This window comes from Zeugodacus cucurbitae, chromosome 6 (genome assembly GCF_028554725.1).
Source record: "Zeugodacus cucurbitae isolate PBARC_wt_2022May chromosome 6, idZeuCucr1.2, whole genome shotgun sequence".
NCBI classification, from domain to species: Eukaryota; Metazoa; Arthropoda; class Insecta; order Diptera; family Tephritidae; genus Zeugodacus; species Zeugodacus cucurbitae.
Genome location: NC_071671.1, coordinates 40897020 through 40969108, shown reverse-complemented (window position 1 = coordinate 40969108; position 72089 = coordinate 40897020).

Sequence of the window (72089 nt, the reverse complement as noted above, 5' to 3'; positions counted from 1 at the left end):
TAAATCGACTTTTGAAGGAGCTGAATGGTACTTGAGGAGTTTCGGTGAAATGCAACTCTGCTAATGTGGGTTCGGCGACCATCTAGTGATTTGCTTTTTGCATAACCTGTACTACTTTACGTTGACACGACGAGTTATTTTAATTTCAATCTCTTAGGGAGTTGGAAAGCCTCGTGGGAAGTACGACGCCGTACTGTAATGATGTGGAATCTGATCTGATCCAATAGTCTAAAACCTCGAGAAAGTTGACTGTACTTTTTAGAGTGTACTGACTTTTCAGAGCATTTGTTGGGTAGGTTTTTTATAGCATCAGGATAAACCCAGCAAACAGCTGCAGTACAAATGTTCCATTAGTTTATTTTTAGTTGTGGTACTTGTTCAATTCTACACAGTGAAGATTTTCTCTTATTGCATTTATTCTTCCCTATTTACTGGATGTTCATTTCATTTACGTGTTATTTACCCAAACTTGAATTAAGTTCGTTTATAATTTTTCAAAATGTTGCAGTCTAACAAGAAAAAGTGCAACCTTTTTTTAACTTTCTAGAAACGTAAGAATGAGAGTTACCTAGCATAATAGGATTTTTTGCTCTTTTGTTTAGAATTAAAATAAAGAAATTGTATATTTTGCCATAAAAATATGCATAATTTTCCACGGGAAAAGAAATCTGTGTTAATCACAGAACTCCCTCTTAGAGTTTGAGACGTAATGATTTGTGGAAACAAGCATTAAGGCTTCCATATTTTTTTACCCCAAATATGAAAAATATTATAAAGCACGGATCTCCTATATTAAAAAAAAACTGCACATAAGCCGAGAAACACTTGACAATGTCCAGCCCAAATGCAGCAGAGCGCAATACTTTATTCAGTGCGACATTAGGAATCTCCAAAGCGTACCTCTTACATTTGATTTGCAGTGACAGACTATACTACATAACAGTATTTCACTTTTTTCTACAGGAATGTGGCATTTTATTATAGTTGTACATGTGCCAATAACATTAACAAAACGGAGGAAGAAAGAAAAAATGTGTATGTAGGTGTGTAAGTTAAATAGAAATTCCACTTGAGTTGATCGCCAGTACTTGGAATTTCTTAAATCTACACACACATATCAAAACGTGGCAGTGTTATTGTTGTTATTGCTATTTGTGTTGTTGGCATTCGATTTGATTTTTCATTTCCGCTACAAACGACAACCAGCAACAGAAGAGCGATAACCACTACAAACGCATATAAATAAATGAAGCTTTCCACAGACACACACACACACTCAGACTCACAGATGTTTTACTTTCTTATAGCTTTTTATGTACCGAATATATCAAGCATATGTGCAGTTGAAGTCCACGTACGTAGACGTGTGCTTGTGAAGTTTGCGGATTTCTGCATAAGCGTGTGTGTGTGTTTGCATTTATTTATTTATTACAATATTTATTTGTTTATGTTTTTTCTTGGTGTTGCCGTTACGTAACGTAGTTGTTGCGAAAAGTCAATTCTCAATTGATTGTAAACTTGCAACGTTTATTCGCCCCATCTCTCGTGCGAACAGAAATGCGACACACACACGTATTTACAGCAGAACACTTAAGCCTTCTGGTTGCTTTGGCAGTGCGAGCAGCACAGCTGCGCTAAAAGTGAAATGTCCCAGCCGTCCATGGTGCAGAGAGCTGTGCTGCTACTCCTTCAGTTGCTTTGTAAGGATATGCATTTTTGTAAATGTCAACACGGTTTGTTTATCTTGTTTGCCATTTTTCACCAATTCTCTCCTTTTCGTTCGGCGCAAATCAACAACTTGCTTGATTATTGTGTTCTTTCGCCATTTTCGTACTTTATTTATTTTTCCAACAATCGATATTATTTCCTTGCATCACATTGCGCACAGTAATGCTGCTGGAGATGTGTGTACAACAACAACATATGTGTTTATAAATTTCCGCAAATGGCATCTTCCTGTGCGCGATGGCTTCTTTTGCTTATGCGCCCTGAAATCTGTGCCCCGCTCTCGACTTTTTTGGTGGAGCTCCAACGATTCTATCACCGTATTTGAAGGTAGTTTGAATTCAGTTACTCAGTGTTACACGGCGTATGAGCAACTTATGTATTAAATCATTCTTATTAGTGTTCTTACTGCAGTCAATCCATTATGTATAAAAATTGAATTAACAACACACATGCTAAATAAGAAGCCTCGACTCCATTGCTACGTTAGCTTAGATCGAGTATCGATCTATATTGCTTCTAACACCTTCCAGCTGATTCTTAATGACTATTTGGAATATATTTAGTTGTATACACATAACAGTTGATTGTAAGTCCTAAAACTTAATGAGTTAGCCATATAAACGTATATTTAGTGGAGAAATGTGAAATCGGAACAAAACTTTTCAACCCAAATACCCAACATTTTGGAATCGCAGTTGACCGATTTCGATCAAAATATGCGCTGAAGAATATGACAGATTTTTGCAAAAAATAATAATATAAAAAAATAACTGCCATGCTTGCCTGATTTAAAGAATAATTTTTAATAGATTTCCGCTAAAAGCAACAAAACAAGAATCAATAATGTATTGACTATTGCAACCATTCGACATTAGTGCGATTTTCCCATTTTTCAATTTCCTTGATGCCAAACCACACAAATAACTTCAAAATCATGGCGTTTGAGGAGTAAAAGATAAATTTAATGGGGTAATCACCGGTGGGAATCGGTAGCATCAAGTTTGTATGCAACGGCCTGAAGCGGTCGACTATGCACTCGCCCTGAAAGAATATATAGAATAAATCAGCAAGGTTTAAGTCCAGAGAAAATTTATGTTACCACCGACATCGTAAGGACACGTGTGATTGGCGTTCGTGTACTTCTCTATCAGTTAATAATGTCGAAGTATAAAGCGTTCTTACGCGTTTTCAGAAACTCGCAGACGTCAAAAGTTTTATTGATAAAGAGGGCTGATAGTTGTTGTACTTGCGCACAAGTTCAGCATGCAACTGAAAATATAAATACCATACATTTTGAATCGAATGTCAAATTAAGTGTTCTTATTAAGTTACATTGCAATTGTCAATTTTTCTTAGTATCTGCAGGCGCACTGTCGCCTCGGTAACGTTCCGTTTTACCGCCTTCAGTCGACACGCATTCAGGCGTAGCAACGTTTTATCGATAATATTACACTCAATTTTGGTCAGTTTGAAGAAAGCTACGGTATGCTTTATGCGTTGTTGTTGATAAGAGTATTGAAAAATGATGAAAACATTCTAATATATGATATTCATTTAATTGCACAAATATGTTTTTCACTTACAATTTCGCTGATAAGTGCTGGCACCACAAACATCACTAAAAACTTGCGACTCATACCCGCCATGTTGTTCATGCTTTTACACTCAAATCGTGATTAATAGCTCGCATTGTTCAAAAACATGTGATTGGCGTTGCAACTGTTTAGCCGGTTATAGCCGAATCGACGATAGTGCGCCGCTTCTCTCTCTCTCTCATACAACTCGTTGTTCCATAGTCTGCGGTATTCGCCGTTGCCTATATTCTGAGGACCATAAATCTTGCGCATAATTTTCCTCTCGAAAACTCCTACTGTCGTCTCATCTGATGTTGACATCGTCCAAGCTTCTGCACCATAAAGCAGGACGGGAATGATAAGTGACTTGTAGAGTTTGATTTTGGTTCGTCGAGAGAGGACTTTACTGTTCAATTGCCTACTTAGTCCCAAGTAGCACCTGTTGGAAAGAGTGATTCTGCGCTGGATTTCGAGGCTGACATTGTTCATGTTGTTGATGCTGGTTCCCAGATATACGAAACTATCTACAACTTCAAAGTTATGGCTGTCAACAGTGATGTGGGAGCTAAGACACGAGTGCGCTGACTGTTTGTTTGATGACAGGAGATATTTCGTCTTGTCCTCATTCACCTCCAGACCCATTCGCTTCGCTTCCTTATCCAGGCGGGAAAAAGTAGAACTAACGGCGCGGTTGTTGCTTCCGATGATATCAATATCACGGCGTACGCCAGGAGCTGTACACTCTTGTAGAAGATTGTACCTTCTCTATTTAGCTCTGTAGCTCTTATAATTTTTTCCAGCATCAAGTTAAAGAAGTCGCACGATAGTGAGTCACCTTGTCTGAAACCTCGTTTGGTATCGAACGGCTCGGAGAGGTCCTTCCCAATCATGACGGAGCTTTTGGTGTTGCTCAACGTCAACTTACACAGCCGTATTAGTTTTGCGGGGATACCAAATTCAGACATCGCGGCGTAAAGGCAGCTCCTTTTTGTGTTGTCGAAAGCAGCTTTAAAATCGACAAAAAGGTGATGTGTGTCGATCTTCTTTTCACGGGTCTTCTCCAAGATTTGGCGCATGGTGAATATCTGGTCAGTTGTCGGTTTTCCAGGTCTAAAGCCACACTGATAAGGTCCAATCAGTTTGTTGACGGTGGGCTTTAGTCTTTCACACAGTACGCTTGATAGAACCTTGTATGCGATATTTAGGAGGCTTATCTCACGGTAATTGGCGCAAATTGTGGGATCTCCCTTTTTGTGTATTGGGCAGAGTACACTGAGATTCCAATCGTCAGGCATGCTTTCTTTCGACCATATTCTGCAAAGAAACTGATGCATGCACCTTATCAGTTCTTCGCCGCCGTATTTGAATAGCTCTGCCGGTAATCTATCGGCCCCCACTGCTTTGTTGTTCTTCAAGTGGGTAATTGCTATTCGAATTTCTTCGTGGTCGGGTAATGGAATATTTGTTCCATCGTCATCGATTGGGGGATCGGGTTTCACTGCCATTCAGCAGGTCGGAGAAGTGTTCCCTCCATAATCCCAGTATGCCCTGGACATCGGTTACCAGATTACCACCTTGGTCTCTACATGAGGATGCTCCGGTCTTGAAACCTTCGTTAAGTCGCTTCATTTTTTCATAAAATTTTCGAGCATTACCTCTGTCTGCCAGCTTCTCAAGCTCTTCGTACTCACGCATTTCGGCCTCTTTCTTTTTTTGTCTGCAGATGCGTCTCGCTTCCCTCTTCAGCTCTCGGTATCTATCCCATCCCGCACATGTTGTGGTCGTTTGCAACGTTGCGAGGTAAGCAGTCTGTTTTCTCTCCGCTGCGAGACGGCAATCCTCATCGTACCAGCTTGTTTTTGTCGTTGCCGAAAACCAATTGTTTCGGCTGCTGCGGTACGCAGTGAGTTTGAGATGCCGTTCCACAGTTCCCTTATACGAGATGCTGATGAGTGGCTGTCTGTTGCGATTGCAGCTTTTCGATGTCGAACCTTCCTTGTGTTTGTTGACGGGCGTGTTGTGCCAAAGACACCTTCTTTACCCACCCTAGCGTTAAAATCGCCAAGCACGATTTTGACATCGTGGCGGTGGTAGCGGTCATAGGTGCGTTCTAGGCGCTCATAGAAAGCATTTTTGGCCACATCGTCCTTCTCTTCCGTTGGGGCGTGGGCGCAAATAAGCGATATGTTGAAGAACCTCGCTTTTATGCGGATTGTGGCTAGACATTCATCCACCGGGGTGAATAATGCCAGGACTCGGTGACGTAGTCTCTCTCCCACCACAAATCCAACACCAAATTTGCGCTCCTTTATATGGCCGCTATAGTAGATGTTACAAGGACCCACCTTCTTTCGTCCTTGTCCCGTCCATCGCCATGGATGGCGGTGATGTCAGCCTTAGTCGTATGAGGACATCAACCAGCTGGGGAGGCACTTTCCCAATTAAGGGTCCGGACATTTCAAGTGCATGCCCTTAAATCATTACCCTTAAAACGTTTGCAGGGGTTGTCATCACAAGGGGGGTGTCTCACCCGAGACTTTCGTCGATTTTTCGTTGGTACTTCGGTTTTATGTGGTGGGTCCCAAACCCTACGCACAACCGTAGAAGGGGGTTCGCCTTCTCACTTTAGCTCGCCTTCAAACGGATGCCTGTTGGCTACCCAGAGGATACTTGGTCTAAAACCGGAAGTCGTGAGCTGCTTGAACCATGGGGAGAAGAATCGTTTCTGGCCACTCTTAAGTGAATGACAATCAAAAACTTTCCTCACTTGCTTGAACTTCTACACATGATCCCATCCTCCAACATATGCGAGTGAAATTAATGAGCTTTTAATAGAAAACCATTTTTAGATAGTTTAAATTAAAACCAATTTGAATTATTAAACGAATGCTGATTAATTGAAATCAGAATATAATGATAATTAGTATTTGTAAAAATTGTGGTTATGGCTGACTGATTCTACGAAAAGCTCATTCGTTCGTTTAGAAATACATTCGTAGCTTCAAAACGTTTTTGAGTTTCGTATTATTTTTTCTTGGGAGAGATACAGATGATTTTGGCCCATGAGTATCTTTTGAGTCCGTCAGTGGTCGACTCTCCAAAAATTTCACTGAAAAAGTGAGGCGATTCACAAGACCGGACAAAAACCAAAGTTGAGTTCCTTTGACAGCTACCGTGTACGCTACTTAAACTAATCCGCCGACTAATACGAAAACAAGATTCCAACGGAAGTGCGTTAAAATTGAGATATCTTGGTGAAACTTGGTACACGTGTTCCTTGGTATCATAAGAACATTGCCACTGCCTCGCCCACAAAATTCCAAAAACCGAAAAAATCTAAAGTGCCGCAACTAAGCCATAAATAAAGTTATGAACATACAACTTGGTACAAAGGATCGCACTAGGAAGATGCATATTCCGATGAAATTTCTTGGAAAAGTAGGTGTGGCCCCGCCTCCTACTAAGCTTTTTGTACATATCTCGTAAATTACTAAAGCTATATTAACAAAAGTCTCTTTAGTCGTTTTTTCTAGTCACTTTCTTATACAGTCTAAAATGGAGGAAATCCGATAATAACCACCCCTACCACCCATACAAAGGTTATGTTGAAAACTACTAAGAGTGCTATAATTCAATAAGGAAAAACGTCAGAAACCTCTGCAGAAGAGAAACTAGAGGTACTTATTAAAACGCACTTCCCTGGTAGTCAGCAAAATGCAACAGAGGTAGTTCAAACAGAACTACCTGGAAACACAGCTGAGCAAGCAAGTCTAATAGTAAGCAAACAGAAAATCAGATATACAATCAACAGCTTCTAAAGCCTGAAGGTCCTAGAAAAGCTAATGGATATACACATAAGAACAGTCATGGCGGACACTCTATCTACAGCCCAACGGAAGCAGCCCTTAACGAGGTGATAAGTGTAATTGAAAAGTCATTACACCAAAAACAGTACACAATGGCTGCCTTTCTCGATATAGAGGGGGCTTTCAAGAATATAGCCTTGAGCACAATTACGGATTCCCTATCTCAGGGCGGCAGTGACGTTGTTGTTCGCAGAAGAATACAGTCGATGCTCATGAACAGAATGGTAATAGCAACAATCACGAACAAGCTACGTCAGCAGAGGAACTCCTCAAGGATGAGTTCTTTCCCCACTCCTATGAGTGGTTGCGCTGAATGAATATTATTGTATTGAAATTATTGGTTTAACATATTTAAAATTTCGAAAGTTCATTATATTTTTTTTATAAGGCTGTTAAATTAAGAAGAGTGTATAATCAAAAGACTTACTTATCGCACTTCCAAGGAAATCTTAACACCAACAACGCCATATTCATCTAGAAAAACCATAACACACCATAAAACAATAGTATAAAGACAATTGTGTATCTGGTGTGCCTGGTGTGCCTGGCCCCGTTCTCGTGTAAAAGACAAACATAAATTGCGTGTTTGGCGCATTCTGAGCAGAAAATAAAACGGAACTTTCAAAGCGATGCATTTTGGCAACAGCCAGCCAACAGTTCGACCGGTTAGTATTGCACACAGTTGACCACTCAAGCCTAGGGACGCTGAGCAAGCGATAATGTGCTGAGCGAATGGCGAGTCAGCTGCAATGAGCAAAATCTTTACATTTCAAGCAGTGTCCATGCAGATATACATACATATGTGTATGTATGTAAGTTAGTTAGCCAGCATATGGTTTACGTGGCAGCAACATTTCCGTTTCCATTTCGTTCAGCGCTTTTTCAGCCACACACACAACACTGACAGACCGATGCACTGACCAAGCGAGCGCTTTGGCTGCGGCTGCGGCGCATTGCATTCGATATTAAGAACATTGCTTTTAAGTGCTCATATTCTGCCATTCTGCCAGCCATATCTGCACGAGCTGCATGCGGGACATGCTCATAACGGCAATGCACTATGCTGGCGAAGGAAATGAACTGTTAACGATACCCTAATCTACACTTCAAACCAAAAAGAACCAAAACCAAAGTGAACACTCATAGGCCAACACACACGCGTACAGCTGCCAATGCGATTGCTCCGTATTCCCGCTGTGCTTTTGCAGTTAATATTGCACTATGGTGTTATCAATATGCTCATAAATAGCTTATATTGGTTATATGTACAAGTATATTCGGTATCCGTGTTATTGCTTTTCATAGAGTTTTGCGGTATTTCGCTTTCGCACTCATTCTCATACGTACTAAAATATAATTGTGTAGATTCTTTCGGTGCTGCCTCGTCTTCAGCACTCTCTTCCACAATATTAGTCGTTGACCGGCTGCTGTTGTGGTCGTTATTTTCGCAGTGGATATGAGGTCGGTGTCGCCGCGTTTGATATTAATGAATATCGTATAAAAAGCGTTACTTACATATATCAGTCTATAATACATAATCGTCAAATAAAAACAAACTTATATTTGTAATTGGCAGCTTCTGTTGGTAGAGCTTCTTTTTATGCTGCTGAAAAGTAGTCAAAACTAGACTATAGTATATTAACCGCTATAAAATCTGACATTACGTAGTTTATGTTAAAGCTAACTCTATAATACTTGTTTCTCTTTTTTAAAGTAAGTACTCCTTATATATCCTGACTTACTCAATAGAACTGCTCCACGAATCTGTGTCTTTTAATCTCTCATTGACTGAATGTTTTGGATATCAATGACCTCTACCATTTTTAAGCGAAACTTACCAAATTACTTCCATGTAAGTAGCTATTGGTCTCAGAGAGATAAAAGGTCCCAAGAAGGGACATTCTAAAAATCTCGATTACTTAGACTGCATCCCTGTAAACCTAAATTGTTGTCGCATACTCCTATTGGCTCCTTTTCTGCCAGTATAGGCGCAGTGACCATTTTCTCAAATGGAACTGAGATCAGAGGAAAAGTTGGAGGATTATGTGTATGCCAAAGGTGTCGAAAACTAATTTATACGTGAGAATCATTTTGTCTGATATCATTGCTTATGATCAGATATTTAAGTTGAAATTCGATAGATATTTGAATGGACTGTTAATAATCAGCAAAGAAGGATTTATCTATATGAAGTACAGTAATCCCCGCTTAAGTGCCCCTTCTTAACATTTTGAGACAGTTAAGCGGGAAAGGCACTTAAATGAATCCCGCTTAGATGCCTCGAGGTACTTACCAAGCTCTTTCTCAAATACTTCAATCTAATATTTTTTATTTTAGAATGAAAGTCACATTTACTTCTTATTAAATAACATAAATTCTTATTAAAAACAATAAATATGAACAAGTAAGGAAAGGCTAAGTTTGGGTGAAATCGAACATTTTATACTCTCCATATTTATTGCTATATTTTTATTAAGATAACACACAATATATTCGGCATAAAGTCCACTAGAATAACGAAAATCGTCATATATAGTATATAGGCTGAGGTAATTCCTTAACCGATTTCACTCATTTTCATCACCAACATACATTATATCTATGATTATATGCTCACTTAATTTGTCTATGATATTTCACATATTAACCGATTTATAAGCTACTAAGCCCATCGGATTTTTGAAAATCCTATAATTAGCTATATGAGAGCTAGGGGAAGTTATGGCCCGATTTTAACCATTTCTAGTACAGAGACACACTATTAGAAGAAAGAGATTTCCTCTGAATTAAATTGAAATATCAGAAAGATTTGCCGAAAAATTACCATAAGGCACTGAGTTCAACTTGTTCGATATCTGTGGCCTTGAAAAGTTATAATCCGCTATCTTCATTGATTCCTTATGTATATATTATAAAGTGAAGGAGTAAGATGGAATTCAAAATTGTGTTATATGGGAAGTTGTCGTGGTTGTGAACCGATTTCATACATTCCACACGTGTCTTCAGGGTATCAAGAAATATTATATACCGAATTTCATTGAAAACTGTCGAGTAGTTCCTGAGATATGGTTTTTGACCCTTCTTTCTGCTATTTCTTCTGTAAAATTTAGTGTTTCTGACGTTTTTCGTTAGTGAGTTAACGCAATTTTAGTAATTTTCAACATAACCTTTGTATGGGAGGTGGGCGTGGTTTATCCGATTTCAACTATTTTCATCGTGTATGGTGGGGTACGTAAGGGAACCGAGTGCAGAAAGATTGGTAAGCTTAATTCGTATACAAAAAACTTATTTGGGGGCGGGGCCACGCCCACTTTCCCAAAAAAAATTGCCCTTATTAGGAGGATCCTTTGTACCAAATTTTCCTTGTATAACTTTATTTATACTAATGGTCCGATTTTGCCCATTTTCGAAAGCAACCCTCTCATGGTCCCAAGGAACATGTGTAACAAGTTAAGATATCTCAGTTTTTACTTAAGTTATCCGTTGCACAGACGGACGGACGGACTGACAGACAGACATTCGGATTTTGACTCGTCACATGACCCTGATCATTTTGATATATATTACCCTATATCTAACTCGTTTAGTTTTATGACTTACAAACAACCATTATGGGAACAAAACTATAATACTCTCTTAGCAACTTTTGTTACAATACTCAGAGCATTCAATGTCAAATATATTAAAAGGCACTTAAAAGAGGAAAATTATATTACTGGCATTTAAGCTGGCATTTAAGCGGGAAAGGCACTTAAACGGAGGCTCTTAAGCGGGGATCACTGTATTTCAAATAGGTTTTGTAACAAAAGTACGACAGACAATTAATAGTAGAAGTGGTTTCTCTATTTCATCTAGATTTGGTACTTAAGTTTGACTTGATGAATCGGTTTCATGAAGATGCGTTATTCATTATTTATGATATAAATTATATATTTAATCGATCGAAATGAAATCGATATACATATATATAATTATTAAAAAAATATATGTATATAAAATATTCAATTTGTGGAGTATATTGGAAGCACATATACCTATATATCTATGTAAAATATTTATATAATACATGTCATGCTGGCTACAGCGAAATTTAGATTTTCATTTGTGGCTTAAAATTTTAAAATTTTTGACTTCTCGCATAAAGCACACGTGAGAGAATTATTTATTTTTCTAAAATTTATGAACTCAAAAGATCTAACACTGTCAACTGAAACAGCATTCAGCAGCTAAAAAGTCAATCGTGGAAATTGTGGCAGTAATAATAAACAAGTCATGTAAGCTCTTAGTTGTTGCGTGTTCGTTGCAACCCATGTGCTCGCACTCGCACTCGCTACTTGTTTATCTACATATATGCCATACAAATATGTACTTGTATGTGGAACACATTTTGTGTGTGGGAGTGTGTTAGAGCGTGTAAGCTCCATGAGCTGACAGCGAACGGTATTAAGCACCGTTATGACAACACTGTTATAAACATTTCAACATGGAAACACGTGATATGATGTGTATTAACACAGTCACGGTCCATGAGAAAGGCACAAAGTGAAAAAGGCAAAGGGTTATCAGCGGGAAAGGTGAGATAAAATTCCATGAAAGTCAGAGATGAAAGAGGAAAGTTCACACATTTGTAAAAGTATTTGAATGTGAGTGTGTGTGGAAGAGTCCCATGTATTTGTTTTGATAAAAAGTAAATTGAAAGCATCAATAGCTCTCACGTTTAACGACAGAAAATCGCAAAAGGTGTAAATGTATATACTAAAGAGTTTGTAAATATAAAACGACACGTGCACTCGTGCATTCAGTCACATGCACTTTTTTAAGCTGCTTGATGGCGCAAGCATAAACAGCCACACAGCTTGAGCTTTAAATGCTTTTACATAAAATAGAAAATCTACAATCACCTTTTACGTGGATACAGTAATACTGACATGTCGCATTAAAATCTAAATAATAATTATATAATTTGTTGTATTCGTGTTCTTTGAAAGGACTACTGACAATTAAGACTCTCGATATTTCTTCGCACAGCCCCGGTTACAAGTTCATGTCTGGCCATCTTTACTCCCTTAATTCTAGAGCTTCCTTGGTTATTGGTAGCGCTTCCGCCGATTGTAGTCCCTATTATTGTCATTTGTTAGTAGATGGATCTGGGTGTCGGTTGTAATCGCTAATTGTCCCATTGTTTTCTCGATCACGACGCAAAGCCCTTATGATGCTATATCTAACCAACAGCTTACCACAATAACATAAGGGGTTGCACGGGTTTCACAGCTCCAGTTTTTATACTCTCGCAACAAAGTTGCTAGCAACAAAAATGCTAAGAGAGTATTATAGTTTTGTTCACATAACGGTTGTTTGTAACACCCAAAACTAAACGAGTTAGATATAGGGTTATATATACCAAAGTGATCAAGGTGAAAATTGGAGTTCAAATCCGAATGTCTGTCTGTCCGTCCGTCCGTCCGTCCGTCTGTGCAAGCTGTAACTTGAGTAAAAATTAAGATATCTTAATGAAACTTGGAACACTTATTTCTTGGCACCATAGGAAGGTTGCTTTCGAAAATGAGCAAAATCGGACCACTGCCACGCCCACAAAATGGCGAAAACCGAAAACACATAAAGTGCCATAACTAAGCCATAAATAAAGCTATGGAAATAAATTTGGTATTAAGGATCACACTATGAAGGGGCATATTTGGATGTAATTTTTTTGGGGAGGTGGGCGTGGCCCTGCCCCCAAATATGTTTTTTGTATATATCTCGGAAACCAATAGAACTATATAAACCAAACTTTCTGCAGTCTTTTTTTTTAGTCACTTCTTAATACAGTCCAAAAATGAAAGAAATCGGATAATAACCACGCCCACCTCCCATACAAAGGTTCGGTTGAAAAGTACTAAAAGTGGGTTAACTCACCAACGAATAACATCAGAAACACAAAATTTTACATAAGAATTGGCAGATCGAAGCTGCACTCAGATTTTTTTACAAAATGAAAAATGGGCGTGGTGTCGCCCACTTATGTGTCAAAAACCATATCTCAGGAACTACTCGACCGATTTCAATGAAACTTGGTTTGTAATAGTTTCCTTACATCCCAATGATATGTTGTGAAAATAGGCCAAATCGCTTCACAACCACGCCTACTTCCCATATACCAGAACTTTGAAGACGATCTGAATCGGTTACTTTACAATATATAAAGTAATCACTAGTGAAGATATCGGTGCAGATACTATGTTTATAGTGTGGCAGCCCCATTCTAAAAATCGCCGAAATCGGACCATAGGTTTTTAGGCCCATATATCGAACACGAGGACCTCGGTGCTTCTAACCTAATATTATGGTTTCCAGATTAGATTAGATTATATTGTGAGGATTGCACCACGACCTAAGGTCTATTGTGCCCTCTCCAGTTATCACAGCATCCCCTCCAACCCCGTCACGTTAAGAAATCTTAACAGTGTTGCAGGGCTGATACATGCGATATTATGGTTTCCAACTTTCAATGGACTTTATACAATATATATGACGAATATGTGGGTCAAATTGTGTATTATATGTATAATATAAATAAAGTTAAATAAATAAATTGCGAGAGTATAAAATGTTCGGTTACACCCGAACTTAGCCCTTCCTTACTTGTTTTATTATCTTATTAAAATCGACAACCTCTCTAGAATATTCTCCTAGAATTTCAAGTTGATCCGAGGAATATTTTTCGACAGTTGCTCTCTTTAGATTTCTCTAGAACTACTCAACGGATTTTGATTTTTTCTGTAAAAACCTCAAAAGATTTAATTTTTTGCCTTCGCAAAAGTTCTAGTTTAAAATCTTAACTAAACACTTATTTTCACTTCAGACGATCCTGGTGGGAGTCAACGCGGAAACACATTTTTGTCGAGGAGGAAGTTTTTAGTATTTTTCCTTAAACCTATCGGTAATTCCTGACTAAATGTGTATATTTATGATAATAGAAAGTTTGACCTAAGTATTTAACTTTTTACTTAAAAAATTGAAAATAGTTCGGATGAAAACCCATGTAACCATAGGAGGGTCTAGCCACATTCCCTAAAAGGTGTGTTTTTATATATCTCATAAACCGTGGGATAAGCCTCTTAAATATAGGGATGCAAACATCGTGAAATGAAATATCGATGGTTCGATACATCGTTTCTTCAACAACATCGAAATCAAAAACATCGAAACATCGATGGATTTTTGAACTTTTTTAACGTACATATTTTATTAGTGAGCATAAAAAGCTTATTTCAGAACCATAAATAAGTGAAATACAGTAGTACGCCTTTAGTTGATATATATTTTAGCTACCTATTTAAACCTTTTCTCAATAATTTAGAACAAACAACAAATTATTTATTTAAAACAGAATTTAAAAATAACAATTTGGAAAGTCTTTTTCCTGTCAAGCGATTTCTTTGCTGTGTGATCGTTGCTCCAGCTTTAGAAAACAGTCGTTCATTAGTGACTGAAGTGGCCACAATAGATAAATATTTTGAAGCTTGTTTATACAATTCAGGAAATACATTTTTCATATCATCCCACATTTCTGTTGGATTCTGATTGATAGAAGCAACAGCCGATCCAAGATACATTTGCACTTCAACTTCCGTTGTTGTAATAGCAGATAAATTGGAAAACTAACATTTCATATTTTGGTGTGCCAACTGTTTATGTTGGCTCCAAATATCAAACGGGGTTTCTGTTGCACACTCATCCGAAGATTCCGACGTACTAACGCCATTATTTGCATCCTTTATGAAACTATTTAAATACAAAACTGTTTTGTTTTTAGCCAGTGCATCTTTAAAATACAGTAATTTGAATCTCGGATCCAATACAGTAGCCAACGCCAGAACTGAATTAAACTCAAGTTTGTCAAATCTGTTATTCATGTTCTTTTGCAGTTCACTGTTTAGCTCCCCTACAATAGCATCTTGAGCTGAAATTTTTGTCCGAGCTTCAGTTAAACTGCTTACTAAAGGTATAACCTTGCTAATGGTAAAGTAGGTATCAGCCGAAATCTCCCTGGTCACAATTTCAAAACACTTTAATAATTCAATCACCTCCTTAATTTTGTTCAGCTCGGAGGCATTAACCATAGAGGGTGCTTCTGGGCGAGTGAGCAGTACTTCACTTAAAATAGGGGCTAACTGGACAAATCTCTCTAACATATAAAAACATGAATTCCATAGCGTTCTAACGTCAAGAATCATTTTCTAGGTATTACTTGTATAAGCCCCGGTGTCCATTTGTTTCTTCCGCAATTTATCACTGGCATTAACCCTTCTTTTAATAAACTTAACAATGTCGCGCACCTTAGCTATCAAAGCTGATACTTCCGTGGACTTATCTATTGATTGCGTTACAACCAAATTAAGCGTGTGTGCAAGCAGGATATTACTTTTTTTCGCCAAAAAAGCATCTATTTAATTTCATCATGGTTGAATCATTATCAGTTACACAAGCAGAAACTTTATTTATGGAAACGTTCCACTCGTTGAAAAGTTTAAACATAGTTTCTTCTAAATAAACTGCTGTATGACTTTCGTGCAGTTCGATTACTCCTAAAGTCCCACTCAACAAACGTAAATTGTCCAATTGTCCAAATTGTGAATTGTTACCCCAAGAAACGATTGTCATTGTCTCCGTCCATATGTCATACGTTAGGCAATAACTGTCGCACTTACGAATATTCTCTTTGAAAATTGAAGACAGCGTTTCATATTTTTCATCCACTCGTAATTTTATTGTTTCTCTACTTGGAACTTTAAAAAGCGGAACCAGTTCTTTCATCATCTGCAGAAAACCTTTTCCTTCTACAGTGGAAATTGGCTTGTTGTCCATTATAATATATTTCACAATTGCTTCAGTAATTTTCCTTGATTTAGGGTCATCTTGGTAAGAAATACTTTTGACCTGCTCAAAACAGTCTTCCACATTAGGTTGGATCGGCGCTGGCAATTGATCCGATTTATTTTGCAGTACGGACGGAGTACATGTACTAGGAGACGATTCAATACATGCAGTCTTCTTATTACTATTGTCGGATAACTTGCTTGACGCTGTCGTCCTAGCGGTTGGTGATATGTTAATTATTTCAGAAATTTTTCGCTGTTTTGGTTCCGAGTGCGGCGTAGTTTTGGTGGATCATTCTGCATTATCAACTTGATCGAGTAATACCTTTTTATGTACATGCTCAACGTGACAGCGAAGATTCCTGATGTCTTTAATTTCTTGCTGCAGATTTTGCATGTGGCGTAAGCATCTGAATTTCTTATAAAGAAGCTCCAGACCTTGTTTTTTAATTTTGAAGGCAGCATTTTGAAAATCTGAAATATTATGTACATATTTAAACGTCTAATGCAATTATTTACATATATTTTATATTCACTACACCTGTAATAAAGTTGAATGAATTCGAAACAACACTTACATTAAACACTCAAAAACAACTTCTAACACACATAGCACGAAATAGACAGTCACAGTATTATTCAAGTGCACATTCAACCAACGAATTCTCCGTAGCAGATGTTTTCGAATTAATACATAAATAACGGGTGATTTTTTTGAGGTTAGGATTTTCATGCATTAGTATTTGACAGATCACGTGGGATTTCAGACATGGTGTCAAAGAGAAAGATGCTCAGTATGCTTTGACATTTCATCATGAATAGACTTACTAACGAGCAACGCTTGCAAATCATTGAATTTTATTACCAAAATCAGTGTTCGGTTCGAAATGTGAAATCCGCTTTTTTATCGACAAATTTTGTTCAGCGATGAGACTCATTTCTGGTTGAATGGCTACGTAAATAAGCAAAATTGCCGCATTTGGGGTGAAGAGCAACCAGAAGCCGTTCAAGAACTGCCCATGCATCCCGAAAAATGCACTGTTTGGTGTGGTTTGTACGCTGGTGGAATCATTGGACCGTATTTTTTCAAAGATGCTGTTGGACGCAACGTTACGGTGAATGGCGATCGCTATCGTTCGATGCTAACAAACTTTTTGTTGCCAAAAATGGAAGAACTGAACTTGGTTGACATGTGGTTTCAACAAGATGGCGCTACATGCCACACAGCTCGCGATTCTATGGCCATTTTGAGGGAAAACTTCGGAGAACAATTCATCTCAAGAAATGGACCCGTAAGTTGGCCACCAAGATCATGCGATTTAACGCCTTTAGACTATTTTTTGTGGGACTACGTCAAGTCTAAAGTCTACAGAAATAAGCCAGCAACTATTCCAGCTTTGAAAGACAACATTTCCGAAGAAATTCGGGCTATTCCGGCCGAAATGCTCGAAAAAGTTGCCCAAAATTGGACTTTCCGAATGGACCACCTAAGACGCAGCCGCGGTCAACATTTAAATGAAATTATCTTCAAAAAGTAAATGTCATGAACCAATCTAACGTTTCAAATAAAGAACCGATGAGATTTTGCAAATTTTATGCGTTTTTTTTTTTTAAAAAGTTATCAAGCTCTTAAAAAATCACCCTTTATAAATAAATATCCCCTATAAGGTTCTATCGAGCGTATTGTGTGAAAGACTACAGCCCACCGTCAACAAACTGATTGGACCTTATCAGTGTGGCTTTAGACCTGGAAAATCCACAACTGACCAGATATTCACCATGTGCCAAATCTTGGAGAAGACCCCACCTTTTTGTCGATTTTAAGGCTGCTTTCGACAGCACAAAAAGGAGCTGCCTTTATGCCGCGATACCTGAATTTGGTATCCCCGCAAAACTAATACGGCTGTGTAAGTTGACGTTGAGCAACACCAAAAGCTCCGTCATGATTGGGAAGGACCTCTCCGAGCCGTTCGATACCAAACGAGGTTTCAGACAAGGTGACTCACAATCGTGCGACTTCTTTAACTTGATGCTGGAAAAAATTATAAGAGCTGCAGAGTTAAATAGAGAAGGTACAATCTTCTAAAAGATTGTACAGCTCCTGGCATACGCCGATGATATTGATATCAACGGAAGCAACAACCGCGCCGTTAGTTCTGCTTTTTCCCGCCTGGATAGGGAAGCGAAGCGAATGGGTCTGGGGGTGAATGAGGACAAGGCGAAATATTTCCTGTCATCAAACAAACAGTCAGCGCATTCGCGTCTTGGCTCCCACGTCACTGTTGACAGTCATAACTTCGAAGTCGTAGACAATTTCATATACCTGGGAACCAGCATCAACAACAAGAACAATGTCAGCCTCGAAATCCAACGCAGAATCACTCTTGCCAACAGGTGCTACTTTGGACTGAGTAGGCAATTGAAAAGGACAGTCCTCTCTCGATGAACCAAAATCAAACTCTACAAGTCATTTATCATTCCCGTCCTGCTTCCTGTCCTGCTGTCTTTTTATTCGCCGAACTAGTCAATGTCGTCGTATAACTCATACAGCACATCGTTCCATCGTCTGCGGTATTCGCCGTTGCCTATGTTCTGACGACAATAAATCTTGCGCAAAATTTTCCTCTCGAAAACTCCTAGTGTCGTCTCATCTGATGAGGGACCAAGTGGAGGGCGACCTAGTTACACTTGGGATCTCCAACTGGCGCCGAACTGCGAAGAAGAGAGAGAAGTTGCGCACTATCGCCGATTCGGCTTTAACCGGCTAAACGGTTGCAAAGCCAATCACTGCTAAATCTATATAAACTAAACTTGCTGGACACATTTCACTTTGTAAGAAACACTACATTCTAGAGAACATATGATATATAAGGGCTACAATTAAATTGGAGTAAAGGAAGAAAATGGTCGTGGCGTAGCCCACTTTTGGGTCAAAATTCATACCTTGACGTTTCACATTTACAACTTTTAAAGGCCCGTGATACCGAATATGAGAACCTCAGTGGCTGACCTTGTGGATAATTTTTACAGAAAATATGGGTAAATCGGCGAGATATTCTATATTCGCTCAAAGCGATTCTTTCCATTCTAATAATGTGCTTTAGCGCCAATAATTTATAAAACCTGGGCATTACTTTCCCTAGCTCCCATATACCTAAACTTCCAGAAAGTTTATACCGTTTATATCGGTTAATATGTGAGAAAACTAAGCATAACCAAGTGGTCGAGGTCTCTCTTTCTTTTAAAAATAATTGCATGACTTCTATAGAAGGCCTAAAAATATATCAAGTAATTTACTTGCTTAAAGTGCAAATTACTTGCAGAATGAAAATTTCAAGTAGTTTTTGAAACATTATTAGCTTGCAAAATGTTTCGTATATGTACTAACGAATCAAATGCTCGCCAGCCTCATTCATTTAGCAAAAATTAAACAGGTAACTTCTGGAGTAATATGGTTGATGGACAACGCTTGTACTCTTTATTTGGCATTGAGGAAGCATTAAACCACCGCACACCACAGATATACACAAGGCCTTTGATAAATTCGTGCTATTGTCATGTAAGTGCGAAGCACGTAGGCGTGGTGGCGATGTGTCGCGCATTCATCGACAACTTCACTTAACTGCTCAAAAATGCTGGTGCTGCGTAACTGGCGCATGTGTGATGCATAATTGTTCAAACACATGCACAATGCCGCCAATGTAGTTAGTCTGTGCTCATAAGTGTGCTATTAACTGTTGTCATGTAAGTGAAATAGATTGTACTCGTGTTGCTATTTAAGTCCAATTTATGCTGGGCTTCTAGTTTCAAGTGAGGGTTTTACTGAGCATACGTATATAATATATAGCCGATCAATAACTTCTCAAATTTGTTTACACAAATTTTTTTACACAAAAATAATAAGCAAGGGTTTTCCGTAAATTTCTCCTCAGGATGGATGTACTAAGATATATATTCTGGCTTATTAAGAGATTTTTAATTTTTATTGTATTTCTCAACTTATTTTTAGGTTCTTCGTGGGTTTTAGCAATAGAATTTGATATAAATTTGTAAGATAGCTTAGGATATGGTTTTGTTATTTTAAAACGTAAACAAAGAAATATTGAATCATTAACGATTTAGTGAAAACTAAAAATTCGAAACTCCTAGTTGTATTTGTGGCAAAATAACCAACGTAGTAGTAGTCACCTCCAACCTCCGGTGAAAGAGTACAAAACTGAGTATATGTATATGAACACACATGTACGCATACGATTCGACTGTAGTTCGCCTTACAAATGTTTCGTCCCAGCCAACATCCATCGATTCCAAACGATAACAGTCGAAACGGAAATCAGCTCGTTAAATACTTCACCCACATATTTCCCTTACACTCGTCGTCGTCAGATGCTCCCAAATGCGGGCTGTCTGATTAAACGCGCACTCGTACATGCAGCCTGACATCTGTATGAATTTGCAAGTCAGAGGCAGCAAATATGAACTATTTCTTGATCCAGCATTCCCCACCACAACCATCTAATTCATCAGCGCTGTGTACTTAGCAAGATGTGCAATTTTAGACTACGTACATCCCCTCCGTCGCTCCATCGAATGGCGCTCATCAAGGCCAAGCACTTCATCAGTTTCATTACAAAAGTTTTGCTATTGCTTTCGAAATTTCTTGCTTGTGTCTGTACTTGCTTCTTCCGGTGTAGTTGAATTTAAATTGTTACTTTATTGTTACACGTCTTACATGTCTTGTGTCGGCAGCAATTGGAGCACTGACTACCATTCACTGGGTTCATTGAAATGACTGTCACAATTTGCACTTCATACGAAATTTGTGAAAATTATTATTCCTCTCGGCTAATGATTGGCTCTTACTAATGAGTGCATCATGTTAATTAAGGTGATTCTGATTTTGAGGTAATTAAGAGACAAGCAAAATAGAGATTTATTTATATCGATGGATAAGGGTTTGGCATATGCCAAATCTCCGCAACGTAACTGCAGGAATTAAATTAATTTATATTAAAATACAAATGTATTTCTCCATCTATTTCTGTTTCAAACCTTTCTGAAATACCTTATTCCGTTTAGCTTAAGCGGTTAATAATGAATTTAATAAGAGTTCATATTTAACTTAATCAGAGGAGCTTAAACTATTTCCAATCAAATTTCTTCTTCACTTAACTCAGTTTGAGTTGAAGTTTCTGCTGGCACTCATTTATGCATGACAACTACTTTCTTCAACCGGCGATTCCTTGGAGTAATAAATAAATCAGGCGCTGACCCAGCGACTGCTTGGCTCATATTTCGCAGTTATTTTATTATGCCTGCCACTTTGCGCAGCTCGCTTAGTGCTCGACAACATTGAATGTCCTAAAAGTTAACATCACACTGTCATTTTAAATAATTTTTACTGTTAGTTGGATAAATTATTAACCATATTAGTTGGCTGGGAGCTGTACCAGTAGCCTTGAGTAAGGCTTCTATGCTCTGTTGCTCTTCTTGTGGATTTGTGTGTGTGGGTTGGTATGCGTCTGCTCTAAGCGCCCTCTGCTTGATATATACTATAGAATAACCTATTTATGGTATATGAATGTACATAACTATTTTCCATTTGTGTGTATAATTAAATAGATACATATTTTGAGCTCTTATCCACAACACTATACTGCAAAATCGGCTTCGCAAGACTTAGTATATTGACCACCATTATCAATAGTAGTATTTAGTAGTGTGTAGTGACTGACCACGCAATCCATCTTACGGCATATAACAGTTTTATAAATTATAAAAAATGTATTTCACTATAAAATTCGAGCTAAATTTGTGTCTTATGATTGGTACATTTAAAGCCACACTATATTCAAGTTAATTCACCATCTTTAAATGAAAAATAACTGATGTGCTTTGCACAAAGTTTGTGTAATTTACCAGCTGACAACGTGGCTTATTTAATTCAAACCCTGGTTAAGCCTGTTTGTCAATAAGCTTTGTAATTACATACGAACACACACACACCCTCAAGCCTTAACAAAGGATATATGGTATTCCTTACGAGGTTGTCCCACGTGTTTCATTTATGTGTAAATCAGCCGTAATTTGTATAAATGTGTATACACTCGCTACTGCACATACGTCTCCTCTTATCACTACTACACACGCTGCTCAATTACACGTCAATAGTAAACACACCGCACAACACCGGGATTAGCAATGCCTTTATGCTGTTATCCTTCCGATATGATGAGAATGATTTTTGCTGTTGATACAGCTGATAATTATCGGCAAGCAGCCGCAGAGCAATCAGCGAGCGAACGAACAAACAAATCTACAATAACAACAGACTTACTTCAAAATGTGGCACAAATGAACGCTGTGGAGGACATCATTGCCGTCGGTGTTATTGCTAAGGATAATTATGTAATGTGTACAACAATATGTAGTTAGAATGTAGTCTACGAGCACAAGTGTAGTGTGTTGGATGTTTAGTTTGCTAGACTTACATACCTGTTGTTATTCGTGTTAATACATGTATGTATGTATGTAAGAAGTTACCTTGTTGTAGTTGTTGTGAGTATAATGTCTAGTGAGTATACATCTTTACATTCATTCAAATATGTATGTATATCCGATTTACGTCGTTCTTAACACACGTTTGACTTATTAACAATGGATGTGTAGAGAAGCCACCGGCGTATTGACAAAAGACAGCGTAAAAGCTTCGGTTAACACCCCTTCAGACAGCAGCATATGTCAGAGATATTTATCTAATTTTCTTATATCAAGCTATAATAGTGTTTTTAGCACATCTAGAACCCAGTCCAAACATAGTCCGCTAAGTAAAGATACAAGAGTTCCTTCGAAGAATCAACATTTTGACCATAGCTCAATTAATTCGATTCATTAAAATATATACTTGAAAATTGTATATACACTTGAAAATCAACTCTATGATATGTATGTATACAAATAATAAGTTTTACATTTCTATTCTACTGTATTGAGTTATCTCCGCTTATTAATTGAGAACGAACATAACTATGGTTAACAGAAGAAAACTGAAACAAATAAAACTTATTCCATTAAAGTTCCCTAGAATAACATCGCTATATATTATATATACTCGTATATGAAGACTGAGTTAATTCCTGAATCGATTTCAATAACCACCAAGCTACACTATATCCTAGATTATTATAGTATTTGCACTGAGGTCTTCGTGTTCGATATCTGATATCCTTTAAATGTTTGGTATAGCTCAGTTCCGAAAATGTTTACATGAGTGATGCCACACCTCAAATGCAGTATTTGTGTAAAGTTGTATTCCGATATCTTCCTTGGTTTTTGATTTTTGTATTGTAAAAACCACTCAGATAGAATAGAAGTAGAAGTGGTTTTTACCCGATCTTGCCCAGTTTCCACCCGTAATGTCAAATTAGGCGAGCAGTTCTTGAGATGTCATTTTCGATTCTTAAGCGGGCGACACCACGCGAATTTTACATTTTTCAACATAACCTTTGTATGAGGGGTGGACTTGATTATTGTGTAAGTGTACTAGTCGTTGCCATGCGTGAAATTATTTGTTTTGAAAATAAAAGAAAGTTGAATTTATATTGTATTGAAAAGCATTTATTTGCGATTTTTCAAAATTTTTTTCAAAGAAACGCAGCTTGATAAACAACATTTTTTGTTTTAATTTTGAGGTCGTATTGTTGGCAAAATCATTGATATCAGAAAAGTTTTCCGCCGGGCGCATCTAGAAAATGTAGTCCACTGTTTCCATCATTGGCAGCCTTCAATAATTCATCAGAGTGCGTATTAGCTGCTCATTCAATAATGGAACATTTCTTGATACTTTTTGTTCCAAAGTTATTCTGTCGTATGGATGCTAGCATTCTAATATACGATTCAGCACATTACTTATTTGACGATTTGGCGCAAGCATATGAATTTCACTAAATAGTTTGCCACTCATAATCCAACACAAATCTTCAATCAAAACCAACGATTCATTGTATTATAGATGTCATCGTTCATTTGCAATTTTGAATTCTCTTTTGCCACTTACCACTTTCCGACTTCTCTGATTTATTTTTTTAGTATATAGATTAGAAAAAAATTTAAAACAAGTAAGGAAGGGCTAAGTTCGGGTGTAACCGAACATTTTATACTCTCGCAATTTATTCAACTTTATTTATATTATATAATACATAATTTGACCCACATATGCGTCATATATATTGTTTAAAGTTCATTGAAAGTTGAAACCCCTAATATTAGGTTACAAGCACCGAGGTCCTCATGTTCAATATATGGGGCCTTGAAAACCTATGGTCCGATTTCGGCGATTTTTAGAATGGGGCTGCCACACTATAAACGTAGTATTTGTGCAAAGTTCTGCACCGATATCTTCACTAGTGCTTACTTTATATATTGTAAATTAAACGATTCAGATCGTATTCAAAGTTCTGGTATATAGGAAGTAGGCGTGGTGGTGAACCAATTTGGCCACAACATATAATTAAGATGTAAGGAAACTATTACAAACCAAGTTTCATTGAAATCGGTCGAGTAGTTCCTGAGATATGGTTTTTGACCCATAAGTGGGCGATGCCATGCCCATTTTCCATTTTGTAAAAAAATCTGAGTGCAGCTTCTATCTATCATTGCTTATGTGGAATTTAGCGTTTCTGACGTTTTTCCTTAGCGAGTTAACCCACTTTTAGTAATTTTCAACCTAACCTTTGTATGGGAGGTGGGCGTGGTTATTATCCGATTTCTTTCATTTTTGGACTGCATTAAGAAGTGGGTAAAAGAAACGACTGCAGAGAGTTTGGTTCATATAGCTTTATTGATTTGCGAGATAAATACAAATAACCTATTTGAGGGCGGGGCCACGCCCACTTCTCCAAAAAAATGTTCCACATTTTATTTTAATAACTTTATTTATGGCTTAGTTATGACACTGTATAGGTTTTCGGTTTCCGCCATTTTGTGGGCCTGGCAGTGCACCGATTTTGCCCATTTTCGAAATCAACCACAGGGTGCCAAGGAATATGTGTTCCAAGTTTCATTAAGATATCTTAATTTTTACTCAAGTTATCGCTTGCACGGACAGACGGACAGACATCCGGATTTCAAATCCACTCGTCATCCTGATCATTTATATATATATAACCTCATATCTAACTCTTTTATTCCTTGGTGACACAAACAACCGTTATGTGAACAAAACTATGACACTCTGTGCAACATGTTGCGAGAGTATAAAAATGTGTAAGGGAAAAAGTCTCCTTTTTGAATTTTACAATTTTCATAATTCAAATCAAATACAATTACAAAATAGTTCAACAAAACTTCAAAAAATTGCTTAACAAAGCAACAAGGACAACCTTCAAAATATTTTTATAATGTTTTTTTTTTTTTATATTTACCAAAGTGTATTCAACAAAGTGAACTAAGTATTTGACATACCCGCTTTTGACAATAAAAAAGTAAACAATTCATTTATTTGTTTACATTAACCCGTCTTTTTTATCTTGAACAATATAATATATATTGATAAAATTGTTTGCAATTTGTCAGTTGGAGCACAAAACATTAGTAAATTGCTTACATGAGTTGTTTTGCATAATCAGAAAGTATTCGGCATTTTCTTTCATTCATTTAAAAAATATTTTTTTTGGTTTGAAATTTGTTTACTTTTGAATTTCAAAATTTGAAATTTTAAATAAATGTAAGGGTTAAATCAATGGTAACAAACACGTCAAATTTGGGTAAAAAAAAGTTAAGTGTCATATACTTAGTTCACTTTGTTGAATACACTTTGATATTTACATATGTTGTCAGCTCAAATAAAATTATCTTATGTAGTTTTCCGAAATAACGAACACATTAATTGTCAGGCCTGTTCGTTACATCGAATTTTTCGTTAATTCGAGTATTCACTTAGAAGTATGTTTTTCAATAAAAATACCCGTAAATTGCAGTTTAATAAATTGTCTTATTAATAATTTGTTAAAAAATTAAAAACATAACAAAACAATTCAAATCCAATAAATTCTTACAAAATGGACCAATTCTGACACTTATACTTCTATTTGGTGCTGATCAATAATTTTAAGCTTTTTTATAAAATTCTACACTTTTTCAATTTTAACATTTTTTTTTGGAATTTTTTCAAGTTTTATTTCGATGTTTTTTGATTTTTTCTCTTTCTTCATATGTCTTCTTCATGTTGTTTGTTAAACCGAGTACTTACAAATTCCCGATGTTCATTATTTAAGGCACTCAATGTAACAAATTTGCTTGTTCGTTATAAGCGGTTTTTGTTAAAACGAATATTCGTTATTTCGGAAAACTACTGTATTATCTTTCTAACAATGTTTCCATATTTACTCACTTTTTAAACCTCTCCTGTACTTCCGCGGACATTTCAAGACTAAAATTAGCCAAATTGGTTCTGCTATTCTCCACTTTTAGCGAGACTAACGAACAACAAATTATTTATAGAAAACGTTTGTATAGGAAAAATAAAAAAAAAAATAAATAAATAAAAAAAATATTCGAACTTTTCTCACATTTAACCTTCCCTAGATCTACATGAACATTTCAAGACTAAAATTAGCCAAATGGTTCAGTTGTTCTCGGCTAACGAACAGTAATTGATTTTTATATATATACCTAGGTAAATGAAGAACCGTTCCACTTGTGCAAACTTCACATAAACCATCTACTAAATAGTCCGATCAAGCCTAAACATTTGGTTCGGATCGGTGAGCCCTTTCTTAAGTTATAAAGTTACAACGAAAATTGCCATTGATTTTTACATATTAGAAGATAATGGGATACTAAAGGAAAATATGAGCAGTAAGTTTTGTTTTTATAACTTTAGTATATCAAGTTTAATTGAGATATCTCAATTTTACTCGAATTATAGCTTGCACGGAGGGACGGGCAGAACTCCATGGTATCAAATTTACTACGAAATGTCAAAATTCGTAGAAAGAAATGTATTCTTTTTCGTTTAAGAAATTTATTCTAGTAAACTTATTAACCTTTCTACCTTTGATTGTCTTAGATCTCAGGGAAATACTTAATAATAAACTAATATAAATGTCTACTTTCTGAAGTTAAATTTAATGGCACTAATAGTACGTAATTACAGTTCTAAAATTTGTTGTAGGATTATTTTCAATTCGGTGGAAAAATTTAGATTTTTTATACAAATATGAGATACCGTTTTTATTAAGCAGAACTTGGCTACAAACCGCATTTTAAACTTCCATCAATATGAATTTGTATTACAACTGTTTTTCCAAATAAAAAAACCACACTTTTATAACAAATTGAACAAAAAACGTAACTTAGACCAGAGAATACCAGAGGACATTTTAGTACAAGATTGCATCGCAAATGCTATCAGTCTGCTTGTTCAACTGGTATCCATTGTTCGATTCGCTACTCTCTAATGATTGACGAATCAAAAACAGCCATTATTCCTAAGAAATTTGGTTACTTTAAAGCGAAGAACGTTTAGAGCGAAGTATGTTTAAGCGTAATCTATTTAATTTTTTAAATTAAAATACATATATTCACTCTTTACCCTTGCAACACCAACATAACGAGGCAATAAGTTACAGAGTTGCCAAATCGAATTATGCATTACAATAGTGCGAATAAACTTTAATGTAATTAAATGCACGAAATATGTTGCATGGAAATGTAATTAAGCGATGGAAATTGAAGAGAAATCATTCACAGTACGACGCCATTTTCACTGACAACAAAGCGGAAAAAGTTGATAAATTTTTTAACGCACAAGTAAAACTTCAAGCATAATTATATTTATTACTTACGTGCTCAATGGCACAGGTACTGCACAGGCAATTTAAGCATGTACGGAAATTTTGTGGAAAATTTAAAATTTAAATTCACTTTGAGGCATTCAAGCGTATGCCAAGCAGAGAAAGGCAATACATTTCAATGCTTCAGCCTGATCGTCGTTGGCAGCCAACCCAGTTGGGGTCGGTTGACCGACGCTTCCAACAGCCTGAGGAGATGAGGCGGTGCAGGCGGCAGGGCAAAAAATGCATCAGCAGAAAAGCATTGCCAGCAACTCGACTACAACACATTAGGTTAAACCTCCTTTTGGCCTTGCCGGCTCAGCAGGCGTTCAGAGTGCAAAACAACTAAAAAGTTGCAAGTCTGGAGAACTGGAGAGTTAGCGCGGTATGGCTTGGCAAATGTACATAACCTAGCAAATAAAATATCAATTTTGCAAGGAAACGCATCATTGGCACTCAACTCGCTAGCTGCCTGTTTGCTTCAAATGCTTGTATCCACCCTTCGCTTTGACCCAATTGAAATGTCTGTGTGACTGCGGAGCTAATGAAATGAAACGTTGAGCGCTGAGAGCATGCAGTCGCATTTCGCAAGGAATCACTTAGTTGCACATCTAGAGAAAGTTCAAGTAGTTATTTCGTAAATACAAATAAGTTATTTGCTAAATTGTATCAGCAGTAATTCGTACATGAGGATATATGTTCGCATGTGCTTACAAATATACCGACTCAAATACTCGTATGTGCATTTAGCGTCTGAGATTATTGTGGAAAATTGAACGTACCGTAATAGGGTAGAGTAGTAGAGAGTAGTAGAAAGAGTAAAGAGTCTGCTAGTGCTATTGAGTCTATTTAGACTAGTTCCAAAATGAGCACATTCATCTTAGTTGCACTTAAGTTGCACTTTTATTTTTATTGTACTGCTTGTTCCTGGGCATAAAAACATCATGTAGCAAAATAAGCGTCGATAACCTGATTTAACCAGAGCTTTTATTCGCAGTGGGTCCACACATCATTAAAGAAGTGATTTGGAAAGAAGAAAAGAAAAGTAGGGAACTTTTTAACTTTCATGGGTCAGATGGAAAGATTAACCTTTAGCGTAAGCAAAATACTGACTTTCGTCTAGTAGCACTCTGGCTACCATCAAGCACGAGGGAGGTCCGGTAATCGTGTGGGGATGTTTTTCTAGTGCAGAAGTAGGGAACATTCATATAATAGAATGTAAAATGAAACTAACTATGAAGCAAAGTGCGGATAAATTAAATATATGGACAAATTCGATATCTAACTATTTGGATTTGAAGCATATTTCACAAGTTACAAACATATGGCTTATTCACAGTAGTCTAACATTGGTTCAAACTCCGACCTCTATAAATCCATATTAATTTTATTAATATAACACACAATTTGACCCATATATTCGACTTACATAATATATGGTATAAAGTCCATTAAAAGTTGTAAACCCTAATATTAGGTATATGGTAGCTAGGTGAAGTTATGACCCGATTTCACTCATTTTTGGCACGGAGACATGTTATTAAAAGGAATATTCCCTCAAAATTTCATCAAAATATCTGAGAGACTTAACTATATTTTCGGTGAAAAATTTGTTAGAAGCACTGAGGTCCTCATATTCGATATTTGGGGCCTTGAAAACTTATGGTCCGATTTTTAGAAATGGTGTGCAGTATTTATGCAAAGTTCTGTTGCGATATCTTCACTAGTGCTTACTGTATATATTGTAAAGTAAACGATTAGATCCATTTCATAGTTCTGGCATATAGGAAGAAAGTGTGGTTGTGAAGCGGTTTGGCCTATTTTCAATAGCAATCAGAAACTTTCCTCACTTGCGTGAACTTCTATGAAACCATCCTACATTTTTCTCACAACCGTGTTTTTCAAACATTATTCCATCGCATCTCAAGAACGGTTTGACCGAATGACTTCAAATTTGTAGGGTACACTCAGCACATGTAAACGCATGGAATTATCAATTTCCCAAAATTTTCGATTTGTTATAGCAAAAAAAAACTCAAAATTCGCAATTTTTTCAAATTCTTGGTTTTATTTACAGGCAGTAAATGGAAACAATGTATGTCGTTGCTTATCAAAATTTGATTTCGGAAATCAGATTGAGTGTTAGACAATAGTTAGACAAGTAAATATCCAAGGTGACTGAACTGAAATCATATAAAACACTGAAATTATCTGGCAAAGTTCTTTATTAACACCATCAAGTTTCCAGATGCAAAAATTCGTTGATAAATTTAGTTTACAAGGACCTTAATGAACGGTACTTCCTTCTAAGTAAACGAGTTTTTCTTTTCAGAATTGCATTTCGAAGTTAAAGAAAGAAGTATATGGGATGCTATAGTTTATTCAAATTAAAATAATTGCAGCACAGCAAAGTGAAAAGGTAGTTTTCCTCTTTATTCTATTGGCATTTGTTTGCCTTTAATTTGTTGTATTTCTTCCACATTTATCTGCTGGCTATTTTAGTTAATTTAATAGTATTCCTTTGAATTTTTATTTGAAATTCTAAATTTATTTATCATATTTGTATTTCCTTAGTTATGCTTCGTTAGCGGTTGAGCAAATAAGAACGCAAAACCTTCCACACATATTTGTAGCTCTGTGTGAGCACACATTAAACTACTCGCCAGCAAGTTTGCAGCGCATGGCAGACGATGAGGTACACATATTCACAAGTGTATTTATGTACTTGCGAAAGGCAAACATGCATGCCGAGCAGCTTCTGTTTTAGTTTTCGAGTTAAATTTTTGGTTCAAAGGTTCACATTTTCTTTATTTGTTGTTGGTTGTGTGTGTGCGTTTGTTTAGCTTTCTTCTGCGCTTTGTTGCTGCTTCATTTGCCATTTTGTCGTGCACGCTTTGTTGGTTCGCAACTAATGTTGTTTTCATTTTCGTTTTCATTTTTCATTTGATTTTATATTTCTGCACATTTTTCTCTTCTTTATTCCTGCCGAATTGGCCATTTGTGCATTTGTTTTGCTTCACAGCGCCACAGCTCGCAGGACCGTTCCTAAATGCTGGCCTTTACATTGGCCGCCACTCGCTTTCGCTCCGTCCGAGAGTTGCCCGTTTACGCACTCGTTCGCCGTGTGTTTGTCTTTGCTGCGTGCCTGCCACGTTCGCTGGCCAATTTGCAACTACTGTGCATGCATTCCAACTTCTGCCGCCGCCGAGGTGAAGCGGTCATTTGAATGCTAAAGCAGCCTGCCAATTCAGCACACTTCAGTGCAGCTGGTGCTTCCTTCCTTCCTTCTGCAGTTCGGTCAACGCGACGTATGCGTAACTAGTGGAGAATGTACTGTAATAATATATATCTACATATGTATATATGTATTGTAATATGTATTCTACATACGTACATATATGGAAAGCATACGAGCAATTTAGTTTGCTTATATGCATGCTTCGCATAAAATGTATAGGATTTAAACGGAGGCATATCACAGCAATGGCGAGTTCTTCGAACCATGCATGAAAACAGTAGTCCATTAGGGTCATAGAGTAGTCCAAAAAAAATAGGTCCATTTAACTTTGCGATGTTCTAAAGCAATATACTTCAATTCTGCTTCAAGTCGGAATACTCCAAGAAGTACGTGCAGGAAACTACTCTTGTACCTAGGTTCAAATCATTACTTTACGGAATATAGCGGATATCTACTTTTGAAACTATGTTTTCTTTATGAATTTGAGTTAACAAAGAATTAAAAAATAAAATTTACTCATTTTCATAGTCGAGTAATGATATGGAATATAGCAATGAGCAATAAGATATGTTAAATGTGAAATGGTCCACCATTACATTACATTGGAACATATTTTGAAGTACTCCACTATATTACGAAGTAACCACTGGGTTCATTACATATGTATGTATGTATTTATTTATGTGCGCATATTTAGTGTAAATTTTTGTTTCCTTTATCAAATTGCATTACACTTGAGTGAAAGTTGCAGAGTTTTCTTGCTTTAGCAAAAGGTTAAAAGTTGTTTTGCAGTGGCAAAAGGAGCGGTAGCAGCAGCAAGTAAATTGCATTTATCATACACAACTTTAAAAATACTAAATCGTATTTATTCACCTCACGAATTATGTATGAAATAGTTGTGAAGGGTTTTGATTATTGGAAAACCAAAATGAAATGTGATCGTAAAAGACAAAATAATATTATAATATTGAATAAAGAAAAATTATAATGCAAAAAAATATTTTGAAAATAAATCATTTTATCTTCAAAGGCGGACATAATTATTCACACATCGTTCAGTATTCCACAAAAACAGTTGTATCTTGGAAATCATAAAAACTAGGTTATAGGTTTGTTCTAAGGAAATTTTTATTCATATCTTAGGTATTTGAAAATAACAATAATTTATTAAATTAACTTTCCATTTTAAATAAAGCGACCAAAATTGCATATTACTTCATTTATGCGAGGGACAAAATTATTCACACACTCTTGTTTAACAAGAAAAATTATAATTTAATAAAAAAATTAATATTTGGTAGGCAATCTTTTTCTTTCAATACATTTTTAAGCATATTTTGCATGTAGTAGACTAACTTTCGTCTGCATTACTTCTCTATTACTTTTTGGAGAGTAATGCAGAGGAGTATTTGTTTGGACTGAAAACGGGTTTTTAACCAAAAACTCACTTTTTTTGTCAAATTTTTGCCATACATTGGTTCCAAAAAAATTATAAAAATAAAAAATCCTTCGTTCATTAACTGGATAATTTTAATTTAAATATGTGTGCAAATTTTTAACAAAATCAATTCATAACTTTTTGAGATATCGTGTCAACCAACTAAAAAATTGTTTTAATTTTTAAGTTTATGTTTTAAATTGAAGCTGTAATGGCCTGCGGAACTTCCAAAGGGTATATCTTTCACAAATTTACTCGGATGGATTTTTGTAGAATATTTTAAATATATTATACTATTTAATAAAGAAAACACATTCGAAATTTTGAAATCCACCTAACCACCTTAAGTGCCAAAAATCTCACCATTCGAATTATTTTGATTATTAGGTCAGATTTTTTTAAGTTATAAAATTAATAAGTAAATATAAGTAATAATTAATATTTTTTCACATTTTAAGCAAAATATTCGTTTTCATCGTGCTTAGAAACATATATATCGCTTATTTAAATTAATAGTGTCGCAATTAAAAAAAAGTCGATTTTTCAGGAGAGCGGTTCAAAGTTTTCAATTGTCTCTTATTTAGCAAATATAGAAAAATGTATTGAATAAACTAGTAGCATGTAATATATTTAACAAAACGCTGAGCATAAATGGACCAAAAAGAGAGTACTTAAGCTTTTCGTAGGCATAAACGTGACCCCTTCTGAATTATCTATGTCGTTATTTGTGAAAAATAATACATTTCGCTGTCGTAAGTTAAATATGTCGTTATTGCTAAAAAGGCAACATGAAAAATGTAACTCTCTTCTAACAAATCTCGTTCTAACACAAAATATGTCGTTCTTTCTGAAAAAAACATGACTAAAGTGGCACAACTGAGATGAGTTGTGGTTAAAAAATAAGCAACATAACAATTTGAATAATGTCACATGCTTATTTCATGGTTTATTTTTCTACGTATCAGAAAGAAATTTGTATAACGTAACGGAAAAATTATCAAGCTTTTCAGACTGGTACTTCGTTATTTGGTAGAAAGATAATTTGTTAATTTTACAAAAACAAAATGCTCGTAAAATTCTACAGAATAACGACTAACGAATTAACAAAGCTATTGTGAATACCCGTATTAAAAATTTTATGATTTTCATAAGCAATACACATTTGTACATCTTAAAGATATTAAAACTGAAATTTTATTTTTAGAAACTTCGAAAATTTTAAAGTTAATTTATTTTGTTAATTTTTTACTAATTGTACATAAAATAATAATTATTTCACATAAAAAGGAAATTGATGAAAATGAAAATTGTTATTCATACGCCGTGGCGCACCAAAGCATAAAATTAACATCAAAAGCCATTTTTAAGTTTCTTTTCCGAAATGCCGATAATTACATGTTAAATTTTCATCAAATATAGATCACTTCTTACACAGTTATACGCACGTCAGCTCGTTCTGCGCTAATTAACCAATAACGCAAGGAATTTAAATCAATTAAAATGTCGCAGTTTCCTGCTTAATTTTTCTGACAAAGTGACAGCAGCTCAAATTTAGGTCAACGCTGCATAAAGCTAAAAGGGCGACATGGCGATGAGGCAATAATAACTCTGGCGGATAAAAAAATAAGTCTGACGTGCAAGAAGTGAAGCGCGTGAGTGAGCAAGAAGCAGACACTTTTCTTAACATTTTCACTATCCGCATAATACAAGCGGGCACAAGAACTGGTGAAAGGCAATAAAGGCTGGGCTTTGAGAGGAAAAAGGACGAACAATTAAGGCATTAAGCGCAAATGGAATGAACCGAGTGACATTTGTAAGTGACAACTTGAGCAGCAACGAACAATAACACAGAAAAAAACCCACTGAAAGCCAGCAAATGTTAATTATTTCAATGTTACAAACTGACGGAAAGACGCGAATAAGTGGCAATGCTTTGCTGAAAAGACTCCACGGCATGGCTGCAGCAGCCACCCAATTGTAAAAGGCAAATGGCAATGGCATATTGCGATTGCAACAAAGTTGCAAAGATTTAATAAAACACAAAATGCAATAATAAAAGCCCAAAGGAGCTGGCCCAGCAGCAGCGAAACTTGGGAGACCAAGTCAAATTAGTGGCGCTGCACTCGAACGAGATCGGACTGAGTTGGTTAAGACAAGCGGAAGTACGAGCGCGTAGCGGCGGCATGAATGGGCGGTAAGTGTGTGCGACGGACATCCATTAGGAGGTGCAAAGCAAGCAGCAGCAACACACTACATAATTTAGTGGAACATGAACTGACAATAAAATTTAGCGCTGAGTGCGCATAATAAAGTGCAGCAACTGTAGTAGCTGAACAAGTACAGTTAACACAGATAACAACAACTGCAACAAATAACTGAGTACGACATTAAGAACAGTAAGGGTTGGTATTGAAGTAGCTGGAGTGATAGCCCTAGCCGGTGCTTTAAGGTTGGATTTTTTATAACGGAACTTTGAAAACATAAAGCATGGACATTACTCGTAAAAGCTTATGAAGTTTGCCCGATTGGATACTCTCTAACTTGGTGTATCAAAAACAGCTACAGAAATAATTTTGTGAATGGAAATAGCTCAGAAAATGTATCAAAAACCAAGTGAAATATTCTAATTAAAATTATCGCGAATCAATGCTCACATATTCATTTGACGTATATGAGCTGCAACGCATTGAAAATATTATCCAGCTAAATTACATTCACATTAACTAGAATATGAAAAAAGTAAAAACCAAAAAAAAATTAGTTGCACTGCCGCAGATTAAGACCAGCATAAGAATGAGATTGAAAGCATAGAACTTCAGCAGCGAAAGCAACCACTACGACAGTAACTACCCAACAACTCAATTACTCAGTTCATTGCAACGTTGCAGGATGGTGAGAAAACGAATGCATGGGGCAGGAGGGAGGCAACTGAAAAATATATTAAAAAAGTCGACGCAAAATTGCAACCACTACGAGCAAAGAAAACGTTACACACGCACTGCCACTTACTCCAGCGCATAGCTCACGTTTACAACGCTGGCGCACTTTGTGTCTTCAGCTGCTGGTCATCCCCCGACTTGCTCCATTGCACATACACTGGCCATAAATATTTCAGTTTTACTGTCCCTTTGGGTATAATTTCAAATGTTACGCAATGAAAATGACGCAAACAAAAACAATGAAGAACTCGTAGCAAACTATGGCAAAGTAGAGTATTTGCCGCAAAAGGAGCTGCGCATATATTTTTATAACGCACCAAAAGAAAATTTAAGAAAATCCATATGTTATAAAGGAAAACAGTTTCATTTATATACATAAGTATACAAATAACCACACACTTATTGCTAATATAAAGGCACATAAAGTTGTTGGAGTGCGGAGAATTTGTGTGGAATATTGCCACAAAGAGAGAGAGAGAAACGTCATTTACAAGGTTTCACTTGCACTAAATTAATTGTTTGGCAAGGCGGACTTTTACATGAACTATTGTAATACATCCGAACTACATATAAAATCCAGTAAGTCTAGACAAATAAAAAATCTCGGGTTATATTTTCCATTTATCGGTTCTTAATTCTCTTTTAAAAACTACTATAGGTCATTTATCCCTGTATCAAACAGATTAGGCTAAGTTGCCTTAGTTTATATTGAGTGACTTTCATATTTCTTAAAAAAAGTACATCCAAATATGCCCCTTCCTAGTGCGATCCTTTTTTCCAATGACACTTTATAGGTTTTTGGTTTTCGCCGGTTTTGGGCGTGGCAATGGTCCGATTTTGCCCATTTTCGAAAGCAACCTCCCCAGGGTGCCAAGGAATGCGTGTTCCATGTTTCGTTAAGATATCTCAATTTTTACTCAAGTTATCTTTTGCACGGATAGACAGACGGACGTACGGACAGACAGACATCCGGATTTCAACTCGTCTCGTCAATCTGATCATTTTGATACACATATAACCTTATATCTAACTCGTTTATTTTTATGACTGACAAACAACCGTTATGTGAACAAAGCTATAATACTCTCTTAGCAACTTTTGTTGCGAGAGTATAAAAAGATATATGTACATAGAGGATTATAAAAAATATATATATAATTAAACTACGTTTGCTCTTTGTATTGGATAACAGTTAATTGGAAAAATGTAACATTTATGTAGCTGGATTAGCTACGCTAGCGATAATCTGCAAGGGAGCTTATTCTAATATGACCTTATTCGTTGCGTCATCCTTTGAGCTGCGCCATAATCTACCTCTTTCATTGCTTCGTTAACGTCGCTTCCGTGCATTTGTTGCATCAAATAATTTTATCAGTTACTTTGCGCTTCCTCCCGCAATTTTTGTTGCTATTTTCTCATCAGCCATGCAACGCTGTAAATGCAATCAAGGCGCTAAACCGGCTGGGCTAAGACTACAGCTTTGCGTTCGTACTCTTGGCACATGTCGATGCGCTGCTACTGCGTTTATATTTGCTATTCATTCATAACTTTTTTAAATTATTTCTTTCGCCATTTTACGCTTTTCTCCCACTTCCGTCTTCTGTGCTTTCATTAGCCATTTTCTTCTTGTTGTTAGCGTTGTTGTTGCGCCTCCAGCAAACACAGCTCGATGCAGCGATGTTGTCACGTCTGTCTTGTTGGCGTTGTCGTAGTCGTCATTGTCGTCATTGTCGTCATAGTCGGCTACACTTAGGGGCACATAATTAAAATTTAAACTTTTAACATGCACTTTAGCATAGTCATATTTGTTGTTGTTATTGTTGTTGCTAATGTCGTCTTTTGCATTTGTTGTGTGTTTGCTATGCCATTTTCCTTAGAGCGCAAAAGTAGAAAATTAAGTAGAAAATAAACTTAATAAAAGGGAATATTATGTAGGAAGACAAGTCATTGTATGCGAAAAAAATGGAGTGAAGGCAGCAGAAGCCAGTTAAAAAGTCACAAAGAGACGCCTCACACACATGCAATCCGCAAGTGTATGAGTGTGTGTACTCGAATGTTGGCTGATGTTTTCGATGCTTTGAAAGTCAAGTGTGCTGTTGACTGCTACACTTGCCACTTGCCACATGCTGAGCAACACTTCTCGAGCACTGCTGGCGGCGTGTCAGGGTCTAGCATGCAACACATATAAACACACATCCACATGTATGTGTTTTTGTGTGACTGCGCTTTTCGTTTGTTTTGCGGCGAAAAGTAAACAATTACGGTCTTGCTGGCAATATGAGGTAATTATCGTAGAATGCAAGTACACATTGGCGTTGTCTCATCTTTTGTGAACATAACGACACAAGCCGCATACTCTTCAGCAATTATATTTACATTTACCGTATTATCCTTTTTAATGAAGTTCCTCGGATGTGTGGAAATGCATTTTCATGCGAAAGTAACGAAGACTTTGTAAAACAATTTGGTGAAGAAAAATCATAAAATCCTGAAAAAATGTGTGTACATATGAGAAACTGTACATATGTATATGTGGATCAATGTGGGATGATATAATATCTCGACAAACCGTACAAGTATCCTTTCAAACATTTTTTCAGCTGAGTTTCAAAGTAATTGCTTTTCAGCTTTAGTTCTTGCAGCATAGCACAATTTTTAATCCTACTTTCTATAGGCTAAATTCTATATAAATTTTAAATTCATTATGTATTTACGAAAATATGGTAAATAACATAGAAAAGATAGTCTAGCTCCTGATGATATCTTGGATTGTAGACCAAAATATATTGTGTTAAGTATTTAGTCTTCAGCAGATGGACAACTTTGAACTGCCTAATTCCTCACAGCAATTAAATGGTTTTATATATATATTTGTCATTGCCTCGATTTCAACTATTTTTATGGCGTGTGGTGGAGTACGTAAGGGAACTGACTGCAGAAAGTTTGGTTTATATGACTTTATTGGAGCCTATTTGGAACCCCAATATTGGGCCGTGCTATGACGATCCTTTGTACAAAATTTTACTTTTATAACATTATTTATGGCATAGTTATGACACTTTATGTGTTTCGGTTTTCGCCATTTTGTAGGCGGAGCAGTGGTCCGTTTTGCCCATGTTCGAAAGCAACCCGCTCACGGTCCTAAGGAACATGTGTACCAAGTTTCGTCAAGATATCTCAATTTTTACTCAAGTTATCCGACGGACAGACAGACATTCGGATTTTGCTCGTCTCGTCACCCTGATCATTTTGATACATATAACTCTATTTCAAACTCGTTTAGTTTTATGACTTACAAACAACCGTTATGTGAACAAAACTATAATACTCTCTTAGCAACTTTTGTTGCGAGAATATAAAAATTGACTTGTTAATTTCCTTATAATCTTCAAATTCTCTGTAGCTTTGACTGGCCGATTGAAAGCGATTTTTGCTGTTTCTGCTGCTAGGGTGTTGCTAATCGAAATCTCTTTTGATCAATTTCTATGTTATCTACTTCCATAGGCTCTCTTCTACCTAGCCTTAATTGGTTTGAATTCATATTTTTTTCTCTCTACCTCAATTATTATCCCTGTAACCTTTATATGTTTTCTTTTATGTAGGAAATTTTGTCTATTTTAATATGATCTAACTTGATCTGATCTATTTAGATATTTTTCATTATAATATCATAATAATAAAATTTCATATGCATAATTTCTTTTATTATTATGATATTGTCCGTATAAAATTTTTATGTTTTTTTTAATTCTGGTCTAATACACGTATCTTCATATCTTAAGGTCCTGTTCTTTGTATATTTTGTCCAATGTGTTAACTAGTAGACTGTTTACATTAATATTCCATCCTTATAATAAACTTTTACTTCATTAGCTTTGTATTTTATTTTTTGAATTTCAACGGCTAATTCGCGTACTGTGTTCGCCTTCATTTTGCTTTTTCTCCTATATGTAAGTTTCATGAGGGTCCGTATCAGGTTTATACCTCAGCTTCAATGCTCTCTTTATTTCTTTCCAATTGTCTGTATGTGGTAAATTTATGATTACGTCCTTCGCCTCTCCCTGTATAGTCTCTCTGTATAGTCCTGTAATACATTCTAGTTGCTTCCTTCCGTGTTTCCTCGGCTCGAATATTTGATAGAAAATATTATATACACCTCATACATGAATTTATTGTCACATATCCTTTTCCAGTAAATTTTGAATGTTTTTAATATTCGTTGTAAATCGTTGTCGTTCATTGATTGTCGTTGTTGTAGTTCCACATATGCCTGTCGTAGTTGTTCTTATTGTTGCTCCCTTCGGTTCAGTTGCTCGATGAGCTCCACGTTAGGTATTTGGATTTGACCCTTCTTCTTTCGTCGAATGTGCGTTGCCTTGTGGATATAATTTAAATTTTTTTTTATTTTTCGTTCAATGCACCTCACTTAATATTTTGGTGAATAGAAGCTTTTTTATTTAAGTCGTGTTCACTGCAAAATTATATTTTTCGTTTTTAACTATTTATAATGGTAACGACTTACGCTCCACAACGGGCCAAAAGGACCTCGCACCTGCACAGGTGCTGGTTGTTGACCAGCGCTTGACGAGCTCATGCGATGTGCCAACATTACAATGAATGGTGAGCGTTAAAGCAAATAATTCGTGACTTTTTGATTCCACACGTTACTCACGGGTGTCAATTAGTCCCTTATATCATTTCAATTAACTCCGTTTATTTAATTTCTGTGAGTATCCGTCTATGATTTGGTGTTGTGCCAATTAACCCAGTTATAAGATTGACCTTAGCCTGGTAGCCGTGGGAACCATACATGCCCCTGAAGTACTAAAACATTTTCAGCTGCATTGATTGCTTACTTTGCCTGTAGCAGTCGCTAATGTTAGGCTGGTTTTTATGAGCTTGACGATTTTCGTTTGTTAAAAGCTCGCACTTCGTTGCTTTTTCGTGAATTTTTGAGTAAAAGCAATACTGTAACTACAGTGACAGACATTCGTTTAAAGGCAGTCTTATTTTTCATTTTACTTCATTCTATCTCTTTTATTAATGACTTACTTAAAACAAATTCTATGTTATATTGCTTGCTAGGCTAGCGGGAGTTTGTTTGTAGTGCAAAAACCTAGGTTCCTTGTTGTTGTTATTTTTAATGCAATTTTTTTTTAATAATATGATAAAAAAGAGAGAGATTCGTTTAAACGCACCTTGGCAAAGAAGGCGAAAACATTTTTTTGATTGGAAAAAAGACTGGATTGCTTCGTAAAACAAATAATTGGTATTTTTAGGTTAATTAAAGAATAAAATTGTTTTATCAATATATACATGTTTAAGATTATATCACGATTCCGGAGGAAAAATACCTCGGTGACTCAAAAAAGCTCAAATCAATATTTACCATAAGGAAGGTTATTGAAATCTGGAGATCGGGTACAAAATTGAAAGATCAGAAGCAGTCGTGAGCAATTTTTTTTTAATGTAAAAATTTTGGCGTGAAAATATTCGCCAGATAAATCAAATTAAAAATCAAACCACTAAACATTTTTTGAACTGCACATAAAATAAAAGATAGTTTGGGTTTTCCAGTGACAACCAGGCTTATTGCTCACATTTTACATAATAGAAATTAGTTAAAATGGAAAAAATCGGTGTGCAATCCTGGTTTAAGCCTCATCACAAACAAGGACAACTGAGATGGATGATGTTGTGTTTTTCGTTGAAAAAATATTAAATTTAGAAGGTCCAGACTTAGTTGTTACTAACACGATTTTTCAAAAAAAAGTTTGGTGGTGGCAGTGTTATGGTTTGGGAAGTATTTTAATCGAGAGGTAAAGCAAAGTTATGCTTTATGTTGCCGAAATGGACTCAAAACATAAACCGACATGTTGGACCATGCTCCCATTTAACTTTTGGATAACAAAATGGATGCAGATACCATTTTTCAACAGGATAACGCTGCCATTCAGGTTTTTAAGGGGCCTTTAAAATGGTTTGAGGAGCGCAATATTGCACTTATAAAGTGCCCAGCGTGCAGTCCTGATTAGAATTCAGTGGAGAACATTTGGAGGAAAATATCGCGCAAAATCTATGAGCAAAAAGTCCAAGGACACCTTTATTTAACTGTATAAGAGTTCAAATTGGACATTAAAGAAACTTGGGAAGATTTTGATCATTCGAAACTGAAACATTTAGTGAACTCGATCCCAAATCGTGTTTTTGAAGTTATTATTCAAAATGCAACATCAATTAGTTATTGAAAACTTAATAAATATGAAAATATGAGACTTTTGGTAGCAATCAATATAACATAGAATTTGTTTTAAGCAAATCATTGATAAAAGAGAGAGAACAAAGTAAAATGAAAAATATGGCTGCGTTTAAACGAATGTCTGTCACTGTATATTCCAGCCTCCATATTCGTTAGATATAACTCCTTTCCAAAAATAAAGAGATCCTTTAAGGGACATGTCTTATAAGCATCACTAAAAGAGTCAAAGGCTATTTCAAAAAATTCTATCAAATTATTTCAGTATTTTCTATGTATAAATTTAGCAGTAGATATACTTTATATGGTTTAAGTTTAGTGGAGGGCCTTTAACAGGGACTTGGGCTGTATATATCTATTGTACACCGTGACATACAAATGTATAATATATGTAAATTAAAGATAATATTCAACTGTCTCTCATCCGATTTAAAGTTCAATTGTGATCTTAATTAAGCACTGTCTGAAATGAATTTCAGTTACACGCTTATACAACTTACATTACATTAGATCTCGTTTAATTAATTTCACATATTTTAAGAGAAGATCTTCCATTAAAACAACAAGTAAGTAAAGCTTCCACGTCGCCCACAAAGAAACACAACCAAACAACATGACTTAAACCACTCTCCTCTAGCTTTAACTACATTTCTCCTTTAGTATTATTCGTTTTGTGTCCACCAAAGATTTATTGCCAATGCAATTTTATTTCTATTTCCAATGAAATCTTGTTTTGTGTAATGCCACAAAAATGCAATTACAATCAGTTACTGCACTACATGTAAGCGCACATATGTACATACATATGAATGTGTGTGTATTGTTGTGTGGAAGCAAATATGCAGTGCACATACTCACAGAATAAAAATGTGATCCCCAATGATTGCCTTAAATGGACACCCAGACGGAACAGATGTTAGCGAATACACACATTGCACAAATGCTGTTTTCTAAGGGCTAATGTTGTCCCCTGGCTGGATGTTGTTGTTGCTGTTGCTTTTATTTTTCTTTCGTTGCTGCTGCTTTAGCTAATATGATGACGGCCATTGAGTGGCCTGTGCTGAGCGTGCGCGAAACCCCATCAACCGAATAGCCAACTTTCTTATGTTGTCAGCGGTGTACGAACAGCGGGACACATACAAAAGGACTGACTGATACGGCAACATTATACGAGGAATGCTATCTGGGGAGTTGCAAGCATACGCGTACATGTGAAAGTAAGTAAGCAGTCAGTCTGCTGTGTTGCCATGCAGTTGGAAATTTTCTACTTCGAAGTACAAACATGTTGTTTGTTGTTATTTTTTTAAGCTGGTTGTCTGATTTTTTCGCAACGAGTTTCCCATGCATATATGTTTGTAAGTGTTTTTGTTTTTGTTGTTTTGTGTAAGAAAAAATGTTGTTGATGCAGCATGAAAGAAAAGTAAAAAGCAAAGATTTCTTAAAAAATATTAGAATTGTTGGGAAACTTTCAGACAAGTAGCTTTTAATTTCCCAAAGAGAATTGCTGACTAAAGTCCAATGAAACAGGACGCCAGCAATGAGGAAGCTCACCAACAAACTAAAAATAAAAACCGTTATACGAGTATACCGATGGATGTTACAGAGTGAAACTATGCTCATATTAGTACAAACTTGTATATATATATATACATACAAATGTATGTCTGTAAAGTTATATTTTATGTGGGTAATTCAAGAGTTTATATAGGGTTTTCGGTTAGTGATCAGTAATATATTTCTTTCCTGTTCGATCCTCTAGACATCCTCAGATACTCTCTTTTATATGTCTTTAAGTTGATTCTTCTCATTGCGGCTTTCACTACTTACATCTGCATACATCCACCGATAGAGTTTCACAAAATTACAGGGCCCTACAACAAAGTTTTAGTCTTAAACTCTCAGATATTCGTAAGTTAATCGAAAATCCACTTCGCCCATCGAAAACTAATAATAATTAACAATGTCAACCGTGTAACGATACTGGGAGACACGGTCTTCTCCAGGGGGTGAAAATATAAACATAATAATTTTTTCAAGATCGGTCTCCACAGATGTAGAAAATTTAAGAAGAGATTCACCTCGTTCGCTACTATCTAAAAAAAATAAGACTAAAATAATTCCAATTTTATGCCAATGCTACTTTTGACATCTTATTCTCCCAGTACAAGCCCCCTTTATTGGTGTACCACCTGTATGTTGCTATGCCTATTGTTAACTATACCGAAGATAGGTGATCGATATTATAAAACAAGTAAGGAAGGGCTATGTTAGGGTGTTATGTTATTTATTTAAATTTATTAATATAACAAACAATTTGACTCACATATGTATTCGGTATATACATGGTATAAAGTCAATTTAAAGTTTAAAAACCCTAATATTAAGTACAGGGAGATAGATGAATTTATGAAACGATTTCACGCATCGTTGGCACGGAGACATATTATTTGAAGAAACATATTCCATCAAAATTTCTTCAAAATATCTGAGAGATTTAACTATAATTTCGGTAAAAATGTTTCTTGTTGGTTGCCAATGGTATTGGGCCAGAACCTATGTAGTGTAGCGAAGGTGTCTGTGCATGGGCACAGAAACATGGATGATGTCTAAAATTATGGAGCTGGCGTGTTCGAGAGAAAAGCCCTTCTTAAAATTTTTGGCCCTTATGTATGTGTTGGGGACGACTATCGTATCCGTACTTTCATAATTGACATATGATTTGAAAGCATCTCTTAATGGAATGGCCAAAAACCTGAATGTAAAAACGTTGTTATTGCGATTGTTGATAATATGTAAACATTGTCTACCACTTTTTGATACTTTTGTTTTGGCAAAATTCTGGAAAATCTGAATAGACCTCTGCATCTAATTTGAATTGAACTTCAATCTAGATAAATTTAGATACGTTGGTATCAGGCTAATACTCGATCTGAAGAGTATATCAATGACCGCCTTAGTTTAACGTATTCAGGTAAATTCATTAAGTTGTAGGTGTAAATTCATATTTTTCTTTTGTTTCCAAATGCATAGCTGCTATCATTAACACTACTACTAATACTAAAAGTACGTAGAACGCTTCAACGAATTTCTATCACCATTACCACCAAGTAGCATTGGCATTTAAAAGTACTTGCCCTTTTGAGTTTGTTGGTGCTCGAATTTGAACTTGCATACAAATGGCAAATGGAAAATGGAATTTAGGACTTTCCACGTTTTTCAGTCATTTTACGCGGCAGAATATGAGAACGAACATGAATGCATGCTATGCCAATGGAAAAAATTTGATTTGAATGGTATGTGGCACATGAATACTCGTTACCTACATAAACATGTACCACATACCACATGGGAACCACATATTTTCTAAGAGGTGGCTAAAAACTTTTATTTATGTGATTCGTACGCAGGCATGTGTGAAAATTGCTGCCACATCCAAAAAAAAACATTTACTTTAATAGTAGAACGGTGTAGAAGGCAGGGCAATATTTTAAATAAAAGAAAACTGAAATGCTGCATTTTTAAACGCAAAGTGAAATAAATTTCATGGTTTAAACATTTAAGTGAACTCAATATAAATTAACGTTTAATTTATCTAATTATTATTTTATTAAACTAATAGAAATAAATTAAATTATATTGAACGAAAACATATACACAATTTTTACAACCTGACTTATGTAAATCATGGAAAAAATTCATCGCAATTGCCTAATACCATAGACACCCATGTACTATATTTTGTAGCAAGCCACAGAAACCATACACACATTTTTGAAAAGTGATCACCATCTAATAACCCATAACTCATAATTTGCTACAACTAATATCCACCAGACTTAGTGGGTAAACGGACCGGATAATAACCATGGCCACTCATCATACAAAATTCTGCTAAAACCTGCTGAAAGTGAGAAAAATCGCCGAAATATCCATAACTATAACTTTCAAGATCCCATTTAGCTAACTTTATACCAAAAATATCCATCAATATGTAGAATATCTTTGTGAAATTAATTGGACATTTCTTTCTCTGATAGTGGAATGTGGACTGGCAATGGATCAGTTAAGGACTTATCTTAGTCTCTATATAAATAATTAGCGACTTTCGTCAATGTATGCGAGGTCTTAATAAAATTGAGAGGAAATATTTTAACCTTTACAGGTTTGTTTAATTAAATGGTATCGGTTCGGACCTTTTTCTAGCCGTCATATACACAATAAATGTTTGCCGTTCATTCAATTAACTTTATGCAGAATAGATCGGGTAATATGTGAAATATTTCAGTGGAATCAAATGAACACGGAATTTTGGACATAAAGTGGTTTGGTACTAATAATTATGAAATCAGTACAATCCTCATCCTAAGATTTCCATTATAACTATTTTCTTGTTTCTAATTGATTGAAGTCGATTCCTAATTTTTTCTCATAACGAATTTATAATTTTAAAATAAATTTAAATACAGCAATATTCTGCAAATAAACAGTAGATGTTGTTCAATAAAGTTCTTTTCCAAAAATTACAACAACACATTTTGTCGGCACTAAACCAGAGCGGAAGCCGTGCCGCCGCAATGTAGGCTGCTTCTGGATCAAACAGAGGTTTGCTATGATTATTGCTTAGACTAGCATTATTGAGTATATAGAAATAAGTACTAGTAAGTAAGAATTCGTACATACATATGTAAGTTTATAGTAAATAAGCTAAATTTTGTATGAAAAGAAATGTATTCAATAAAGTAATTGAGTTCAACTTCGCAATTCGAAACAGCGTGTCATTGATTATACGGTGCCGACCATTATCTTGTATGTATGTATGTATATAAGTACACTTATTATGGATTGAGACATGATCGGCTAAGCTCGAACTAAGCTCTGATTTTCTGGCATTATTTTAGTTCTTTTAACTTCCAAATGAGTGACATGAGAATACGTACAAATAATAAAGATCCCGTAGATCTAAAACCACAGGCAAAAATTCAGGGAGGCTAATAAAAATTTACAAGATAGGCTATTTCGCGACCTTAGATAAATTGGCTGAAACTTTTAACTACAAACCTACTAAAAATATCTACAAATTCTCTCATAGACACTTTTTGATCTCATTTTGGAACATGACATACCCTCCAATTTTTCACAAGTCAATTTATTTCGATTCAATACATAAAAAATTCAAATTTTTTTTCTTTCCATTAAAATTTTATGAAGTCACTTAATAGTGACACGCCGATTACAAAGCAAATGTAAGCAAGTATTAAAACCAATTTTGCGCGAATATAAAATCTGAAAAAAATTTTTTTAAGTACATAAAATATTACGTAAAACGTCCTAATGTTGAACAAGTTGTAGCAGTTAGACAGCGCAGCCGTTGAGAAAGTTTGCCTGCCTTGCCCTCAAGTACAACGGAATTTTGAATGAAAAACACAAAATTAAACCACAAAACTTGGGATGGATTTTTTGTCACTTCCTCTTGACTTTGCACTCTGTAGAAGAGCAAAAGGATATTCAGTCAACTTCGCCTTTTCCGCTCAACTGTTAATGGGCAATTTCGTACAAGCCGCAGTTATTATGGCCACGCTTTCGACTGCTGCAGCAGGTCATTACAATTTTTGCAAACCGATATCACATCTTTATACATATATACATATATACTTATACTTACCGCTTTCCCCGTAGACGTTGTCCTCAATTTTCTCGTTTTTGCCTTCGCTGCAGCTCTGCTCTGCTCTCAGGTTTTTGGTAAGTACTAATGGCTAATTAGGCGTGTCAGTGTAAGTTTCAAAATATGCCAAAAATGTTCGGCCGTTGAGAAAAAACGCAAACTTCAGCGATTTTGAATTTATTGTCATGGAGTGGCAGCAAAATGAATTTTACAATTTATTATTGTCACTTTGGAAGTGAATTTTTGTACCGTTTTTCACTCCTTTTTTCAACACAACTTTGGAAATAACAACTGCTTTGCTAGAAATAAGTTTGGACTTAATCAATTTAAAACGATTTTATAAATTCACGCCCTCCCAGCGCCGTTCAGCTGCAAGTGACAGAAAAATTTCTGTTTGGAATTAGTTAGCCGATAAGTTTTCAGTTTAAATTGATTTAATTCGCGTATAAAGTTTCGCAAAATTATCTAAAATGAGTAAGCGAAATTTACTCTCTTGTATATGGACTTGAAGCCAGCGAAAATTTCAATTAATTTCTTCTATATATACTGGGTAATACTCGTACATGTGTAGAACACATTGTAGAATAGTATTACTGAATATACATAAGTATAAGGAGTTCGAAGCAATGACTTGACAAAAGTTCAGATTGAAGGAGTATTCAAGAATCACAATTAAATAATTTCGATTGGAGATGCTACTAGCATCCTTAAGTAGACTCAGATTATAATGAAAACAGAGCAGAAATATATTTAATGTTAAATAAATGAAATATATTTGAGAAATGAAGATATGATAAGTGAAATATTGTTTAAAAGTAAGGAGAACTGCTAAATATTTAAATTATCAACCTTCAAATGAGCGACTAGAAATTTCATAATTTCATTGGTAGATATAGCACATAAGGCGACTTTTGAGTTTTCAAAATTTGTAAAATAAATACCGATGAAAATTTATCTAAAAAGTTAATGAAATACTATTTTTTTAATAAAAAAGTACTTGATGAATTCAAAAGATGGCTGTATTCTTGAAGCTGCGCGTTAGTCTATCATTTTTAAGGGATTTAAATTCCATAACAGCGATAATAGCCTTTTCGCACAGGAGTTAATTGATCAATTGACGATTCTTTGCTCGATTTAAGTGCCGATTTAGAGCAACCATTTAAAAGAAAAATTTTAGTCGACGATGAAGCCGGTAGTTGTTCAAAATATGCAATTAAAAGATTAAAAGACGAATTTACATGAATTGGTTCTCACCTAGCTTTCACATTCATCGTATTCTCCAGAATTTTCTTTTCTTGTTCTCAGATCTCAACACAATTCAATATTTAATGAAGTTACTTAAAAAGTTGCCTAAGACAAGTTATTAAAGATATACATGGTAAAGTAAAATAGACAACTATTATAGGTGCGTTCGATTCGCCCAGTTTTAGAGAGTTATAAAATAACTATACCAATTGTTCAAACAGACAGCTCTTCACGCCCAAAAATAGTGATCAGAGAAATGACGAATCGAAAACGACTTAGACTCCTTATATGAACATAAGGTAAATTATATGACCTTCTTGTTCCAGATATCCATTTTAAGTTAAATAACCGACCGAATTATAAATATTCGATCATAGGAATCTCTTCCAAAGCTGTTCAGCAGAGAATTTGGATGTGTTCAGAATGTTTGTACTTATGTAATTGGCTTAGAAACCGTTTAGCCGGTTATAGCCGAATCGATGATAGCGCACCATCGTGCTGTCGAAAGCAGCTTTAAAATCGACAAAGAGATGGTGTTTGTCGATCCATTTTTCACGGGTCTTTTCAAAGATTTGGCGCATGGTGAATATCTGGTCAGTTGTCGATTTTCCAGGTCTAAATCCACACTGATAAGGTCCAATCAGTTCGTTGACGGTGGGCTGTAGTCTTTCATACAGTACGCTCGATAGAACATTATAGGCGATATTTAGAAAGCTTACCCTACGGTAATTGGCACAGATTGTGGGGTCTCCCTTTTTGTGGATTGTGCAGAGTACACTGAGATTTCAATCGTTGGGCATTCTTTCTTCTGACCATATTCTGCAAAGAAGCTGATGCATGCACCTTATCAGTTCTTCGCGTCCGTATTTGAAATGTCAATTGTTTCGGCTGCAACGGTATGCAGTGAGTTAGAGATGCCGGTCCACAGTTTCCTTATACCGAGATGCTGATTAGTGCTGTTGTTCGGCTGTATGTTGCGATTGCAGCTTTCGATTGCGAGCCTTCCTTGTGTTTTTTGACAGGCGTTATTTGGTGCACAGAGTCGGGTGCGTATCTTCGCTGCTACCAGATTATGGTCCGAGTTTGTATTTGGTCCTTGGACCGTACGCACGTCTAAAACACTGGAGACATGTCTTCCGTCTATCAGAACATGATCGATTTGATTGCGCGTGTTTCGATCAGGTGGCTGACGTTGCTTGATGAATTGCTTTGGCTTCAATCTGGTTCTACAGACTACCAAATTTCGGACCCCTGCGAAGTCGATCACACTCAGGTCGTTTGGCGATGTTTCGTCATGGAGGTTGAATTTTCCGGCTGTTGTGCCAAAGACACCTTCTTTGCTCACCCTAGCGTTGAAATCGCCAACCAGCGCTTTTGACATCATGGTGGGGGCAGCGCTCGTAGGTGCGTTCTAGGGGCTCATAGAAAGTATCTTTGGTCACATCGTCCTTCTCTTCCATTGGGGCGTGGGCGCAAATCAGCGATATGTTGAAGAAATCGCTTTTATGCGGATTGTGGCTAGACGTTCATCCACCGTGGTAAATGCCAGGACTCGGCGACGGAGTCTTTCTCCCACCCCAAATCCCTAAAAATCTAAAACCGGAAGTCGTGAGTTTCTTGAACCATATGTAGAAGAATTGTTTCTGGCCACTACCAAGTGTATGACAATCAAAAACTTTCCTCACTTACGTGAACCTGTACACATGATCCCATCCCCCCAGAATACCTTATTATTAAGAAATATTTGACATTAAAAAACATTTAATCCATATTATGAAAGCATAAGGCAAAATTAAGTTTCTCTCAGTATAACGGAAATAGAGAGAAGAGTAATTAAAGCGAAATTCGTAAAAAATACCGAATCCGCTCCTACTCACTCTTGTAGCGCGCTGTAGCTCTAATGGGAAAATCAACAATTTCCTTTGCAACCGGCATGACAGCACCCTCATATCAATATGTGCACTGATTGTTAACTGAAGGCTTACGCTTAGCAAGCCAGAAATCACACATATTCTCACACAAATACACACAGACACACACATACATATAACCGGTTCACAGTCACTCCATTGCGGTTAGCGGGCGTCGTATGCCAGTCAACCGCCAAAGCAACCAATACTTAACCACATTTCCGTATTGTTAAGGTTGTATTTCCTTGCACCTTAACACGCCCCACCAAACGCCACCTAGCGGCCCACTAAGCTAACTCTGAAGGTGATTTCCATGTAAGCGTTGTTGCTGCATGCGAAATGCGGCATGTGGCATGTGGCATTTCATCAACGAGGCCGACGTAGTTGTGTTAAGCGCTCTTAGTATGTAGTACGATACGATATGGGCAAGCTGCTGCTCCGGCTGTCGTCGATGGTGTAGTCGTGCTAATGCCGACGCCATCAGCGCAATTTCCGGCTACGATTGCCAGCACCTAAATGCCGGGCCAGCAAGCGATGGCTGCATGAGGCGTTGAGAATGTATTCTTTTATGTCGATGCTGCCGCCGTGCTTGCCATAAAACTGGTCGTATGGCCAGCCCGGTCAAACAGTGAGTCAGCGAGTCATTATGGTTGAGGATTATTTGACCGTTTGTGGTTTTGCATTTCCGGTGGTCCGACAACCGAGGTTTTACGGCTGAGCAATGTGTTAGTAATGTCACTTAATTGGGTACTTACAACTCTGGGATATTAAGCGAAGCTTCAGCTGATTAAAGACGAGATTTTACAGTAGGAATTTTTCAGCAACGTAAAGTACAAAAAAAAAAAATAAAACAAGTAAGGAAGGGCTAAGTTCGGGTGTAACCGAACATTTTATACTCTCGCAATTTATTTATTTAACTTTATTTATATTATATAATACACAATTTGACCCTCATATTCGTCATATATATTATATAAAGTCCATTGAAAGTTGGAAACCCTAATATTAGGTTAAAAGCACCGAGGTCCTCGTGTTCGTTATATGGAGCCTTAAAAATCTATGGTCCGATTTCGGCGATTTTTAGAATGGGGCTGCCACACTATTAACACAGTATTTGTGCAAAGTGCAGCACCGATATCTTCACTAGTACTTACTTTATATATTGTAAAGTAAACGATTCAGATTGTCTTCAAAGTTCTGGTATATAGGAAGTAGGCGTGGTTGTGAAGCGATTTGGCCTATTTTCACAACATATCATTGGGATGTAAGGAAATTATTACAAATCAAGTTTCATTGAAATCGGTCGAATAGTTCCTGTGATATGGTTTTTGACCCATAAGTGGGTGACGCCACGTCCATTTTCCATTTTGTAAAAAAATCTGAGTAAAGCTTTCATCTGCCATTTCTTATGTGAAATTTAGTCTTTCTGACGTTAGTGAGTTAACCCACTTTTAGTAATTCTCAACCTAACTTTTGTATGGGAGGTGGGCGTTGTTATTATCTGATTTCTTTCATTGGACTGTATTAGGAAGTGGCTAAAAAAAACGACTGCAGAAAGTTTGGTTTATATAGCTCTTTGGTTTGCGAGATATGTACAAAAAACTTATTAGAGGGCGGGGCCACGCCCACTTCCCCAAAACAATTACATCCAAATATGCCTCTTCATAGTGCGATCCCTCATACCAAATTTTATTTCCATAGCTTTATTTATGGCTTAGTTATGGCACATTATGTGTTTTCGGTTTTCGCCATTTTGTGGGCGTGACAGTGGTCCGATTTTGCTCATTTTCGAAAGCAACCTTCCTATGGTGGCAAGAAATAAGTGTGCCAACTTTCATCAAGATATCTTAATTTTTACTCAAGTTACAGCTTGCACAGACAGACGGACGGACGGACAGACAGACATTCGGATTTGAACTCCACTCTTCACCCTGATCACTTTGGTATATATAACCCTATATCTAACTCGTTTAGTTTTGGCTGTTACAAACAACCGTTATGTGAACAAAACTATAATACTCTCTTTAGCAACATTTGTTGCGAGAGTATAAAAAGTAATTACAACAGAACTATGACAAAGTTGTTAGGCTTTGTATGTAAATATACATATATAATTATTTTGGTCTTTAATGTTAGTTGAACATATCATTTTTTACTCCTTTATTATATACCCCAATATTTTGGATAATTATTCTTCAAAAATACCTCAGAACTCAGATACAAAAAATTATAGCGCAAGTAGAAAATATTTGCACAGAACCTCAATTTCTTCACTAGTGAATTTCATGAGATCAAATATAGGTGGCGATGTCACTCTTCTTGTAGCCCGAGTGCTTAAAAAAGTTGGCGCCCATACAGTACAATCTTGTGATGCAGTGAGTCCATCGATTTTATATTTTTGCACAATTCCTTGATGGCCCACTGCCGCTACGTTGGTATAATGTCATTCGTCCCAGGGGAATTTTATAGTTTGACTGATTTAATCGCCCATATCAATCCTGAGTTTCGAGAACTGCAGAGTCCACCAGAAGGATTTCCCCCTACCATTCGGTGTTGTCATTGAAAAGGATTTCTCCAGGATACAATTGCATATGAAACTAGAGACATTCCCTCCCCTCCGGTGCATATGTGAGAACAAGTCGGTTTTTTCCAATAGCATTACTAATAAATATATTTCTTTCAACGATAATATTTTAAACAAAATCTTTTACTTTAACGAATTCCCGTCTGTCCTTGCACATCACGAATTGCACACACTTCAACATCCGGCCGCAGTGGAGACACTGAACCACGATGAGCATAATTTTCCAGTCACGTTTTTTAAACATTTTTATACAAGGCCCTCATTTATGTGACTTATCTACACGTGCAACGTTACTGCACTTTGACACAGTGGATACTCGTACACACATACTGTCGGAAGAGAATTTATATAGTGAGCCAAAATTTTGTGAGTTACTTGAAGCAATTCATCCCTATCCAAAAGCTACTATGTATTTGGTAGAGTTTTGACGAATATCTTTTGCTTGTCTTGTTTGAGCCGCTGTTAACACTGTCATTAAATTGGTCACTTTATGCAAAAGCAGCAATTCGGTGGCATAAAACAATCCAATTATGGTCCAATATAAAGATTGATGAAAACAAAGCGAGTATGAAAACTAAAAGAGTTGCCAGACTAAAAATTTTAAGACTCTGCTGAAATGTTGATTGATCTGAAAGTATAAGTCATCATCACTGAAACAAGTATGAGACATAAAAGACAATCCTAGGTAAGGCTAAATAAAGAAAATTACTGTTTAAAGGCGTTTCTATTCCAATTTCCAGAGGAAGGATTTCTTTTCAGAAAGGAATACTAAAAATAATCCGACTAAAGCAATTATAAACTTGACTTTCTTTGAGCGTAGACGATAATATATATGAGATGTATATGGAGCTGTACGACCTATACACATATAATGAACTAACCAAACCCACTATTCTATATCGTTAGTATGAAATTGTTATATTAGAAATGAGGTTAAACCATTTATAAATCATCTGATGTATGTTATTTAGGAAACTGCATGTCACCTTCCCATCAGCATATTTTAAATCGTCTTTACTCCTCCAACGTCAGCAACCCATCACCAAGCGTCCTAAAGCGAATTGAGACACATTGTCAGCAAAACGGTTTACTCCTTACCGAGGCCGAGCCTGCTTGGCAGCGATTGGCGCCAATTGAAGCACGTACTGCTTAAATAGCTCTTGTCGCTATCGCGACTACTGAAATTTCTGCAGCTCTCAGTTGCAACTGCACACAAATTTGGTGACAGCACGTAACTTCGAAACCAACGTTCTGCCACCGCCCGGCCGCTTGCTCTACAACTAGAGGAGCTGAGAAAAATGCAACTGTCAGAGCTTACCGTCGTAAGCAGCTACAAACTGCGACCTCAAAAGCGCAGCATCGGCATAATCTCCAACAGATGTTGGTCGTTGGACGTTGCTTTGCGGTGACAACCACGTGGACACTGACACAGACTCACATGCATGTGGCCACACTGTGTCCATACTCGTTGCATGTAAACCGCACAGTCCAGTTGTTGGGATAAAGCACTGCGGCGTTTATTGATGGCACCTTAGGTTATACGAATAGCTGGCTGTTGTTGTTGCTGTTGATACAATATCAGCCGCACGTGTCACAGCTATGTTGCATTTAATGCTGGTATTCTATTGCTGTAATCGCATAGTTGTCGGCTGTTGGCACATTGCCGCTAACACCGCAAGCAATGCGACATTTCGGTTAACCTCTAAGCCTGCCTGTGCTATTGAGTTCCGCTGAACAACAAAAACAGGAGATAATTATATGATGAGGTATTACTTCATCGTTAGTAAAATAAATATCCAGATTTTTTCTTCCAAATATATATTGAAAAGAACATTCGCTATTTACAATCCAGCAATTTTCCAAGGAATTAAAAGGAAAGGATTAAAATTGTACAGCAATTTACTAATTGCCAATAATCTAACCTCTGATTATATATTTGAACTGATAACTTAATAACTTGATATAAAAGCCATCAAGAGTTATTATATTTCCATATTTTTGGATTTTTATGATATTTTAACAAAGGAAAAAAATCAGATTGATACGTTTAGCTAAATAGACTTTTGAATTGTGCATAGAAACTGACTTACAAATCATCTTTCAAGTATTCGTAGTATATAGATTGATAGTGTAGTGCCAATTTCTATATTCTCGCACTATGTGGCACAGAGTATAATAGTTTTGTTTACACAACGGTTGTTTGTGACACCTTAATCTGAAAAAAATAGATATAGAGTTATAAAAATAAAAATGATCAAGATGACGAGTAGAGTTGAAATCTAAATCACTGTCAGTCCGTAAATGAAATGTGGAATATGAAATATCATGATGAAACTAGGTACACATGTTCCTTGGCACAATAGGAGAGTTGGTATAGTATATCTATAATATAAAAATGAATCGCAAAATGTGGTGCTAAGCGCATAACCGCTGAACCGATTTCGCAAATTCTTCGTATGTATGTGATTGGCGTTGCAACCGTTTAGTCGGTTATAGCCGAATCGACGATAGTGCGCCACCTGTCTCTCTCCTTCGCAGTTCGGCGCCAGTTGGAGATCCCAAGTGTAACCAGGTCGCTCTCCACCTGGTCCCTCCAACGGAGTGGAGGCCTTCCCCTTCCTCGGCTTCCTCCGGCGGGTACTGCATCGAACACTTTCAGGGCTGGAGTGTTTTCGTCCATTCGGACAACATGACCTAGCCAGCGTAGCCGCTGTCTTTTTATTCACTGAACTATGTCAATGTCGTCGTATAACTCGTACAGCTCATCGTTCCATCGTCTGCGGTATTCGCCGTTGCCAATGTTCTGAGGACCATAAATCTTGCGCAAAATTTTCCTCTCGAAAACTCCTAGTGTCGTCTCATCTGATGTTGACATCGTCCAAGCTTCTGCACCGTAAAGCAGGACGGGAATGATAAGCGACTTGTAGAGCTTGATTTTGGTTCGTCGAGAGAGGACTTTACTGTTCAATTGCCTACTCAGTCCAAAGTAGCACCTGTTGGCAAGAGTTATTCTGCGCTGGATTTCGAGGCTGACATTGTTCGTGTTGTTGATGCTGGTTCCCAGATATACGAAATTATCTACGACCTCGAAGTTATGACTGTCAACAGTGACGTGGGAGCCAAGACGCGAATGCGCCGACTGTTTGTTTGATGACAGGAGATATTTCGTCTTGTCCTCATTCACCTCCAGACCCATTCGCTTCGCCTCCTTATCCATGCGGGAAAAAGCAGAACAAACGGCGCGGTTGTTGCTTCCGATGATATCAATATCATCGGCGTACGCCAGGAGCTGTACACTCTTGTAGAAGATTGTACCTTCTCGGTTTAGCTCTGCAGCTCTTATAATTTTTTCCAGCATCAGGTTAAAGAAGTCGCACGATAGTGAGTCACCTTGTCTGAAACCTCGTTTGGTATCGAACGGCTCGGAGAGGTCCTTCCCAATCATGACGGAGCTTTTGGTGTTGCTCAACGTCAATTTACACAGCCGTATTAGTTTTGCGGGGATACCAAATTCAGACATCGCGGCGTAAAGGCAACTCCTTTTCGTGCTGTCAAAAGCAGCTTTAAAATCGACAAAAAGGTGGTGTGTGTCGATCCTCTTTTCTCGGGTCTTTTCCAAGATTTGGCGCATGGTGAATATCTGGTCAGTTGTCGATTTTCCAGGTCTAAAGCCACACTGATAAGGTCCAATCAGTTTGTTGAATGTTCGTATAGAATGTTTTTATAGGTCCCGGGATGGTTCTTACGGAGAGAAAAATTAGAAAAATTTACTGAAAAAGTCTTTAATCCACAATTTTCTAATCACCCATACAAACAACTTGTGTCGTTAGTCTCGAAAAAAGTAGAGAAGGGCCAAACCGATCTGGCTAATTTTAGTTCTGAAATATTTATGGAAGGCCAGGGAAGGATTAAGTAAGTATATATCAAAAATTGTGAGGAAGATAACAAGGAGATGATTTTATTTGAATTGACAACAAAATTATAAAAAAATCAAAAACAAAACAAAAAATAATAATATTTTGAAAGTTGTCATTGTTGCTTTGTTAAAATATTTTTATCATTGTTCAATTGTATAAGGCTGTGTCGATAGCCCAAAACAATTTGTAACAAGTAGGGAAATGCAACCGAACATTTTATACTCTCGCAATTTATTGATTTAATTTTATTACACACAATTTGAAATAAAGTCCAATAGAATAACGAAAATCAGCATATATAGTACATGAGGGTTGAGGTAATTCCTGAACCGATTTCACTCATTTTCAACGCCCAGTTATAATGGGAATAGGGGTAACTTGGCACCTGTTAGTAGGCAGACAAACGGCAATTCGGCCTTGAAATTACTCCCAAATTTCAAATCAACGAAACACCAGTCTGCAAAATCGCCAAAAAAAAAGAGCTATAAAGAAGATTTTCCAGATATTCAAGTCGCTGGAGGTACTGCACAGGACTTTAAAAGATTTACGCGACAACGAAAATATTTTTGGTGAAGCCATGATTCTGTTGGCAGGTGATTTTCGGCAGTCTATTCCTGGATCAACTGTTGCTGACGAACTAATCACATTCCTAAAATCGTCTAATTTGTGGCGACACATAAAGAATCGCCAATTAACAAATAACATACGAGTGTTTTTCCAACCATATCATACTGCGATTGTAGAAATAGTTGAAAATGTCAGCGACGCAGTTGACACCTCGATGGATTAATAACATTTTTAACGGGTTTCTGTCACTTCATGGCCTCGAAAGAGGAGCTTATTCATGTTTTTCCTGACATGAAACCATAATATAATAAACATAAATGGCTGATTGAATGATCTATATTGGTGGTAAAAAAACAAGGATCTCTTTGATCTTAATGCGGCAATTTAGAATTTCGTTAAAGGAGAGTTGACACAGCTACAAACCAGGATGACATATTCAATTATCCCACAGACTATTTTAAATTGCTGGACTATCCCCACTCACTTGCAATTAAAAGTTGTGTGAGTTGTCATCATGCTGCGTAACATAAATCAACATCAAACTTTGCAAAAGAACAAAACTGGCTGTGAAGAAGGTAATCAATATTGTCAGCAAAGCCAAGATAAAGCCAACTATGAAATTTGGTCATTTGTTACTTTCTCCAATATACGATTAAAAAATCAAAGTTTTACAAATTATGATGATTTACGCTTAACACAGATCTACAATAAAGTCTATCACTCATTTTAAAATATATCGGCTATAACGTTTTCGTCTTCATGCGTAAGAATTTTTTCACTACATTGAAAGATTTACTAATTTAATGTATACCTTAGCCACAAAAACGTGTGGCCGGGTCTGCTAGTTGTTTAATATAAATATCTTACAAACTAATTTTGACATTTGAACTTTGCAAAATGCGAGATTACAAAATCTTCGACCATTTTAATTTTTTATATAAATAGACTTTGCAAAATGGTAGATCTTTATAGGAAAACTTGACATGATTACACTACAAAGTTATAAATCAAACTGTTCATTACAAAGATATTTAATAACAAGTAAGGAAAGGCTAAGATAACACACAATTTAACCCATATATTCGGCATAAAGTCCAATAGAAAAACGAAAATAATCATACATAGTATATAGGCTGAGGTAGTTCCTGAACCGATTTCACTCAATTTCATCACCAACATACATTATATCTGAGAATATATGCTCACTTAATTTGGCTAAGATATTTCACATATTAACCGATTTATAAGCTATTAAGCCCATCGTATTTTTGAAAATTTTATAATTAGCTATTTTTGGTACAGAGACATACTATTAGAAGAAAAGGATCTCCTCTGAATTAAATTGAGATATCTGAGAGATTTACCGATATTTTCGGTGAAAAATTACCATAAGGCACTGAGTTCTTCATATTCGATATCCGGGGCATTGAAAAGTTATGGTCCGATTTCGACAATTTTTTCACAAGTGATGCCATGGATCATATACAGTATTTGTGTAAAGTTTTATTTCGCTGTCTTCATTGGTTCCTTATGTATATCTTATAAAGTGAAGGAATCAGATGGACTTCAAAATTGAGTTATATGGAAAGTTGTCGTGGTTGTGAACCGATTTCATCCATTTTCCACACGTGTCATCAGGGTGTCAAGAAAATATTATATATCGAACTTCATTGAAATCTGTCGAGTAGTTCCTGAGATATGGTTTTTGACCCATAAGTGGAAGATGCCACGCCTATTTTCCATTTTGTGAAAATATCTAAGTGGAGCTTCTTTCTGCTATTTCTTCTGTGAAATTTAGTGGTTCTGACGTTTTTCGTTAGTGAGTTAACTCACTTTTAGTAATTTTCAACCTAACCTTTGAATTGGAGGTAGGCGTGGTTATTATCCGATTACTTCCATTTTTGGAATGTATTAAGAAGTGGCTAAAAGAGACGACTGCAGAAAGTTTGGTTTATATAGCTTTATTGGTTTGCGATATATACACAAATAACCGATTTCAGGGCGGGCCCACGCCCACTTACCAAAAAAAACTAGCCAAATATGCCTCTTACCAGTGCTATCTTTTATTCCAAATTTTGCTTCTATAACTTTATTTATGGCTTAGTTATGACACTTTATGTGTATTCATTAAGATACCTCAATTTTTACTCAAGTTATCCGCACGTTGCACGGACGGACGGACAGACAGACATTCGGATTTTGACTCGTTTCGTCACTCTGATCATTTTGATATATATAACCCTATATCACCGTCGTTTAGTTTTCTGACTTACAAACAACCGTTATATGAACAAAACAATAATACTCTCTTAGTTGCGAGAGTATAAAAAATGTCTCTAGACTAGACGATGTGAAATAAAGCTTGTTCTCTTTATAGGACACATACATATTATATAGAACATTAGGGTAGAGCGATTTTACTTTTTTTTTTTATTTTTGCTTCGGTATACCTGTAGAGAGTTGCTGTTTTAGGAAAAATTAAACACAATACAAAGTAGTCTCGTGCTATGTTTAGAGGTGCCCAAATCTGCATGAAGTTTTGAAAATTTATGTCAAATACTCATAAATTCGCAGACATTTTATAAACGCTATTTGATGTTCTTAGCGATGCTATGTTAGAATAAGATAGAAATAAATGACCTTACACCCACCGTTAGAGTGACAGTGACTTTTGCTTACAGCAGTTCTCTTGTTCGCCGTCCATTTATTTGTTACATCGAATTTTACTGCTGAAATCGGGATATTTACTGTAAGTAATACTTTTTAATGTATATATGATGCTTTATAACTGTAATTAGTACTTATTACTTGATTAATAGCAAAAATATGTCTCATGTTCAAACACGACAAACGACGAGCTGTTCTGTCTTTGGTTTGCCGGAGAAGTTACCTGTTTCTCGAATACCTACACGAAATTCTTCTTCTTCTTGACTGGCGTAGACACCGCTTACGCGGTTATAGCCGAGTCCAAAACAGCGCGCCACGCATCCCTCCTTCTGGCAGTTTGGCGCCAATTGGTTATTCCAAGCGAAGCCAGGTCCCTCTCCACCTGGTCCTTCCATCGGAGTGGAGGTCTCCCTCTTCCTCTGCTTCCACCAGCGGGTACTGCATCGAATACTTTCAGAGCTGGAGCACTTTCATCCATTCGGACAACATGACCAAGCCAGCGTAGCCGCTGTTTTTTTATTCGCTGGACTATGTCTATGTCGTCGAATAACACATACAGCTCATCGTGCCATCGTCTGCGGTATTCGCCGTTGCCAATTCTTAAGGGACCATAAATCTTCCGCAAAACCTTTCTCTCGAAAACTCCTAGTGCCGTCTCATCGGATGTTGACATCGTCCACGCTTCTGCACCGTAAAGTAGGACGGGAAAGATGAGAGACTTGTAGAGTTTGGTTTTTGTTCGTCGAGAGAGGACTTTACTTTTCAATTGCCTACTTAGTCCATAGTAGCACCTGTTGGCAAGAGTGATTCTGCGTTGGATTTCCAGGCTGAAATTGTTATTGGTGTTAATGCTGGTTCCCAGGTAGACGAAATTATCTACAACTTCAAAGTTATGACTGTCAACAGTGACGTGGGAGCCAAGACGCGAATGCGCTGACTGTTTGTTTGACGACAGGAGATATTTCGTCTTGTCCTCGTTCACCACCAGACCCATACGCTTCGCTTCCTTATCCAGTCTGGAAAAAGCAGAACTAACGGCGCGGGTGTTGTTTCCAATGATATCGATATCATCGGCGTACGCCAGTAGCTGCACACTCTTATAGAAGATTGTACCTTCTCGATTTAGCTCTGTAGCTCGTATTATTTTCTCCAGCATTAGGTTAAAGAAATCACACGAGAGTGAGTCACCTTGTCTGAAACCTCGTCTGGTATCGAACGGCTCGGAGAGGTCCTTCCCGATCCTGACGGAGCTTTTGGTGTTGCTCAACGTCAGCTTACACAGCCGTACTAGTTTTGCGGGGATACCAAATTCAGACATCGCGGCATAAAGGCAGCTCCTTTTCGTGCTGTCGAAAGCAGCTTTAAAGTCGACAAAGAGATGGTGTGTGTCGATCCTATTTTCACGGGTCTTCTCCAAAATTTGGCGCATGGTGAATATCTGGTCTGTTGTTGATTTTCCAGGTCTAAAGCCACACTGATAAGGTCCAATCAGTTTGTTGACGGTGAGCTTTGGTCTTTCACACAATACGTTCGACAGAACCTTATACGCGATGTTGAGGAGGCTTATCCCACGGTAATTGGCGCAAATTGTGGGGTCTCCCTTTTTGTGTATTGGGCAGAGTACACTGAGATTCCAATCGTCAGGCATGCTTTCTTCCGACCATATTCTGCAAAGAAGCTGATGCAAGCATCTTATCAGCTCTTCGCCGCCGTATTTGAATAGCTCCTACACGAAATTAAAGCCCGATAAAACAACAAAGGAGCCGACAGTTCTTGAAATATCTGCAAGATTAGGAATTGGAGGTATTTGAAAGGGTGTCGTGTTTCCAAGGAGGAAGTAAATTTTTTACTCTACCAAAGCTCAATCAGAAAAATTTTGATAGGCGGTGTCGATATAGTTGCAACTGTAAAGAATAGGAAAAAACAAGATAGAAAAGAAAAAAGTTTATCGCATAACACAGAGATACACTATTTTGACAAGCCCTGTTGTTCTTGTTCTTTGGCTGATGACTTTTCAATTGAAAGCAGCAGCTTGTGATAGTTTTCTCGTAACATCTAGTCCTAACCAAAAAGACCCAGAACAGCTCAAGGTAAAATTGCAAAAACGAGATCAAATTTACCGTCATTAGCCCCTGGAGTCACCGATAGAACCGCTGCTTATAGCTTCTTCTGCCTTAAAAGGCGTTAAAGTCGGTAAAGCTGGGTTAATTAGCTGTTGTTGGGGGCGATGGAACTGTAGCGAATACAGGTTTCAAAGGTGGCGTTATTCGAGTGATGGGGGAGGAGACCATCACAGTCATTTATATCGTTTCATCGTCATCTTTTATTACATTTAGTCGTAAAAACTACAGGATCTAAATGCTTTCCATCGGATCTCAATTATAAATTTGTCAAACAATGCCGATAATCGTATTTTCTGTTATACCTACAATATTACCTGAAATAACCAGGGTGAGACAAACGTATGTATACGATATAATGACCGCTATCAGTACTGGTATATTTTCTTCTGATTTAGAAAGTATGGAACCTTGAGCCCTTAACTATCCTAGATGGCTAACAATAGCTAATCGAATTTTAAGATATATATATTGCTAGTAAACGACGAACGTTTTTATCTTTAAATCAGTTTTTTGTCGACTTCTTTATAGATAACAAGTAAGGAAAGGCTAAGTTCGGATGCAACCGAACATTTTATACTCTCGCAATTTATTGAAGTAATTTTATTAAGATAATACCCAAATTTACCTGTAAATTCGGCACAAAGTTTAATAGAATAACGAAAATCGTCCTATATAGTGTATGAAGGCTGAGGAAATTCCTGAACCGATTTCATTCATTTTCACCAGCAAGGTACACTATATCCAAGACTATACACTCACTTAATTTCGCTAAGATATATCACATGTTAATCAATACATATATTCAGATTAAATCCCAATGTATTTTTGAAAAACCTATAATTAGGTATATGATACCAATGAAGCTAGCGGAATAAAACTTTACACAAATACTGTATTTGAGCTGTGACATCACTTGTGGAAAAATTGTCAAAATTGGACCATGACTTTTCAAGGCCCCTGATATCGAACATGAAGAACTCAGTGCCTAAGGTTAATTTTTCACCGAAAATATAGGTAAATCCCTCAGATATTTTAATGTAATTCATTCCCTTTGCATTTTTTTCTTATAATAGTTTCTCTCTGTACCTGAAATGGTAAAAATCGGGTCATAACTACCCCCAGATCCCATATACCTAATTATAAGTAATATTAAATTAAGTGAGCGTAAAGTCTTCGATATATTGTATCTTGGTGGGGAAAAAGAGGGAAATCAGTTTAGGAATTACCTCAGTCCCCATATACTATTTATGATGATTTTCGTTATTCTATTGAATTTTATGCAGAATATATGGGTCGTCTTGTGTTATCTTTATAAAATTACATCAATAAATTGCGAGAGTATAAAATATTCGGTTACACCCGAACTTAGCCCTTCCTTACTTGTTTTAAATTTACTTAATGAATCTGACTGACCTGTATGCTTCTACGCTACAGCGGACTGGAATGCTTTTAAAACACAAAATTTTATATTGGCTAATTGCTTAAATAGTTTTTATTAGAAACAAAATATATTATTGTTGATTCTAGAATGAGATTTCCTCTTGATAATCGTTATACGGGCTGAAGTAATCTAAGATTCATCTGAATTGTTCCAAAACATCGTGACAGGATTGAACCATTTGGAAACGACTTATCAAGGACTCATTACAGCCTCATTCCCAGACGAGTTTAGTAACAATTTACCAGCTTTAAAAATATAATTTTGTCTCTTCAATGTTTGCGAGGTTTCAGAAGTAGTGGTACATCGATTTATTTCCATTTCTCTCCTCACCTTTATTATCTTGTGAAAAGTTAAAAAGTCATTCATTTTAAAAACAATTACTTTCTTTCCTTTCTCTATGTTCTCTATTGCTAAATTTAAAGTGCACAAATTGAAGAGAATTTAACTTTGACATTCAATGCGAAATACTAACACCATCAAATGCTTATATACGTGTACATACATACATATGTGAATCAACATCAGTTGCTTATGTAATTTAGTCGCAGTGCAGGTTCATAAATAGCTTTTCCAGTTTGAATTTCTGGTAATAATCAAATGAATTTCGAGATCTAACTTTTAATTAATTAAAATATGCTCACATCTCAACGATTCGCTAAACCATAACTAATTGCCGTTTTCGATGTGTACGTACATCTAAATTCATACAAACACATTTGTGTTGCACCGCACCTTTACTTCCTGTTTCAACGCGGATGTACTAGATTTCAAAATTCTGCTCACTTAAAACTTTTAATAATTATAAACAATTGAAATGTACCCAGCGTGAAACATCTCGTAGGTAAAACAACAGACATGTTTAACTACAATAAATTAGCAACTGAATTTGAAATTTTCAAAATGTTTACAGCAATTATTTAGCAAAATATATATGTGAATTCACTTCCATATGCCTGCTCATACGAGAACTGCATGACAAGTACATCAACTGCAATGGAAAAGCGAAAACTTGGAAAAACTGCGATTTATTTTCGAACATAGTCTAATATTAGCTCGATACACTTGATACAACTACCTAATCAAACCCCGATATGAGATGACTTTATAACTTGTTTTTGACGAACGCCAACGAAGGAGAAGTCCAAGCCTCCATTATAATTCTTCCAAAACACCGAGCCATATTTATCTTTGTACATTGTTCTGAAATCCACGGACAAAACCGATACGAGTCCCATTCGGATGAAATATTCACATTTACCGTCTTCGAGAATAAATATAGTAACGCCATCGGGGGCGGAGTACATTTCAGACCGACCTCGTAAATATATGTAGTGGCAATGTATGTATATACATATGCGTCTCAGCAGGCGAACAAAGTGTGTCTCCATATGCACTACCGTTACACCAATGCTCGCAGACATCTGCAGGAGTTTTTGTATTGAATTTGTTGCGCCGTAACGAATTTGATTTAATTCTCTCTTCTTGTTAGAAAATGTTTTAATTAAAATCACAAGTTCTTGTAAAATAAAATGAATTAAGGTTTGTATCAAGACAAAAAGGCTTGGTAGCAATTGTCGACCGAAGAAGAGTCAAGTAAACGAATGTTTTATAATTGGATTTAAATCTCAACAGAGCTTACTGCAATTTAAAAGGCAAGAAATTCAGTTAAATTTAACTGAAGCCAAGAACATTTGATATTCGTTAGAAGCTAGTTAGCGCTGTGCTGTGTGCTTGCTGCCTCGTGCAACATTAAGAATGCGCAATAAATCAGCTAACATGAACTCACCATATTGCCGGTATAAATTTTCTTGCAACTAAAATATAATATTTTCATGCAGCTAATTGCCTGTAACGACAACAAACAGTAACATCAGCTTTAGCACGCAAGCCAACAAGCAATGCGATGCCAAGAAAATTTGCTGGCTTTTAAGATTACAGCGGAGATCAACTGGTGCAGCTAAAAGGCGGCTACAAGAAGATTGCTTGCTGCCGCCGCTGCTGTTGCGGCTGATGATGAAATACGATGAGCCGGGCTAAAAAGCAACTTAAGCGCAGTAAAACTTGCTGTGCTAATTGTGGTAGCGAAGAAAGATGATAATAGCAATAAAATGCAAGTAAAGCAAGCCAAACCCAGAGATGAGTGCATTACTCATACGCAGTGGTGAGCTACAAAGTGTAGCGGTGAATGCGGCGTAGTTATGTGTGCAGATAATTATTGCAATCTTTATGGAGAGTAAAACATAAAGTAAATAAAATTAATCTTTATCTACGAAGAAAATATACTAAAATGTTTAAATTATTTCCTAAAATATAAATAATTATAGTAAAGTTGTTAAAGTATAACCTACACATTTTCACAATGGCAGTTCATTTCTTCAAGCGTCTACATGCTGCAGCAGTCAAAATTTCATTTCATAACTTTTTGAATTACCGCAGAGCTGTTTTTATACTCTCGAAACAAAATTTGCTAAGAGAGTATTATAGTGTTGTTCACATAACGGTTGTTTGTAAGTCATAAATCTAAACGAGTTAGATATAGGGTTATGTATATCAAAATGGTCGGGGCGACAAGACGAGTCAAAATCAGAATGTCTGTCTGTCCGTCCGTCCGTCCGTGCAAAGAATAACTTGAGTAAAATTGCGAAACTTGGCACACATGTTCCTTGGGGCCGTGAGATGGTTACTTTCGAAAATGGTCCCACTGCCACGCCCATAAAATGGCGAAAACCGAAAACACATAAAGTGTCATAACTAAGCCATAAATAAAGTTATAAAAGTAAAATTTTGTACAAAGGATCGTCCTAGTAAGGGCCATATTTGGATGTAATTCTTTTGTGGAAGTGGGCGTGGCCCCGCCCCCAAATAGGTTTTTTGTTTATATCTCCAAAACCACTAAAGCTTTATAAATCAAACTTTCTGCAGTCGTTTCTTTCAGCCAGTCCAAAAATGAAAGAAATCGGATAATAACCACGCCCACCACCCATACAAATGTTAGGTTGAAAAGTACTAAAAATGCGTTAACTCACTAACAAAAAACGTCAGAAACACTAAACTTTACAGAAGAAATGAGAGAAGGAAGCTGCACTCAGATTAAAAAAAAGGAAAATGGGTGTGGCGTCGCTCACTTATGGGTCAAAAACCATATTTCAGGAACTACTTCACCGATTTCAATGAAATTCGGTACGTAATATTTTCTTGATGACCCTTATTACACAGATGAAAAATCTGATTCCTTCACATTTAAATATATACATTGGGAATCAATGAAGATAGAGGAATGCTACTTTACGTAGATACTGAGCTGTGGCATCACTTTTGGAAAAATTGTCGAAATCAGACTATAACTTTTCAATGTTTCGGATATCAAACATGAAGAACTCAGTGCCTAAGGGCCTCTGTCCCAAAAATGGTTAAATTAAGGTTATAACTTCCCCTAGCTCCCATATTCCTAATTACAATATATATTATTTCAAAAATAATGTGGGCTTTATTCCGTTAATTTGTGAGATAGGTATCGGTTAATTAAGTGAGCATATAGTCTTGGAAATAGTGTACCTTGGTGACGAAAATGAGTAAAATCGGTTCAGAAATTACCTCAGTCTCCATATACTATAAATGATGATTTTCGTTATTCTAGTGGACTTTATGCCGAATATATGGGTCAAATTGTGTGTTATCTTAATAAAACTATATCAATAAATTACGAGAGTATAAAATATTCGATTGCACACGAACTTAGTCTTTCCTTACTATAGCTTTGAAATTCAAAATTTAAATATTTTCAATCAATTAAACAAATTTCAAAAATCTTCTTCGGACACAAAGAATGTGATAATATGGTGTTGAGCAAATCTTTTTAGGGATATGCTTTATGTGGAAACAATTCTCGACAGCTTCTTTCGAATCACTAAAATCAAAAAAATATTGTAAAATATGTTCTTCAAATGATTTTAAAGATACTCTGGGCAATGATTCGAAAAGTATCTATTAATTATATACCTATCCGGCACTATTTGTTTTAGTAGGTTTTTGATTTGTAATAACTAAGTATCCCAATTAAAATATGGGATGAATGGATGCTAGCAAAAGCAGCATTCTCTGATGTTTTTAAGTTTAAAAGCTTCCCAAGAATGAAAACTAGATGATGATGATTATTAGAGCTTTTGATAAAAGTCACTAAAGATATTATACCGTTCAAATATGAAATTGTTTAGAGTAATTTTTGCCAAAGATTTTTTTCTGTAGCACTTATGGTAGTAACTAAAATTGCTACCTCGTGAAATTAAAAAAAAAAAATACCACATAAGTAATTTTTAAAGAATATTATTATACATATTAAATAAATGTATAGTACTAAGTCAAAAGGGTAGAATATTGCAATATTTTACTTAAGTTGCGTATTTTAAAACGCTTAGTAAATTACTTTCTCAAATAGCTTACAACACTTTAGCGGTATCGCAATAAGCGTGAAGGTGTTGTACGCGGCCACTTTTCTTTCGCCTTGACCCAAAAGTATTTTATATGCAATACATGCAACTGGCACTTTTTTCGCCAGCGAAATGCTAAAGCTCTACAACTAAACATTTTACTTGCACGTGAACTGCACATTGAACTGCTAAGCTGCACGCTTTTCTTTTACACATTTTTTAGGCAAATAAATGCAACGGGATTTACTGAATTGCATATATATATGTACAACAATGTTCGAAATAATAGCAGCGGTATAACCAAAAATGTATTCAATGAAAAAAAATAATGTAATTAATTTTTGTTATAGTTCATTGTTATTTTATATTATTTGCTCATGTTCAAGCTTGCAAGAAAATGGTTTCCTTACAAAATAACATAAATATTTTTTTTAATTAATAAAAAAGTGTGGAAACAATAATTTCAGCTGTGATTAATAATAGCAGTATTGAGGATTTTACTTCAAAAACCAATTTATTCATTATAATAAAACAAAATAAAGTTTAAATAATTAATATACCGTCGAATTACTATTGTTGGACAATATCGCTGCACATCTCCAAGGCATAGAGTCCACCAAATGCCTGCGATGCGTCGATTTCTAAGCTGACGATGCACCTCAATAGATGATAGTACTTCCCCAAATTCTTTCCTTAATGCTTGCTTCAGAATTCCCCAACTATTGATACTGACTTCGCTGACTTCGCAAAAAAATTTTAGCAGCACTCTTGTTCTTCACAATGCTCCATAAGTGCCTCGCATTTGACCGAGTTTTTTCCCCTACAGCTTCTTTAACTTCTGTTCAAAGATTCTCACTTGGATTAAGGTCAGATGATTGAACCGGGTAAACCATAACATTAAATGTGAAGTAAACACATTGGCTGCCAACTTGCTGGCATTCTTAGGGTAGTTGTCATGTTGATTGGCCCTTCTCTGTGGAATTTTCGATTCAGCACATGGTAGCATAATCGACTCAATTATTTCCACATACATTTTGGCATCCAGGTTTTTTTAAATCTAATATAACGGACCTATACCGTAGTAAAAGAAGCCTCTTAATATGTTGATTTAACTCATCCATGTTTCACAGCCCAGGAAATAATTGTAAGATAGAATTAAGTTTTTATACTCTCGCAACATGTTGCAAAGAGAGTAATATAGTTTTGTTCACATAACGGTTGTTGTAACACCTAAAACTAAACGAGTTAGATATAGAGTCATATATACCAAAGTGATCAGGGTGACGAGTAGAGTTCAAATCCGAATGTCTGTCTGTCCGTCCGTCCGTCCGTCTGTGCAAGCTGTAACTTGAGTAAAAATTGAGATATCTTGACGAAATTTGAAACACGCCTTCCTTGGCACCAAGGTTGCTTTCGAAAATGAGTTAAATCGGACCACTGCCACGCCCACAAAATGGCGAAAACCGAAAACACATAAAGTGCCATAACTAAGCCATAAATAAAGGTATGAAAAAATTTGGTACAAAGGATCGCACTATGAAGGGGCATATTTGGATGTACTTTTTTTGGATAAGTGGGCGTGGCCCCGCCCCCTACTAAGTTTTTTGTACATATCTCGTAAACTGCTTGAGCTATATCAACCAAACTCTCTGGAATCGTTTCTTTTAGGTACTGCCTTATACATTCCAAAAATGGAAATGGCGAAATCGGATCATAACCACGCCTACCTCCCATACAAAGGTTATATTGAAAACTACTAAAACAGCTTTAATTCAGTAAGGAAAAACACCAGAAATGTTAGATTTCATGGTAAAGATGGCACAGAATGGCTACACTCAAATTAGTATACAAAGTTTTAAATGGGCGTGGCTCCGCCCCCTTATGGGCCAAAAGCCATATCGACGAAACTACTCGACCAATTTCAACAAAATTCAGTTTGTAACAATGTTTTGGCATCCTGATGGTACAGCTTGAAAATTGGCCAAATCGTATTACAACTACGCCCACTTCCCATACAACAATTTTATAATCGAACTGATTCTTTCACCTTAGATAATGCAAATGGAGATATCGGAACAAAATTTTATAAGCTATATACGTATATAGCATTGACAGTAATCGGACTATAACATTGCAGGTACCGAACCAGGTACCGAACATGAGGATCTCAGTACCTATGACGGTAATATCCATAAATAACTAAGATATCTCATTGAAATGCAAAGGGCACATTTTTCATCAAATATTAATAGGTTTTCTCCCATCTTATTTCTTTTACCTTAGAATACATTGAATTTTTCTAATGGATTGAGTTTATACTGCATATATCTCAATAGATAATGTCGAAATATAATTATGATGATTTATTTCGATAATAATTGTGCCTTTAAGAGTATATCAATCAAGTGAGTCTATGCCTAATACGGTATGTTAATATGCTACCAAATATAATTGTATCCATTCACGGTTTCGCCGAATCACGATTATTTATTTCCTTTGCATCATTTGTATACTCTAGCAACAAGTTGCACATAATATAATAGTTGTGTCCACCTAGCGGTTGTTTGTAACACTGAAATCAGTCTCTAACGTTTCAAGGCCCCAGATATCGAATGAGGACTTTAGTGCCCATGGCTATTTTTTCCTGAAAATATCCTAAATATATGCAAGCCAATTTTTTTCTTGTAATAACGTGTCTCTGTTCCAAAATGTATAATATTGAGTTACTACTTCTCCTATGTGCTTGGTTGGTCACTCGCATACGCAATATATTGCATTTTGCCTCTTCAATTGAATTTGTATCGATATTAGCATAATATACCACTATAAAATTTAACGAAAACATTTCGATTAGATATAGTTCGCTTGTCAAAATAATTGTTATTGGTGATGAATATATTGATTTTTGTTGGTTAAGACTTGCAACATTTTTATACTCTCGCAACAAATGTTGCTAAAGAGAGTATTATAGTTTTGTTCACATAACGGTTGTTTGTAACACCCAAAACTAAACGAGTTAGATATAGGGTTATATATACCAAAGTGATCAGGGTAAAGAGTGGAGTTCAAATCCGAATGTCTGTCTGTCCGTCCGTCCGTCTGTGCAAGCTGTAACTTGAGTAAAAATTAAGATATCTTGATGAAACTTGGCACGCTTATTTCTTGGCACCATAGGAATGCTGCTTTCGAAAATGAGCAAAATCGGACCACTGCCACGCCCACAAAATGGCGAAAACCGAAAACACATAAAGAGCCATAACTAAGCCATAAATTAAGATATGGAATTAAAATTTGGTATGAAGGATCGTACTATTAAGGGGCATATTTGGATGCAATTTTTTTGGGGAAGTGGGCGTGGCCCCGCCCCCTACTAAGTTTTTTGTACATATCCCGCAAACCAATAGAGCTATATAAACCAAACTTTCTGCAGTCGTGTTTTTTAGCCACTTCCTAATACATTCTAAAAATGAAAGAAATCGGATCATAACCACGTCCACCTCCCATACAAAAGTTAGGTTGAAAATTACTAAAAGTGGGTTAACTCACTAACGAAAGACGTCAGAAACACTAAATTTTACATAAGAAATGGCAGATGGAAGCTGCACTCAGATTTTTTTACAAAATGAAAAATGGGCGTGGCATCGCCCACTTTTGGGTCAAAAACCATATCTCAGGAACTACTCGACCGATTTCAATGAAACTTGGTTTGTAATAGTTTCCTTACATCCCAATAATATGTTGTGAAAATAGGCCAAATCGCTTCACAACCACGCCTACTTCCTATATACCAGAAC